We start from the raw sequence: 71,591 nt of genomic DNA on the forward strand, positions 1-71,591 counted from the left end.
CCTAAGCCCACGAATACTTTGACTACCAGACATACTGATAGTACATTCAGCTCAGCTGGAACTCTGTATATGCCCTGGAACTCTGTGTTTGTTTTTGGCTTGGCTCTGACCAAAAGAGCATCGTGTCACTGCAGTGGAACTGGAGGAAACAGCATTGCTTTAAAATAAATGGAATCTCCTGCAGCAGTTGCCCACAATGGAGGTGCAAGCCTCATTAGTCCCTGGAACCAGTACCATATTGAATGCATACATATACCTCCATTCAGCTATTAATTAACTCTGAGAAAGAAAAGTCTCCACCAATAATTGGATTAAGTCTAGATTTGCATTGCTTAAGTCAGGCATGGCCAAACTTGTTTGGAAAACCCTGATCTAATTGTTAAACTGCTGCAATTTGCAGTTTAAATCGCTGTCAGAAACTCTGAATTCAGTCACAACTGTGCACTCACAAATCATGGTAAAACTCAGGAGACTACTACTCTTTATTATCTCTTTCAAGGAGGGTAATTATTTGCATATCATGTCTCCTTCATATTTCTATCTTTCCCATTTCTGTAGTCTATCTTAGAATTTTTTTTTAAATTGTTAAAATACTTTATTTCAGGTTCTTAAAATTTACATAATACAAAAGATCTACAGAAAACATGAAAAGAAACTGAAAAACCCAAAGAAAAAACCAAATAATCTATAAACAATATACATGAACCAGAGCTCAGATACGAACATAGGCCAAACCAAACATACAAAAATCATAATAACCAAACATAATAATCAGAAATAACGTGTATATATATATATATGTACCTACATGCATATATATACTAACTCAAAAAGCTAACTGATTCGCACATTACCCATCAGGCATAATGCGGAAAAAAAGAAAGAAAGGGAAGAGAAAGAAAAAAAAACCACAAAAGATGATACAGAAACCAGAAAATCAGGGAGACACACACACACACACAAAAAAGGAAAAAACAAAAACTTAAATACTTCCAATTGTCTGCGTACTGATACCTTGTGTTGTAATTTTATCTGTACTTGTTTTACTCCAGCTTTCGTGCCCGGTCACTTCCGGGTAGATTTACCTACTTTAACCTGAAATGTATTGTCCATTTGTACAGATTTTAATTTAAGCAAATCACCAACTCCGATTTTAATCCTTCCTTTGTTAGATATTCCTCTAGTAATTTCCATTCCCTTTGGATTTTTTGATTTGGGGTGTTTCTTATGTAAGCTGTCATTTTTGCTAAATTCATATACTCTATTAGTTTATTTTGCCAATCCCATAATGTTGGTATCTCTTCCCCTTTCCATCTCTGTGCTATAAGAGTCCTTGCCGCTACCACCGCGTACAGTAAGATGTTCTTCCTGTCACTGGGTATCCCCTCGGGTATCATGCTTAACAGGAACAGCTCTGGGGTCTTTCCAAATGTGCACTTTAGCATCCTCTTTAACTTCTCATAAATCATATTCCAGAACCCTTGAATTTTTTTGCACTGCCACCAGCAGTGCATGTACGATCCTACTTGCACATGGCACTTCCAGCACTTATTTGAGCCTTTTTTATAAATCTTTACTAATTTTTCTGGAGTTAGGTGCCACCTATATACCATCTTCAGAATATTTTCCTTTATCGCTGTGCAGGCTGTGAATCTTATACTTTCTGTCCATAATTTCTCCCACTGTGTACAATCAATAACCCTGTCGAAATCCTGTGCCCACTTTACCATAACAACTTTAACTGTCTCATCTTTTAAATTCCATTCCAATAAAAATTTATATAATGCTGCCAATTGTCTTCCCCCACCTTCAATTAACATCTCTTGTAATTTTGATCTTTTTTCCTGGAAGCCAATTCCCTTATGTTTCATAAACAAACTTTGAATTTGATTGTACTGCAGCCAGCTTGCACAGTGATTCTTGATTTCCTCATATGATTTCAGAATATATTGGTTGTCTATCACTTTTATCAGGTCTTGATATGTTAACCATCTATCTTTATTACCTCCCCCCCCCAGGGCCGTCATCTCGAGGGGCGAATCTTGAAGCATTTTGTGCAGAGTTGAAGATTTGTGTCTAAATGTCATTGCAATTCCTGCTCCTGTGGAAGCAGGGCCAATTGTGTGTGTGTGTGTGTGTGTGTGTGTGTGTGTGTGTGTGTGTGTGATATATGTATACTGCACAATTCTCTGAGGCATAAGAAGCTTCATGTGGAAACTCAAATTAGAAAAATGCAGCCTCAATATTATCTTTTCCCAGCAGGGTTTATTGACCCTATGTACAGTCCATTCACTTTGCTGGTTTAGAAGAGAAGCTTGTTCAACACTCACTAGGTTCCCTAAGCCCACGAATACTTTGACTACCAGACATACTGACAGTACATTCAGCTCAGCTGGAACTCTGTATATGCCCTGGAACTCTGTGTTTGTTTTTGGCTTGGCTCTGACCAAAAGAGCATCGTGTCACTGCAGTGGAACTGGAGGAAACAGCATTGCTTTAAAATAAATGGAATCTCCTGCAGCAGTTGCCCACAATGGAGGTGCAAGCCTCATTAGTCCCTGGAACCAGTACCATATTGAATGCATACATATACCTCCATTCAGCTATTAATTAACTCTGAGAAAGAAAAGTCTCCACCAATAATTGGATTAAGTCTAGATTTGCATTGCTTAAGTCAGGCATGGCCAAACTTGTTTGGGAAACCCTGATCTAATTGTTAAACTGCTGCAATTTGCAGTTTAAATCGCTGTCAGAAACTCTGAATTCAGTCACAACTGTGCACTCACAAATCATGGTAAAACTCAGGAGACTACTACTCTTTATTATCTCTTTCAAGGAGGGTAATTATTTGCATATCATGTCTCCTTCATATTTCTATCTTTCCCATTTCTGTAGTCTATCTTAGAATTTTGAAGTGTCAGGCATAACTCTAGTGGCTTTAGCCCAAACGTAGCAGAGTTTTCCTGCACAGCGCAGAAGCTAGTTGAGGTGGAAATGACTAGTCGGCTAGACGCAGAATAACTATTTACAGGATTTATTAAAAGAAAATAAAAGCAGCAGAGTTTCTGCATACAAAGCAAAGCAAAACAAATCCTTTCTCTGTCTCTCTCTCCAACCATATACACAGCACTTCTACTCCTAACACCTAACAAAAACCAACTGTGCTAGCATTCCTAGATAACAGAGTTCAGTGCTGGTCGTTAACCAATCAGAGAGAGTAGTTTCTAGGTCAGGCAGACCTTGGCTTTCTGCCAAGAGTAAATTGACACTGCCTTGAGTTAATTGTGTGAAGCCAGAATCTGTAAGTTTCCCATGAGAACCAATTAACCAATTAACAGAAACTGAGCAGTCTAATTGTCCCTAACTTCTTGTGTATGTATAGACACATTGGTAGATCAGTTAGCATACACACATGAAGTTGTCTTATACTGACATCAAAGGCATGAGCATCAGTTTCTCTGTTAGACCTCTGAAAGAATGTAATTTTGAACCAGATGCTGTATGTGTCTCATAGAAGCTTCAGGGTGAGTAAATTAAATAACCCCTCCCTCAGTGCTGCTTCCCATATAAAATGAAATGCCCAAATAGAACTAATTTGCAGGTGGTAAAATTAGGAGGTGGTGGGATTCACTGGATATTCTTTGGAGGGCATTGGTGGGGGTGGAATTCTCCAACATTTTTGAGATAGCCAAAATAGAAAAGAAAATTTATATGAAAACTTCTTTTATGATAAATATTGGTTCAGTTAATACTGAATGGAACCATTAGATCATATTGGTGGAGGGAGGAAGCAGCAGGCGAAGAGGAGGGAGATTGGAAGGAGCAGGAGTCAAGTCTATTGCTTTCTTCAGCAAGATTAAAGTAATATTAAACAATCATGAATCTACAGCTGCACCAATTTACTCAGTGGCAGAGATACAGACCTTTTTTTGGCAAATATTCTCTGAGCCAGTGCGTAGGCAGTGAAAAGCTATGTGTGTGACCTCTGTTGCTGTTTACCCTGGGGAAATAAGTGGGGGGAAAGAGACCTTTGTACATACTATGACTCCTGCAGCAGTGAATCAGTGGCAGGATCTTCCAGCAGTTTTCCAGTTCAAAATACGTCGATTCAAAATGCTGATCAGTGTGTCCCTATCAAGAAAGGGTACAGCTTAGTTATCCCTTATGGTACAGCCACTGTCACGTTTGCCCTTCTTAAGCACAGATAGCTTGAAAAACAGCGTGAACATTTATATGTGGGAGGGTGGTAGTGGAACACTGTCTGGAGGGGGGGGGAAGAGTTGCATTCAGGGGCTTAATAAGAACAGAACTGCACTTTTGCCCCAAAGACATGCGTAAATCTATAAAGCCGTAAGTGATTTGATGCTTCAGCGCTTTAATGTAAACTGGAGAAAGGGCAGGAAATGAAACAAGATTATGTTGTAATGGCAGATTAATGGCCCTGCTGCAGGTTTTAAATTCAGCAGCCCCATTCTCTGCTTGTTTTAAGTTTCAGAACAAGGAGTAATTGTTTGAAAGAATCTCTGCAATGGGTGAGGGTGGGAGGTGGCACATAAGAGAACTCCATTATTATCTTGTACCTATGAAAGACTTGACCTTTGAGGGCAATGCTAAACAGCAGTGGGAGGAAAAAATAGATTCATTCCACAAACCCTCACTGCTTTCTGCTTTATATGTGCTATCAAACCTTGCTTGCTAGGCAGCTGCAGGCATTTTGCTGCCTGAGGTGACAGACGAGAGGGAGTCCCCTCCCAGTTGCATGTACCGAAGGCAAGCCAGACTGACCTGACTTCAACAATGGGAACAGGACGGTATCCTCCACATCTGAGGGCAGCAGGTTAGCTTAGTGCAGCGTTTCTCAACCGCTGTTCCGCGGTACACTAGTGTGCCGCGAGACGCTGGCTGGTGTGCCGCGACGTGTGGCGACGAGAAGGGCGATTTGCATTCTTACCCACCGGAAAGCAATATTTCTCCTCCTCTTTCCCAAAGCTCAGTGCAAACGAGCCTGGCGGCCGCCAATTCACGACACTGACCCACCGGACGGCTTGTGAAGCCTTATTACAGGAGATTGCAACCAACATAGCAATTGGCAAGTGTTTCTTACAGTCATAATTATATAGTCAATATAGGGTGGCACAGAGTTAAATTTTTTAACTTTTTTAATGGTGGTGTGCCTCGTGATTTTTTTCACGGAACAAGTGTGCCGTGGCCCAAAAAAGGTTGAGAAACACTGGCTTAGTGGTTGCAGGGCAAGCTATGCATCCCAACAACGTGCCGTCCTCCCCTGCCTCCATTTCGATCCCTGTATGGGACAGCTGCATATTCTTGCATTGCAGGGGGTTGGACGACTAGATGGTCCACAGGATCCCTTCCAACTCTATAATTCTATGATCTGCTGCCTGAGACAGCCATCTCACCCTACCAGTCCTGCAGCATCAATGGTCAAAGAGCTTTGCAAGCATGGAGCTGTTTCTTTATGGCTCCTTGCGGGAACGCTTGTTCATTTCACGTGAAGCAACATAATTCAGCTGGTCAAATACGATTTAAAGTTGCTAATGCAGCAGAATAAATTAGTTGTAAATCTGTTCAGCTTTAATAAGTGAATACCTGGGCTGCGATTCCTGTGCCTACTTACAAGGGAGTGTGGCCCACTGAACTTGATAGAGCTTATTTCTAACCAAACTGGCATGCTGCAAAAGGATTTGAATCTTGAAGGGAATGGAAAGGGAGCCAGTAGGCCTATAATGAGGCATTTTTTGCTTAGGAAATAGTCCAGTTGATTGTGTGTGTGATGTGCCAGATGAGGAAGACTAATCCAGCTGAGGAAGTGGAACTGGGTCGCTAAATTTTGCTCATAGGCTCCCTGCCCCTTGTGTAATTTGGTTTCCCTCTGACCCCACTGTTTACAACCTGCCCCCAACCCCAAACTCAGGACAACACAGTATCTGATAAAGCGGACTGTAAACCTATGCAAACTCATGTCATGATAGATTTGTTAAACCTTTAAGGCGCCACAGAATTTTCCCTTCTTCAGCATTTGAATCTCAGTGCCTAGGAATAACCCCACTGACCACTGTGTAATGACAGGCAGGAATTCAATAGCTCAGGAACTTCACAAGGAGGGAGGAAAGCAGCAAATCTTCATAGGAACATAGGAAGCTGCTTTGTACCGATCTGACCCATTGGCCTATCTAGTCTGGTACTATCTACACTGACCGGCAGCAGCTCTCCAGTGTTTCATGCAGGGGCCTCTCCCACTGCTCCCAGCTCTACATGCAGTTACCAGGGGTTGAAACTGGGACCTTGTGTATGGATGGGTCTACTGTCAGAGCGTGGGATGCCACATCTGAATGTTTCTCCCACATCAAATGGCAAAGGAACAAAGTGCGGAATAAAGGTCCAGGCTCCAGATTGGGGTGGGGTGGGGGTCATAGCTGCCAAGTTCTCCATTTTTTTAAGGGAAATTCCCTTATGCTGAATAGGCTTCCTCGTGAGAAAAGGGAAAACTTGGCAGCTATGGTGGGGGTGTCTGCTGTCCCTGTGGATCCTGCCGCCTGAGGCCCCCAACCTCACCTTGCCTCATGGGTGGCCAGCCCCTGCTTGGGAAGTCCCAACTTCAACCCCCCCCCCCCAGCATAGAGATGCTTTTCGCCTCAGACCCCCCAAAAGGCGCCAAAATCCTCACCACTCCCATCAAACAAAAACAAATCCTAGGGAGTGACTGCGCCTGCGCCCAGATGGCTCTAGCAGGCCAGACGGGCAGGCGGAGCTTCGTACCTTGCCTACCCATCCTCCCCCCGCTCCCGCCTCCCGTTCGGTAGATGCCCCTCGTCAGGGAGCGGAAAAGCGCTCTCTCTCTCGCGACGTTGGACGCGCATGCGCATTCCCCCTCTCGTCGCGCGCCGGCGGCTTTTGACAGTTAAAAAAGGAGCGCGAGGACCGGGCGGGGGGAATAGGAGGAGGGGGCGGGGGGAATAGGAGGAGGGGGCGGGGCCTCCCGTCCTGAAGTTTTGAGGAGAGAAGGAGGGAGCGGGCAGCGACTCTCCTCGGCTCCGCGCCAGGCGAGGCTGGGGCTTGGGTCCCGGCCAGCCTTCCCCCGGCCAGAGCCTGCCGTCTTCTTTCTCTCCCTGCTGCTTCGTCCCCTCAGTGCGCTCGTCGGAGCTCTGAGAGGCGCCCGCGCCGGTAAGGATGGCGGGTGGGCGCTTCTCCCTTCGGAAAGAGGGATATCTGAGGGGACGGGTGGGGTGGGGTGGGGTGGTGGGTTCTAATGGTGCGATTAGGTCTGAGCTTAACTGTCTCACAGGAACCTCCCCACCCCACCCCCAATTTATATGGCAAGTGTGCATTGCTGCTCGGACTTCTAATGGGGGAGGGGGCTCCTCCTGAAGTTTCTGCTGGGTGGGGGTGGGGGCTGTGAACCGTGAGGACGTTTGCTCCAAAGCCCTACCCCGAGGGTAACTATTGGGGGGAATGCATGGGAGACCCCCCCCCCCGCTTCTCTCTCCAGGGGGAGAAGGAGGTGGGGGAACGACTTTGGCATTGCCAGCAAGGCAGATCCCTCACACGCGTTTTACTCAAATTGCTGCAGGCGAACGTTTTGCATTTCACCTCAGTGTTTACATCCCCCCCCCCTTGCAGAAAAGGATAACAGCGACAACACTTCGCGCATCTGATTCAGTCCGCGAAAGCTTTATGCCACGTTTAATGCTTAAAGCGCCCCGAGACGCTCTTTTTGATTCTGTTGTCATTCTCGGTTCGCCTGTCTTGGAGAGCGAGCCCTTTATGGGACATTGTGAAATTTACTTCCAAGTAAAAGTGCACTGGATCTCGGTGGTTCCCTTCCGATTTTAGGGAAGCAGCTCTGCTCCTGCGAGAGTTTGGCTTCTATGCTGGTGGTTTTACCGCATCTCCTTCGTTTCAAAGTGTGCTTGTTAAATTTAAAGTTGCCCCTTGTTCCAGAGTCTGTGTTTGTGCAAGCACACACTTAGGTTGAGCTGGATATACCACATACATACTTTTTCTTGGGGGGGGGGCGAAAAAAACTTGTTGTCTTCCCATTATTACTTAATCTCTGTCGCTCCAAAGGGCAAGACCAGAACCAATGTGTGGAAAGTTCAAGAAAGCAGATTGTGGCTAAACCTTAGAAGAAACATCCTAACAATTAGAGCTATTCAACACTGGAAAAGACTTCCTTCCTTCACTACAGTACATGTATTTGAGCACACCCATCTGTCAGGGATGCTATTTCTGCATCCTGCGCGGCAGTTCCTATACTAAGCAACGGGTTGGATTAGATGACCTCCACAGTCCTTTTTAACTCTATTAATTCCATTTTCTCCATAGCTGTTGGATGCTGCTTTTATTTCAAGCCTTTCTTTGCTGTTTGACATTACAAGTCACCCCATCCTTTGCCCCCCTCACTAACTGGACTAGAACAACTGCCATTGCTTTTTCCTGTTCTTGCAATGGCTAGAAGCTATTTACTGTATATCTTTACCCATGAAAGGTGTGGACAAAGCTGGTTAGTATAGGTTATTTTACCTAGTGTTGTCCTGACAACTGAATGGTTTAAAGAGTGTCAAAATGATGGCTCCCCACTCCAGTACTTTGATCCAGAGGTTAATAAGAGGCTACCGGTATCATCTGTGTTTGTGATTGTGAGTATTTATTTATCTGCTATAAGCATGCTTTGCAAGCAAGGAAAAAAATAGCCCTGCATTATTCCAGGTGCCTGATCAGGGTGAAAAGGCAGTGGCTAAATTGTGTTGGATGACCTTGGGAGTGAAATTGTAGGGATGCACTTCTTTTGGAGGGTTATGGTTATTCAAAAGTTACCATAGAGTAATGATATAGAAAGTTTGTCCTTTTTCTACACAGTAGAAATACTTGCATTCCAAACATTGCAGCTTTGCAGTGAGTGCTTTTTACCTTTAATAACTTATTTGGGAAAGATTTGTAAGCAGCAATCTTCAAGTATTAAATCCGAGAGGTCACTTTCTTTCTCAAAATCCAAATATTCAGCCTGTCTTCTCCTTCAGGGCCAAACACTGACTTTCTTTTAGGCTTCCTTTCTCTGTTATTGGCAATTGTAGTTACTTAGTGTGCTGAAGCTGCTACTTTGAAAAGGGTAAAAATGTTTGAAGTTGCTATGTGAATACATTGATACAAAAGTTACAGAATTGCCTGTCCCTAAAGATATGTAGCCATGTTAGCCTGTTGCAGCACAGCTGAAAATTTTAAGGTGCCACAAGACTGTTTTCCTCCCTGATGGTTGGCTAATGATTTGGGAATGGTAAGGCAAAGGTAAAGGGACTCCTGACCATTTGGTCCAGTTGTGACCGACTCTGGAGTTGCGGCTCATCTCGCGTTATTGGCCGAGGGAGCCGGCGTACAGCTTCCAGGTCATGTGGCCAGCATGACAAAGCCACTTCTGGCGAACCAGAGCAGCGCACAAAAACGTCGTTTACCTTCCCGCTGTAGCGGTACCTATTTATCTACTTGCACTTTGACGTGCTTTCGAACTGCTAGGTTGGCAGAGAATGGTGCAAGTTCCTTATCTTGTATTTTCTCCTTTGTTTTCCTTTAACTAGATGAAGCAAGTGAACAGCTGTATTTTGTTTTGGTAGTGATGGATTATTATTTTTCTCTCAGGTTGGGGGGGAGTGGGAACAAATAGGGGTGGAAAGTGAGATGAAATATATTGGGAAATTAATATTGGAAACAAATAGTCAAATGGTCTTTTGGTAGAATCAAAAGGTGAAATGTTTTGGGAGAAGGCTAATTGGCAAAGAAATTGTTTTGGGAACCTGGCTTGTGCTTCAGATTCCAGCTCTGCTCTGCTCACGGTGTGTTATCTTGGGCAAGCCACTTGATTTTATCTAGTTCTGTACTCCGGTTTCCAGTAGTGGCTCATCAAGTTACCTCTGGGAAACTTACAAATATTACATGAGGGCAGCATCCACAACTGGTATTCAGAGGTATACAATGTACATGAAAATCGGGGTGGAGCAGAGTTAAGAGAAAGCATTGTGGGAGTGGCTTGCTAGTGTATATGGGACATATAACAGCCCCAGTTATGGAGGTAATACCCCTGTTTGTGGGATAACACTGCATTCTTTGTTTTTTTGCTAGGTGCTGGCTCAGGAAAATGTGTTTTCTCTGTTTCAGTATTTTTCAAAGTGAAACAGTGCGCCTGAGTGCTTGTGTGTTGGCATGCTTCTGTTTGAGATATAGTATAATAATAATAATAATAATAATAATAATAATAATAATAGTAATAATAATAATAATAAATAATTTATTTATACCCTGCCCATCTGGCTGGGTATATTAAACTTTGTACAGTAATAACATCTAATATGTATAGCAATCAATAAACACCTTTTATAGGGTGGAGGACATGTTAAGAATAGGTAGAACAATTCTCCACCCAACCATATACAAACTTGTCTACATGTTATCCAATATATTATAGGTTGTCCACAACTGGCACAAGAGTTAAGTGTCTTTAACTAGGGGACATGCCTGATAAAACAGAGGTTCAGGTAGGGCAGCTAGTTGCCATTAGCTAACCTGCTTTAAAATGATTAGCACAATCTTCCATCAAAAGAGGCAGAAGGGAGGTTAGAGATAATGTTCCAAAAGTGCAGGGATGTTTGATCCCACCATAGCTAGATAAATCATTTTATCTTGTTTTATAGACAAGAGCTCAGGCCAAGAAACTTCCCTAATTGGAGTTTGGCAGGTGTTTGAACCCTGTGCTCCAAATCCAGATTTGTTCACCACTAGTTTGTGCTGAGTTTATTACATCCTATGCTTACAGTTACCATTTAGGTTTGTTATATATTGTTGTACAGAAGCTTTAAAATGACGTTAGCTTCATGAAATCTTTGCAAAACAGTGCCAATAAGGTCAACCTCAGAGCAAACAACTTTGTGGTAACATTAGTTTCTGATTGCCAAGCTACAAATCTTGGGTCTATATTTTCAGTTGGCACAGAGCCCCAGAGCTTGCTGTGGTCAACGGGAGTGGAAAATTTTCTCTGAAAAGCCTCCACAGTGGCAGGAGGGAGCATTTGGCTGTACAAAATGCTAAGAAATGGAGAGGTTTTGGAACATCAGCTTTCCACTAACACACTTGAGGGTAGTGGATCATGCAGCTAGATTTTTTAAATACTTGTTCCTTAATTACAATTTTTTAAATTTCTGTTCTGCTTTAGAAAGGATAGGTTTTACAGGAGGCTTACTTGGGTTAGTGGCTGTGCTCGAAGTTGTCAGCATTTTCTGTTGCCAACCAGTATTTATGGTGGTTAAAATACAGTCAGAAGGGCTGGGAAGAATGACTGTACTAAATTGCTTGCTGACCAGCATTCCTACTTAGTTGTCAGTTAGCTGTTTTTGAAAGCTAGCTTTAGTACTGGGCTTATACAAACTACTAGTGATTATCCTTATTCCCCCTGTTTTCATTGTTGGTTGGAGCCTTGCCTTCAGCCTATCTGTGGTGAATAAAAGGTCTTGCCGTTGCCAACCCACCATATCTTGGAAGTATACTTTACTAACCAATACTTTGTGTGCAAGTCTGCATGGAGGAGCCAAGAAGTGTTCAGAGATTAACTATTCCAATTTCTACCAATATGATTTGCACAAAGGTAGAATTTCCTCATATCAAGCTGGTCTTCTTCATTGACACTACATTGCTACCGTGTTTCCCCCTTTTTAATACGTAGTCATAAAGTAAGACATGGCAGGGTTTTTAAGCATTTGAGAACTATAAGACATACCCCGAAAATAAGCCATACTTCCGCGCCGCGCGGAGCAAGACCACCGAGCACCCCAGCCAGCTAGCGGGACCCAGCACACCGGCCGCAACAGGAGGAAGCCTGCCGGGTCGGGTCGGTGCCCGGAAGCGGCGGCGGCTGCTGCAGCACTGATAAAGCGTGCAGCAGTGCCGCACGGAGCACCAAGGGCACAAGCAGCAGGAGGAAAGAGAGAGAAGCTCGTTGCTTGCGGCCGGAATGGGGGAGCAGCCCGTTAATGGGAACAGCTGCTGCTGCTCCGGCAGTTCACTGGGCGAAGACGGGGGAATTCCAGCACCGAGGCTGAGACCGGGAAAACGTGCGGAGGGATGGTAGCGTGCGTGCGTGCGTGGCTGCTGGCGAGGCCAGTGCGCGCCAAGGTGGGAAGCCGCGGCAAGGGCTGCTGAAGCGGGAGGAGGAGGAGACGGCGACCACAGCAGCAGCAGTAGCGCAGAGAAACAGGGAAGCTCCGTTTCCCTCTGGCGTTTGCGTCTGGGAAGGCTCCTCGCTGCCAGTTCCCCACTCCCTGGTGAAGTTTTCCGAGACGGAAAGCCAAGCCGAAAGCTCCTCGTTCTCCCTACGCGTGGAGCATGCCGAGCGCTACGCAGCGCCGTTCGGGCCAGGCGGAGTGCCTGAGCCAGCAGCCTCCACCTGGCCCGGCCAAGGAGGTCTGCCTCCCCGCCGCCCGGAACTGGCGGCTGCAGCACCGAGCACACCAAGCGCTCCGCAGCGCCAAGCGCTTGGAGCGCCCTGTCGGGCCGGGCGGAACGCCTGAGCCAGCAGCCTCCGCCTGGCTCGGCCAAGGAGGTCTGCCTCCCCGCCGCCCGGAACTGGAGGCTGCAGTGCTGAGCGCTTGGAGCGCCCTGTCGGGCTGGGCGGAGCGCCTGAGCCAGCGGCCTCTGCCTGGCCCAGTCTTGGAGGCCTGCCTCCTCGCCGCCCGGAACTGGCGGCTGCAGCGCCAAGCGCACCAAGCACTCCGCAGCGCCGAGCGCTTGGAGCGCCCTGTCGGGCCGGGCGGAACGCCTGAGCCAGCGGCCTCCGTCTGGTCCGGTCAAGGAGGTCTGCCTCCCCGCCGCCCGGAACTGGCGGCTGCAGCTTGGAGCGTTGGAAAAGACTCCTGGATGAAGGCAGAAGAGAAGCTGGGGGGTTTGTGAGTTGACCCCAGGGCAGAAGAATCGTGGGCAGTGTGGAGGGATGCAGAATGAAGTCGGGCAAAATTAAGACACCCCACCGAAAATAAGACACCCCGTGTTTTTTTGAGGGAAAAAAGTTATAAGACGGTGTCTTAAAAAGGGGGAAACACGGTATCAACTGATAGCCATCTCAGCTACTCTGATTTAAACTCACTTTAGATTTCAGACAAACTGAAAGCCAAGTTCCTTTATTGTGAAAGGCAGTTGCATTCCAATCATTCTTATTTTTTTGGTCCTATTAGCCAGGGTTGTCTGAACTTTGTACTAAATAGATAAATCAAAAGTCTATACAAAGGTAACCCGAACTGTGCACCAAGAAAAATGGAATTATGTTACACTGTTACACAAATCAAGCTGATGTGCCTATATATTTTAACTTTTGTATACTATGTTCTGCTTCTGAGAATTGTGGGAAGGGGTTGGAAAGCCTTTGGGAAAACTAGTTGCAAATTCCAGTTCCTATTCCAACAGGAAGAGCCTACTTTAAATTGTGCCCCGCCTCCAGTTGTTTGTTCTTTGTAGGAAAGCATAATTATTTTCAGTTTATTTTACAAATTCATAAACTGCTTCACAGCCTGAGGCCATCAAAGTCATGTACAACAGGATATTCAATATTCTACCTACACAGCAAATAGCAGCTTCAAGGAGGATGCTTTCTGTATGTGTGAGAAATGATTAATCTACCCACCCTGGACCCTTTCTGAATTGGTGGTTTCTATGGCTGCAACTTTTAAAAAATGTGGAAGATCTAACTTGCCTGCATTGCATCTTATTTGGTCTCTGTGATGCTGAATCCTGTGTCCATTTTAAATAATAATAATAATAATAATAATAATAATAATAATAATAATAATAATACACACCTGACTGTGCTGCCCCAGCCACTGTATGAAGAATACACAAAGAGACATAAGTTTCCATTGATTCTGTATACTTGTGGATTTTCCCTTATACTCAAATGAAACACTCCTTTATCTGAAAAATCATGATGCTGTTAAACTTTTCTTTAAAGCCGCCTAAACTAGAAGGCACACAGTATTTGTGAATCTTGAAATGTTTATAACTTGAGGGGTACAAAGTGAATGAGATGTTCGGCCATGATTTTTATTTCACAAAACTTCTAGAAGTGTTTTTCTGCTTTATATGTTTTGATGGAAAAGAGAGTATTACTCTTTGGTATAAATAGTTGTGGTTAGGGAAGAGGATAAAAATAGCTCATCAGCCATGATGAGGCATAGCCAGAAGTTGAACTTAAGCAATATTTGGACTGTAAATCAAACTAGCAGGAAATTCCAAGTTAAGACTGGCATTTTGTCCTTACTTAACACACACATATGAACTTCCTGACTTTTCTCGGTTAATAACTCAAGACAGTTGCATTGCTCTGAGGTTTTTAAGCAGTTCAAACCTAGCAGATTGGTTTTAAAGAGATGATAGCACTTTTGCATGTAGAAGGAACAGGGTTCAGTCCTAAGGATCATCCAGTTTGGATCTTTGTCAGAAACCCTGAAGGAATAGTGTAGATAGGAATATTAAAGTATCGTACACCAGAAATTGTTGTCTTGACACTCTGTCCTGCTTGAAAAGTAATGAACTTTCAGATTGGGAACATGATACAAATTGTTGAGTGAACACACCATGCAAACACCTGATAAATTTAGATTTGGGTGCTTTTGGATTATAATATGCATGCATATTGGTGCTTTACACATACATGGGAGGGTCAGTGATATCTTTCTGCTGCATTTCATAGGTAAACACTTTTGAGAAACTTCGGATTTATGCATGCATCTTTTCCTTTCCTTGAAACATTTTAAATGTCATGTTTAGTGCTTACTATTCAAAGGGTATAATCTTCAAATCTGCATAGGGAAGAGCTGCTTGAATTCAAACTTTATGTTCACTCCAGCTGCCTGTGTGCATGCAGATGTCTCCTCCCTGCTGCATTTTACCCAGGTGTACCAGGTCTTGTTTCAGTGCTTTATGCTCTGAATCATATTGGTGATTAAATACTGTGTGAGCTTGAGCCCACATGCCTAGCAGTTAGCTCTGAGACTAACCAGACCAGATTTGATTTATTATATTTCTATGCCACTTTTCATTCAAATGAATTGAAAAGTGGCTTAGTAACAATAAGAGAACATCTCAAATGCAACATAAATAATATAAAATTTAATCGTCTATAAAACACCATTAACAAAACTAAAAAAAAGATAAACAGCACAATTACAATAAAAGTCATAGGATTCATAAAGCACTACAGCATTCATAATTTATAAAACAATATTAACAACATTAACAAAATAGCAGCCAAAAAGTAAATTAAGCACAGTTGAATTCATACTCCCCATCCCCATGACTCATAATCTTCTATTCTGTTCAGTTCATTAATGCCCATGGCAGCAACTCTGTTCTGAAGGTTCCTAGGGCTGGAGGGTGAGATAAGGCAGATGGAAAAGCTATTGCCTGATGGCCAGTAGGGCTGAACAATATACTGATACATTGTCCAATACCGGTTTTTAGACCACATCATGATAACCATTTAAAAATAATTGACCTGGCAAGACATCGTGAATCATACCATGTGTGTGTGTGCAACATGCTTTGCCTGGAAGCAGGTGGCAGAAAGCAGAGTTTTGTGAAGCCACTGCCAATGCTGAATCGCTGACTTCCCTCCCAGACCCCACAAAGTACAGGTAAAAATAAGACCCACCACATTGCCCTGTGTCGTTCAACCTCTTTAGTCCCTTGCTCCTTTCTCTCTCTCTCTTCTCTCTTCTCTCTTCTCTCTCTCTCTCTCTCTCTCTCTGTGTGTGTGTGTGTCTGACTTACCGCATGTCCAATCTCTATGCTTCTTCATCCACCAGCACGTCCAATCTCCATGCTCCTTTGCCCAGCCGCACGCCCAATCTTCATGCTCCCCACCTGCCTGATCTCCATGTTTCTTTGCCCACTGACACACCTGATCTCCATGCTTCGTTGCTCACTGGCACACATGATCTCCATGCTCCAGCCGCAAATTGTGTTTTAATTATTTAATTATTCTGTGGCAGGCTTGTTAGTGATAAAGAGCTCAGGAATTGGAAGAATTAGAAGCTGCAGCTGTGCTTGTGTTTCTTTAAGACTGGATCCATTTTTTTTCCAGAGCAGTTAACTTCATGGTGAAGCAGAATGCCATTCTAATGCAGCAAGTGAAGACAAAGGTGTACATGACTCTTGTGGAACTTAACATTTTTCATGAAATCAGAAGGAACAAATACTGATACATTTAATTAATATGGCAGTGCACGTGTGCAAAACCTTAACATCAGAAATTTAATGCAGGGTTCTGCTTTGATCTGTATTAGTACATCTGCTGTCCATAATACCCAAATTGCAAACATGTGCAAGATTCTTTTCCAGAAGGGCAACAGGAAATGGCTTTTGTAAAACAGGGGGGGGGGGAATCACACATATATCAACAGACAAATCATAAAGGTTGTTTTTTTGGGGGGGTGATTAGGCTGTATGCCTGGCCCATTTCTAATTCTTGGAATAGCCAAGAGGAATAAAGGAAGTGGCTCTGATGACCCCCTTCATATCTTCTTCTTGCTATCCCTGGGCCAGTCCATTTCACTCCCTGTTCCAAACTGCAAATCAGAGTCCTGCCACAAGTTTTTTTTTCTGGGGACACTTTTTTCAGGATCAGCTGGCCCAGTCTCCTTAAGTTGGTGGTCAATAATTCCCCTCTCTGCTTACTTCCAACATCTCTCAAATGCTTCATGGACCCAAACAAAGGCAGTTAAGCCTCCCAGTGGCTCTTGCCCCACCCCACAATCCCACAGGACCCTGGGTGATGCTGGCAAAGTAATAAGTGATAACTGTAGTTCTGTTGACATGCATAGGAATAGACTCCACAGAGAAGGATTTCATCTGGAAAAAGTCTCTATCTTATTGTGTTTATTGGCTGGAGCATTAAATACTTGGCAACTTGCAAAAACTAGAATTCCAAAAAGGAATTCAAACCATTTGTTCTTGAGCATTACACTAAAATAATTGGGACTACACTATATTGTATAATCCTGAAGCCCTTTACTAAACAAATATTTTATATTACCTCCATGCTTCTTTAGTATATTGCATTTTGTAAAAAAAAAAAGAAAAAAGTTTTGGGAATAATTGCCTTTATAACCCTGATGAAGGGGGACCAAATTAAGTGTTGTCTCAAAACTGCATTAGCAGAGGAAACAGAATTGCAATTATGAATGAGTTCCTGATTGAAGTATATGATTAAGAAATTAAGGCTTCTTGGGCTTTTCATATAATATCAGTGTGAGTGTATGCTCGCACTTACCAGTAAATTCAGGTTGTACAATGAAAGTTGATTTGGTAGTCTTGCAAAACAAATCTATTCCCCTGCCATGGCCTTTTTGTGATAAGGGAAAATGCACTGAAAAGATTAAGAAATAAAGATTTCTTGACTCAGCATCATCTAACCTCCCCACAAATAAATTGGAATGAATGCTCAGTGAATAGCTGCCATTGTCTAAGCTTTCTGCAAACTTTATGCAAACAATACAAAAATGAATCCTCTACTGTATAAGCAAGCTGTTTGGAAGAACCCACAGACACTAGGATACAAATATCAAAGACAAATATGTTTTCTTTGTGTGCCTATCAAAATAAGCTTTTGCCTTGTATCCTTTGCTTTCCGTAGCCACTGATAATACAAGCTTGTCAATATAGGCAATCGGGGTAGAGAAAATGCCTTTCTTTTTTTGTCCCAACCCTACATTATTGTAAATTGCTGCAAATAAAGCAGAAATATATTGCATATCTATATTTGTATAAGGTGAGTCCACATTTATTTTGGCTATTCAGAATTGGTCTCTCCCTTTTGGATTTGTCATCTTTGCCTTTCGTTAAGAACCACTAGGCTCCAAGGTATAAGATGTCTAAGGCTGATAAAAAATATCTATTATGCTAATTTAAAACCAGTTTCACTATTCTAGCCATAAAACCCTGGGAGTTACAATTCTGGGAGATTGCTGTGGTTTGGAGGTTCTCCAGTTCATTCACAATCACAATTTTAAGGATTCCTTGAAGGGTTGAAACTGATCTAAGTTTGTCATGGGGATATGCTTTTAGAAAGATAGTACGCATTTTCTTACACATTCCATTTTCCTTTTTTTAAACAGATGATTTGCAAGTGAGACTTCAGCTGTGTATCTCCAACTTGTTCCAACAAGATGTTTACCCCAAATCCTGCAAATTGGGTTACATTTGAAGATGAACCCCTATTCCATTCTCCTCAGAAAGCAGGGGGAAGTCATAGTGCCTGCAAAGCAAATGGGCTTAAACTCCATCTGCCTAAAATGCCTGATTCCTTGAACCAATCTCCATCTTCCAGCAATACTCCTCTCTCCTCTCCTGTAGTTGACTATTACTTTAGCCCTGGACCTCCTAGCAATTCTCCACTATGTACACCCACTAAAGATTATCCTGTCAGCCCTTTATTTTCAAAATCCGGAATTCACCACCTTTATCCTATTCCAGAGTTGTCATCCAACATTAATATTCTGCCAGTGGGTGGGCCATCTTCTCAAAAAATGACTGGTACCCCTCAGGCTCAGCATCACTCAGAATGTTTAATCTCAGAGCCATTAGATGGTGCAAATGCCACTCATCAGGAAAGCACAAAGAAATCAGAAGATTCCCTGGAATCACAAACATTCTTCCAATACATTCAGAATGACTGTGCTTTTGCTAGTCCATTTTGGTCAGAAGATTCACCAGATACACCCATCAATGTGCACAAAAAGGATGCAAACCTTGAAAAGGATAATGGCTCTTCCAGTGAAAAGGGCAAGTTCCCTGATCAGAAAAGTCTCAATCAGGGATCATTCCACTATATTTGTGAGAGGCTTGAGCACTTGCAAACTGATACTTCAGATAATGAAAGGACTCTGACAACCATGCCATACATGTATATGGGAGATGGCTTTTCTTCGTTTCTTCCACACAGCCTCTTCAGCAGCCAAAGAAAAGATGGCTGGCCTTTCATGTTGAGGATTCCCGAAAAGAAGAATATGATGTCATCAAGGCAGTGGGGGCCTATATACCTTAAGGTCTTACCTGGAGGAATCCTACAAATGTATTATGAAAAGGGCCTTGAGAAACCTTTCAAAGAATTTCAGCTGCAGCCATTTTGTAAACTTTCAGAACCCAAGCTAGAGAACTGCAGTATCTCTGGGAAAATCCATACTGTGAAAATTGAGCATGTGTCTTATGTGGAGAAAAAGAAGTATCATCCCAAAGCTGAAGTGGTTCATGAACCAGAGATAGAGCAGATGCTAAAGCTGGGAACGACTGATTACAATGACTTCACTGACTTCCTGGTGATAGTGGAGGAAGAGTTAATGAAGCTTCCTGTTATTTCAAAACCAAAAAGACACTATGAAGAACAGGAAATGATCCTGGAGATAGTGGATGACTTTACAGGGAGGATCACTAAAGCAGAAGGGAAGCTAGTTGAAAGTGCTGTCATCACCCATATTTATTGCTTGAGTTTTGTGAATGGAAACTCTGAGTGCTTTTTGACGCTGAATGATCTGGAGCTTCAGAGGAAAGATGAGCACCTCTTTGAAAAGGATGCGAAAAAATGGATTGAAATCATTGACTATCACTTCCATCAATGTGTGAAGAAACAAGAATTTGAGCAGTCAAGGATAATTAAATTTACACCTACAGAAGGTTGTAGGTTAGAACTGATGCGTTTCAGGACATGGTATAATGGAGGTGATCTTCCATTTTCTGTCAAGGCCATGGTGGTAGTACAAGGAGCTTATGTTGAACTGCAAGCTTTCATAAACATGTCCTGTTCTGCTCTGACTTCAGTGCATTCAAATTCCATGAAACCCTGTGAAAGTATTATGGTACACTTTCCTATTCCCTCACAGTGGATTAAAACTCTTTGGACCATGAACCTTCAAAGACAGAAGTCTCTGAAAGCAAAAATGAACAGAAGAACATGCCTTGGCTCTTTAACTGAGATTGAATCTGATCCTGTAATACAGGTCTCCATTGGAACAGCCAGATATGAAAGTGCCTATAGAGCTATTGTGTGGAAGATTGACAGACTTCCAGATAAAAACTCAAGTAAATATTTGGTTTATATAAAGATTTTTCTCTAAAAATGGTATAAATCTGTGCTGAAAGGGAATTGCATTTTCTCATAGTGGGTTAACAATATGACACTCCAGAGATTTTACTGGCCAATTGATTAAAATGTATGGCATGGAGGCTGCAGATGGTGAATTGTGTGTGCTGTTGAGCTGAGAAAAAGAAAGACACTCTTGATATAGCACACATTCCTGTGCTTTAGAAATCTGAATATTTTAACCACACCAACCTAACAAAGCAGCTTTGATAGATGCTTGATTCAAGCCAAGTGATAATTAGGCCTTCATTTAAGAAGTCTTGGCATTTTCATATTTGAAAATGTTTATTTTGTTTCATATTCTAGGATTTTGCTTTATTAGATCAAGGAATCAAATTCCTGCTCCCTAGGTGGCTACAATTAACTTCTGTAAAGTCACTGTGCGTACTACAATGTACCGTATTTTTCCGTCTATAAGACGCCCCCATGTATAAGATGCCCCCTATTTTGGGGGACTCCAATTTAAGAAACAATTTAAGAAAATGGGGGGAGATGGCCACCATGTATAAGACGCCCCCAAATTCTGGACATTATTTTTTAGGGGGGGAAAACCTAGTCTTATACATGGAAAATACTATATTGATATTGGAAAAGGAAGTGTGTAAAGGTAAGAATTTATAAATTGTTCTGGAATTGGTGTCTTTCCATCTTGGACACCATATAAATTTGATATCACCTTTCCAGGTAATAAGTTCATCTCTGTATCTTCAAAAGTACGCAAAAAGTAAAAAAAAAAATTCATGTTAGATTGCAGGAAGAAATTCTGTTGTTCTTGGAAATGGCAATGCATAGAAGCCATTCTCTGACTGATCTTTTGCATTACTTTGAAGGTGATACAAGAATATAAGAAGGTGATATAAGAATTTACTTATGGTCCACAGACAACAAATATAAAAAGTTACAGAATGTAAAATATGTATGATCATTAAAAGCAAAAATGAGAAAGTAATAATAGCTTGTCTAATTGATGTTTTTAGAAATATTGCAACCTACTGAGAAATTTAAAAATAGACCTCCATAAATGATAAGGAGGTACACATGGAAGCATACATCAGCCTTTTTCGCTTTCATGTTGCATACTCATATTTTTGTGTACCACACACTAAAAATAGCATATGTTTTTTTAAAAAAAATGTATTCTGTGAGCTAAGCAAAAGCATAATCATGCAGCATAGTTATCGGAAAGAGCCAAAGTTCAACGCATGGCAGTGAAACCCCACACCTCACTTTGGAGTATGAATTCTTCCAGTACAGTGGTACCTTGGTTGTCAAACTTAATCTGTTCCAGGAGTCCATTCGACTCCTGGAACCATTCGAAAACCAAGGCGTGGCTTCTGATTGGCTGCAGAGCTTCCTGCACTCAATTGGAAGCCGCGCAAGCCATGTCGGACATTCGGTTTCCGAAAAATGTTCACAAACTGGAACACTCACTTCTGGGTTTGCGGTTTTTGGGAGCCGATTTGTTCAGAAGCCAAGCTGTTCGACGATCAAGGTACCACTGTAAATGTATTGGAATAATTAGTTCTGTTGGCATCTCTTATTCTACCATGTTGTTCCTTTAGAACAGGCATCCCCAAACTGCGGCCCTCCAGATGTTTTGGCCTACAACTCCCATAATCCCTAGCTAACAGGACCAGTGGTCGGGGAAGATGGGAATTGTAGTCCAAAACATCTGGAGGGGCGAAGTTTGGGGATGCCTGCTTTAGAAAGCTCAGACCAGAGAAAAACACTGCTTAAGTATGCCTAATCAGTGTTTGTCTCTGGCCTGAGCTTTCTAAAGGAACAACATGGTAGAATAAGAGATATTTTTATGCAAAACAGAACTTTTTGTGGTATTCCTGGTTCTGAATTTTGGAAATATGTGGTCTGGAGTGCAGATTGTAAAGAATATCATCCTTTATCTACTGACATAGCCTCTATCAACCAAAAGAGAGCAGTATTGTAACAGTTATATGGCTATACTACCAGCCTTTTCTTGAGATTCTGGAGTTCTGTTAAGTCCATTGCAGCTGACATACTAGATCTACTTTGGAAAGAAATATCCTCTAGTGCTATGCTGGTGGACTAGCTAATGCATTCAATCTATGTTAGTGCTGGAATATCCACAGTGACAAGAGACGGCCTCCAGTTACACTTCTGTTCTACTAATATTTCATTATATAAATATCTAGTGTAGCACAAGCACTCAAGCTTTTTATCATGGCCAAGTATGCTATAACCTTTCCCCCAGTGATAGGGGACGTGATCTAATTTACTGTATAATCCTGTATATGCCTGCTCAGCAGTAAATTCTGTATTTCAGCCTTAGTTGAAATTGAAGGTGTGGAGCAGTTTGAGATTATATATGGTCCTGTTGGTTTGTGTTTTCAACATACAAAAATAACTTTTAAAATGATGTAGCTTTAGTAATAATTTAAAATACTCTTCTATAATTATGATTTTAAAAATACTGCTATGAAGGCCTGTTCATATGATAGCCAGGTCCTTGGTTATGGGAAAAGTCTGCATAGAATGGCTCCATTTGGTTGCCAGCCAGTCATTGAGAGTCATTAGAGAGTTGGTCTTCAGTAACATAATAATAGAGTGCAGCCCTATATATTGTATATTGCAGGAGGCAAACCTTTCAGGGTATAAAGGCATAAATAATAGTAACTTAAGTTTGCATCAAAATAAAGGAACTAAAACCATCAGGTGAAAGGTACATTGGCCATTGTAACAATCTGATTTCAGGAGTACACCAGGGTATATGATTTAAACCCATTTTCTTTGTGGTGGCTCACACATACATACATACATACATACTTGCTAGCTCTCTGTAGGAAAAAACATTATGCATGAAGTGTCAGACACTTAGTGTGCTTTGGTGATTAGGATGATTCATCTCTCCCAGGAATGTATGTAGGTATATTTGTGTATCTTTAAATATGCTGGGGATGAGACAAATGAAAATAACATAACTTTAAAACAACTCTTTAAATAATACAAGGACTAAGTTTCCCTTTGTCACTGTAGTGGGGTAGATTTTAAAATTGCATAAGAGCAAAATAGGGACCCAGGTGGCGCTGTGGTTAAACCACTGAGCCTAGGGCTTGCTGATCAGAAGGTCGGCAGTTCAAATCCCTGTGACAGGGTGAGCTTCCGTTGCTTGGTCCCAGCTCCTGCCAACCTAAGAGTTCGAAAGCACATCAAAATGCAAGTAGATAAATAGGAACCGCTACAGCGGGAAGGTAAACGGTGTTTCCATGTGCTGCTCTGGTTTGCCAGAAGCGGTTTTGTCATGCTGGCCACATGACCTGGAAGCTATACGCCGGCTCCCTCGGCCAATAATGTGAGATGAGCGCGCAACCCCAGAGTCGGTCACGACTGGACCTAATGGTCAGGGGTCCCTTTACCTTTACCTTAAGAGCAAAGTGAAGTGAAAGTGTTACTTGGAAGAGTTGCTTGCGATAGATAAATAATGGATTTCCCCTGCATTGAAAAAGATTTTAAATTTGAAACAATTTTAATCAATTATGAAAGTGAAGTCTGCTTATTGTTTAATTTAAAGGTCAAACATAATGTCCAATGAGGGAAATAAGATAAGGCCTAGTTCGTATGCTTGTTTCCAGACTACAGCATAGATACCAGTACATTTGCAGTTTTTGAGATGCCACAGCCAACATTGCTATGCTGTTGTCATGTCATAGCCCTCTTCAAATGAATGTATGTGTTTATGAGGCATGGAGTCTTTTAGCATCCTCCTATGTGACACATTTTTCCCAATCTGAGAAAAGGGAAATTGAGTCTGCAAGCAAGGTCTTCATATCCCTGGGTTCAGTCTATCCTCTAGATCAGAGGTGTCCAAACTTTTTTCAAAGAGGGCCAGATTTGATGAAGCAAAAGGGCTATGAGGGCCGACCGAAGTGGTTGACCTTCTTTTAGGTTTGCAGTTGTCAAGGTTTTTTTTTTTAGGATTTTGCCCCACGAAATAAACTGCCACAGGGGCCGGATTAAACTGACCGGCGGGCTGGATTAGGCCCCCAAAAGAGACTTTGGACATGCCTGCTCTAGATAGTAATGAAAATGAGTGAGATCCAATGTTGTGTGAATGGGTGTTTATCCAGATTGCATAAAGTTTTCACTACCAAAACAAACACAGCTTTGCATGAGGAAAGGAATGGCAGCTTGCTAATAGCTTTCTAATGCATTATCATTGTTGATAGGTTGCAAATATGGCAGAAATGTGACTTTAACTCAAAACTATGGGAGAAATGTGACTTCAAATCCAAATTGAAACAATGATCCCTTAACCACAATCTTTCTTAAACATTTTAAAATGAATTCACATGGGGTCTAGTTCCTTGATTATTTTCACATTGGATTTTCCAATAACTGCTGGTAATACCGGTATTTCTGCCTTGTTCCAGGAAATGCTTTCTTGGCAGCGTGGCCTCACTGTTCTTCTTTTCAAGTTTATAGTAAATTGTTGAAGGATTTGATATAATGGGGAACCTAAGGAAACAAAATTAAGAGTAAAAATCCCACCCCTGGTCTAATACATGCTGTGAGTGGTCCATGTGGAATGCCAAATTGAGCTCTTGAGTGTTTATTTTATGAGATTTCCAGTTAGTTGATCTCCATATAAATTATGATTATTAGGTAACAATCCATGGAACTCCAACGGTTGCCTGAACAGTTGGACAAACTGCTTACATAACATTACCTGGCATTTATAGGGACAATTTCATAAATGTTATTCTCCTATATTTCCCTCCTCCTTATTGTGCTGTTGCATTTCCCTCCTATTGCAAATGAAAAGATCTGAGGCTAGGAGAGTGTCTTTGAAGTGGAAACAGTGAACTACTGTATAAAGCAGTAATAAAAGATTGTGAAGTGTTATGTACATAAAAAATAGGGCTGTTGCCTCCTTAAAATTTTAGTTGATTGACTCTATGCATTAATAGAATAATTAAATATGCATACATTAGCATTTTGAGTAAGAAACATTTGTCTGCATACTTTTTTGTTTTTTTAGATGGCACATGCATGAATTGCAACATTTTAAGTGAATCCCTACTGTGTAAGAGAGGAGAGGGAATACTACTTCTAAGTTGGCACCTGCCTCCTGCTGTTTTTGTATTAGAAATCTTTCCTTTTCTGCCTGATTAGAAAATATGCCCTGATTACTTGGCTAAATGTACATCCCCAATCAAGTGGTGGATAAATATAAATAGTGTTTAAAAATTGGGTGAAACATTATATGCAGATGCCTCCATTAAAACCTCCTTGGGTGATGTTTGTGGGAAAGGATGCAGAGACAGGAAGAGAGTGGCTAGCTCCTCCCCACACTTGCCATAAGACTTTTATGCTAGATTGCTTCTACTTTGAAGCTGCTTTTTTAGTTCAAAAAGGATCAGTTTAGGTTGAAGTACACATGTTTGTGTGTACTACTGTATATCCTTCACTGAAGATAAAATTCCCAGTTTACTTTCTCTTTCTGATACCCAAGACATATTTCACTGCATGTTTTAACATTTAGAATTTTAATGATTATCTGGATACTTAAGATGCATTCTAAAGTAAATTCCATCAGATTTAGTTGAATCATGAGCATCTCCACTGAATCTTTGCTAGAGGCTTATTGTAGAAGCACTTGTTGTTTGTTGATGTCAAATTCTGTATCATTAATTTTAAGCCTCAGATCTTCAGGCATCCTGGCCAACATTTTCGTACATTGGCAAAGCTTTGTGATGAGTAAAACCTCTTGGTGGTTTAAACAGCTCTCAGTGAAGTTCTTTGGGTTGCTCTTAGATGAACAAAGTTTGCACAGTAATTGAGTATAATAAGCCCGCAGCTTATGCGCATCTAACTTGTGCACATTAAGCTTTACGCACTTGGCAGAGAAAAAAAAGTGGAAAGAGGGCGGGTGTCCAGGGAAAAAAGATTTTGGCAATCCCACCCACCATTGAACCCAACATGTTTTGACGTGATTTTGGCTTTAGGCGCAATTTACGGAACATAACCCTCGCATAAGTTGTGGACTTAGTGTAATTGCCTAAATTCTTTTCTTGCTTGCTTCTGCAGGGAGCTTTTTGCTGTAGAGGCATTCACAAAATAATTAGAATCTGTGTGATTTAATAACTGTAGTTTTCTAAATAGTTGCCCCCGAGAAAGGTGATGCCTTAAGGTTGTAGCCAATGCTAGTCATACTCACGGGTAGACCCATTCAAATTAATGTCCTTGGCTAAAATAGCTCCCTTAATTTAAATGGGTCTATGCAACCTATAAAGTATAACTGTTCTGTGCCTGAACCTGAGCTTCTGTTTCATTATCATCCATACTGAGAAAGCATATTGACAACCGTATTGTCAAAACATATTGGTACATTGGTGTACAAGTGTCTACGCTCTGACAGTAACTTGCAGATGGGAAGATTTAGGGGTAAAAGCCCATCTGGACTATGTGTTAGAATGAAGGTGTTTGGTGGGGATTACTGCTGATGGAGTATACTTGAAATGGTGAATAATTTCATGTAATATAGAGCTGTTTGTGATGGTGAATTATAGAAGTGTTTCTAGCCTTCCAAGATACAAAGAGCAGCTTTGAATGGGAGCAAATGCTACTCTTTTTTTTTTTAACCAGGCATTGGTGGTGCTTGTGACCTGCTGAGCTACTTTCCTCTTTCATTGGGTTGCTCTACTTAATCACAGCTTAGCAAAAGCCTCCAGTAACTTGATTGTTCTCTCAGCTACTTGTCTTGGCTAAAATTCCTGTGACATTCCCTCCATCCTTTTCTCAAGGTCCAGATCACCCGCACAGTTTGTCTTACAAGCTAGAACTTGGATCGGATCAGGAAATCCCCTCTGATTGGTATCCCTTTGCCACAGTGCAGTTTGTTGTGCCTGATGCATGCGCTTCCGGAACTGAAGTTAAATCATTGGGCATCGAGAGTGACATCCAACCCCAGAAACATGTGATACGTAAAGCATGTTACAACTGCCAGGTAATCTTCTTGTCCTCTTGTTTCGTTTTTTAGCCTGATGGAGCATCAAGGCAACAAAGCAAGCCAGGCAGCTATGCAAGGAAAAGCTTGGTATCACCCATTTATTTATTAAAGCATCAGCTAAAATGGTAACAAAGGCACAATAAAGGCATTCTGGGCCACGAGCTAACTGTCAGTAGGGTATATCTTGTAAAAACCTATAGCTGAAGAACTGAATCCTAGAGGCGCTAACCCTGTAGGAACTTAAGTTTTCAGTTCTACTGTAGCATAGCAGCTTTGAGGGACTGCAGTAAAATGCAAAGAGAAACCTATTTTGGGACAGGGGGGTAAGGAAACTGAAATGTAGTTTCACACCGTACAGACTTGGCTAGTGAAAAAACAGTTTAAAACTAAAAAGTGTAGTATAATGAAACTCAGATGGGGGGATTTGAGGAAGTCATCTTGAAATGTTTAGGAAATTAGATTTGTAAATGAGAATGTATGTATTTTTATGTTGTTTTGTTGGATTTGCTATTTGTATTGTATTGTGGTGTTTGTATGTGTTTGTTATGTGTTATTATAAAATGAATATTTTTTTTAAAAAAAATAAAACTGAAAAGTGTAGGGTTAGCTATCATCTCAAACTCAGAGTAGGATTATGTTTACTGAAGATTGATACCTGCACTGCAAAAAATTGATATATGTTTTACCTATTATGTTTTTGGTTTTTAAATTTCTGCTTCAGTATTGATTGTTTTATATTTATAGCATTGTAACCTGGGGTCCTAGGACAAAGGGTAGGATGTAAGTTTAATCAATAATTTTATAATAGTATTTACTTTTCCTCTTGTTCTTATATTTTGTTTTCTACTTGGGGTATGTATCTGATGAGGTAGATTTAGATAAACCTCATGCACTCTGCAACTTTTAATTTGCAACAAAGTGCTGCAGGATTTCTTGTGTTTTTATGGTATAAACAAACATGGCTTCTACTCTAGCAGGTGATTGCTGGTTACACAAGTCCTGGTTCATTATTGTCATCTACTTTTTAATAGGATTAGAATGCTAGCTATTGGCTCACTGGGTATAGTGTCAAGAGCAGGGGTCCCGAAACTACGGCCCCCGGGCCGGATGCGGCCCAATCGGCCTTCCAATCCGGCCCGCGACGACTCCCGCCGCCCGCTGCCGCCGCCCGCTCTCACGGCGCGCGGCGCAGCGACGATCTAAAAAATCGGCAAAAAATCGCCGAAAATCCTTTGTGCGCATGCGTATGGGCCTCTCCCGACCCGGAAGAGGTCATTTCTGGTGCACTTCCGGGTCGGGGGAGGCCCATACGCATGCGCACAAGCGATTCTTGGCGATTTTTTCCCGCCCGTGTGCGTGTGCGCATGCGCACGGGCGCGCACTCCCCCGCCCTCCGGCCCGCTGCGCGCGCACTCCCCTGCCCTCCGGCCCACCGCGCGGTCGGCGCGGCGGGCACCAGCCCGCCGCGCAGAAAGTCTGGGGACCTCTGGTCAAGAGCTTCAGTAATGTTACTGCTTTGTAAAAAGAATACAACCTTTTTGCTTTCATATTACAGGTTGAAATTGAGAAGAAATGGATAAGGCTTGATGGCGAAGATTCCAATAAATGTGGCAGTTGTCAAATGCAGTAGTGAGGAATCGAACTGAAGAAAGTAGTCTGGTGTGCTGTTAGGACTGTGGGGGAAAGTGCTTTATATTTTGCCTCCAAATGAGTTTGCAAGGCAGTGGACTTCAGCTTATTCCCTGCAGTTTGTCATGTTGAAAGATCAGATACCATTGGAAGTTTGTGCTCCTAACTTTTAGCTTACTGACCAATGTTGTCCTTTAAAAAGCTAAAGCACACAAAGTCAATTCACAGTATCTTGAAAATTAATTGCACTTGATATGAACTCTTGTAAGGCAGTTGGCTATGAAGCATTTAGACTTAACATCAAATATATATTTTGCCATGGTCCAGAAAGGTAAATTATAAATTTCAAATTAAGTTCTGTATTACAGTAAACCTGCAACTTATGTGGGGGTTATATTCCGGGGATTGCACCTAAAGCCAAAATTGTGTACAGTCCAAACACATAGGGTTCAGTGTTGGGTGGGACTGCCAAAGTCATTTTTCATAGAATCATAGCGTTGGAAGGGACTCCAAGGATCATCTAGTCCAACCTCCTGCAGTGCAGGAATAAGCAGCTGTCCCATACAGGGATCAAACCTGCAGCATTGGCATTATCGGCACCATGCTCTAACCAACTGAGCTGTTCAGGCTGATTCCTGGAACCCCACCTTTCCACCCTCTTTTTATTTATTTTTTATTTTTTGCCATGAACACATAGCTGAATGCAAACAAGTTAAATGTGCATAAGTTGTGGACATACTGTATATATATTTGTAGGCACTTTGTGAATGTAATCATATGTCTTGCTCTTCCCAGTATTGGTAAATAATGCAAGCCTAAAGTATATTGAAAAGGGGTGTCATTTGGCAGAGCAGATAAGAGTTTCAGTGGCTCATAAATGGGATCTTTTTGGATTATTCCACTATATTATTCCTGTACAGAGGAATATATGTACAGTATGGAAAATGTTACTTTTGAATCCCAAATCTACACTGGCTTTTCAGAATAGTTCCTGTCAGGAATTTAATTCATTGCTTTCAGCATTTCTTTGAAATCTATGGCATACATTCTTCCACACAGGAAGACATACCATGTTTCAAATAGCTTATAAGTGCTGCTCTTTTGGCCTCTCCTGTTTGAATCTGTAAATGGAGGTTTTTACCTTTCGTTCTTTGGAAGGGGACTCTGCCTGGGCTCATGGGGGGGGGAAGCATTGTGGGTAATAAAAAGTCTTGACCTGAAAGGATGAGGCAAAGTTTTCATTTCAGGATCTTGGACAGAACAGAGTTATTTTTAAGACATTGCCAACTACTATGAATTATTTTGGATCTTCAACAGGAACAGATGTTAGATCTGGAACAAAAGCATGTCCTGAATTGCTAGTCAAAGAAGCTATAAGATCCAGGAGACTCCGGAAGAACGTGGAAAGCGAAATGTTCCTTTGCGTTGCCAGCTAAGCTAGAGTTTGCTTAAGGGGTGTGCCACAGAAGACTTCTAAGTCCGAAGGAAAGATGAAACTGTAAATGCTTTGACAATCACCTTAACCTTTTAGATGCTGACTTTTAAGCTTGTAGGACAGTTCTACTTGTCCCCTTGTGGGAGACATCATCTTTGTCCTTTACTTTTTGAGGCCTTTCTTGTATACTCTAGAAGCCAGAGAAGTGTCTGTCTCTGTTTTAATCTGTATTGATGGCTTTCTGCTTTATTGCAATTGCTCTAGATGATATCTTTGCTGTGTGTAAGTCTTTTTGGAATAAAGCTGTAATAGCATACTTCATCTCACTTTAATATTTTGTCCCTGCTGCAGATATTAAATATGGACCTTAACACTTCAGCTAATTCGCCCCAAAGGGAAAATGATTTAGAATAAATTGAGTTTTATTAATCTGGGAAAACATAGTTTATATTATAATTCCAGTTCAATGGAAGTGGATATTAAGTTACAATCTCAATTGTCTATGTAGCTTTGTCCCAACAGTTAATTTTGAAGATACAACAGCTTCTCTAATCTCATTTTACTAGTAAATTGTCTTGAAATGTCAAAAGAGCCTTTAGGTGATAATAGCTCTGGTATATGCTGTTTGTTAGATGGATGGTTGGGTTTTTGATTTTTTGTCTCAGAGGAGGAAAATTGTTGGTTCTTGCTTTAGGTCATATTGAGGCTCAAATACTAGCCAATTTGCCTTTCACATTTAGGCTGTCATTTTCAAGCTTATCTGATAGCTCAAACCCCATTTATTTCAACAGGATTCTGTTGTACTCTGGTATAAAAAAACCATAACGCTTTCCAGATTTTTAAGGGTGGTGAATGCATTTTGGAAAAGGGAAATGGGTCTTGTCTCCAGCGCAGAATTCCAGAGGTCTAACTCTTCATTTTAAATCATTGGTTGAAGAGAACTGTGCACACCGTCACTTGTGAAGGGTGGTGCAACTGTGTTGCTTTGCATACTTGTTGGTTGGTAAGGCAGTGCGTACCTCTGCTTACTTAAGTGGATAGTTCAATTTCTGTGTGGATCAGTGTGCTTTAAAGCAGGCTTTACTCATTTTTGCTATTTGTTTGCTTTTGAAAAGATGTTTGATTATTGCCCATGTTTCCAAGCCACAAAAGAATACACCTATTAGTATCCTCCAAACTGAGAATTTTGGGTGGAATTCAACACCATACTCATTCCATGAGTGCAAGCATTTCTACTTACCAGGTAGAATGATCTCCCCTCTTTTCCCTCCACACACTGCTCTGGGGGTTCTCCTGACCCCCCTGAGCAGATTGAGGAAGGCATGAGGAGAGGCGAGAAGGGCAAAGTCCCCTTGTGCTGATGGGACTCATTCCACTGGCTTCTGCTAGTAGCAACTATCCTTCAACTATCCCTAACCTAGTCATGTTCAGGTGTAGTTCAGAGCACAGTGTCCAGTTTTGGACAATTAAATATCAGAATTAGGAGGATGATAAGTTTATGGGTTATGTGGAAGTGTGAAAACACAAAACACTACATGGATGAGAATTCAGCCATGACATGCTGTTCCTAGAAACACTTTTCTTGAGAAAGTTGCGTTGAGTCTTACACAACACTTTGATAGCCACAATAAAGCAAATTCATTTGATTGCAGGGTGAACTTAGATCCAAGCAAATGTGAATCCTTAAAATACTTTTGGCAAGTCAGGCCAGACAGCAGCTGAAGTCAGATTTGGGTTTAGATTTCTTCTTCAACCTAACTCTAAGGTAATGGAACAAATACTAGTGAGAGAATTTTGCTTCTTAGTATCAAGAAACAACTAGAGTTCTGAATATTCTATGCCTTAAAAATATATGAAAGTCTCCTTCTGTTGTGCTCAGAAGGTTTGGTTTCACATACTGCTGACTAACCCCCCCCCCAACATACATAGTGGTCTCCCCCTTGTGTCTGCATCCCTGAGCCCTCCCATTAAGCCAGGAGTGGGGAACCTTGTTCAGGCCACATGTCAAAGGAGAGTAGGCCCAGAAGCCAAACTGGATTGAGGAGTGAACTTAAATGTGCCTTTATGTTGTTGTTGTTGTTTAGTCGTTTAGTCGTGTCCGACTCTTCATGACCCCATGGACCAGAGCACGCCAGGCACTCCTGTCTTCCACTGCCTCCCGCAGTTTGGTCAAACTCATGTTCGTAGCTTCGAGAACACTGTCCAACCATCTCGTCCTCTGTCGTCCCCTTCTCCTAGTGCCCTCCATCTTTCCCAACATCAAGGTCTTTCCCAAGGATTCTTCTCTTCTCATGAGGTGGCCAAAGTATTGGAGCCTCATCTTCACGATCTGTCCTTCCAGGGAGCACTCAGGGCTGATTTCCTTCAGAATGGATAGGTTTGATCTTCTTGCAGTCCATGGGACTCTCAAGAGTCTCCTCCAGCACCATAATTCAAAAGCATCAATTCTTCAGCGATCAGCCTTCTTTAATGTGCCTTTATAGGGTAGGCTAATATCTGTTCACCCTCTCTATGAAGCCGCTGGGAGAGATCATCAGGGCGTTTGGGCTGGGTATTCACCAGTATGCAGATGATACCCAGCTCTACCTCTCTTTTAAATGAGAACCAGTAAAGGCGGTGAATGTCCTGTGTGAGTGCCTGGAGGCAGTTGGAGGACGGATGGCAGCTAACAGATTGAGGTTAAATCCTGACAAGACAGAAGTACTGTTTTGGGGGGACAAAGGGCGGGTGGGTGTGGGCGACTCCCTGATCCTGAATGGGGCAACTGTTCCCCTGAAGGACCAGGCGTGCAGCCTGGGAGTCATATTGGGCTCAGAGCTGTCCATGGAGGCACAGGTCAATTCTGTGTCCAGGGCAGCTGTCTACCAGCTCCATCTGGTACGCAGGCTGAGACCCTCCCTGCCCGCAGACTGTCTCATCAGAGTGGTGCATTCTCTGGTTATCTCCCACTTGGACTACTGCAATGCGCTCTATGTGGGGCTACCTTTGAAGGTGAACTAGAAACTGCAACTACAGTGGTACTCGGTTTGTAACCGCAATCCGTTCTGCGGAGGCGGTCGCTCCCTGAAGGCATGCTTCTGCGCATGTGCGAGCTGTGCAGATTGCGCCTGCGCATCCGACGCTGCGGAACCTGGATGTAAATACTTCCGGGTCCATGGCGGTCGCTCGCCGAAGCGGTCGCAAACAGAGGTAGGTGTATACCGAGGTTTGACTGTAATACAGAATGCAGCAGCTAGACAGGTAAGTGGGAGTGGCTGCTGAGGCCATATAACACCTGTCTTGAAAGACCTACATTGGCTCCCAGTACGTTTCCGAGCACAATTCAAAGGGTTGGTGCTGACCTTTAAAGCCCTAAACGGCCTTGGCCCAGTATACCTGAAGAAGCGTCTCCATCCTCATCTCTCAGCTGAGGTCCAGCTCTGAGGGCCTTCTGGTGGTTCCTCACTGTGAGAAGTGAGGTTACACGGAACCAGGCAGAGGCCTTCTCGGTAGTGCCACTCACCTTGTGAAACATCAGATGTCAAGGAAATAAACAACTATCCGACTTTTAGAAGACATCTGAAGGCACCCCTGTTTAGAGAAGTTTTTAATGTTTGAAGCTTTATTCTGTTTTTAATGTTCTATTGAAAGGTGGCCAGAGTGGCTGGGGAAACCCAACCAGATGGATGGGATAGAAATAATTCATCATCATCATCATGGCCCCATTCAGGCAAACAACAGCCTTTCTTTGAATTCATGACACTCACATTCCAGTCGTGTCAAACACTTGAAGGATGCAAAGCATTGACAGTGAGGTGATGCCTGGGGAGAGTTCTGAGGGCCAGATGGAGAGGTCTGGAGGCCACATTTAGCCTCAGACCTGAAGTTCCCTACCTCTGCCCTAGAAACGTGCGAACTATTACTTTTTTAGATGAAAGTGGAGATTCCCTTTCCTTTCCATTTCATTTATTAAACTTGCTAGTCTCGTTGCCCAAAGGTCTCCAAGTGACTTACAGTAAGTGTGTATACACATGCACACACATGCGTACACACATGCACACACACACACTACCATAAGGGGAAAAGGGGGGATCATAATACATTAATATATCCTCTAACATAATGAATATGAAAAACCAAAAACAGTATACCTGCCATATAAATAATAAGAAACAACATCAGGATTCTTAGAATCTTAGAATAGAGTCTTACACCTCACATAAAACCATTTTTAGGAATTGTTCTGATAAATGTGTGTGAAAAGGCATTGTGCTGCAGTGGTACAAAGGGGAGAATGAGCAAGGCCTTTGGGCAATGCAGCTCTGGTACTGAGGCTATTGCACAGCCTTGGATTCCAGTAGAAATCAGGCATGGCTCTCTCAGCTGCCCCGCCTGCAGCCTGTTTCTAGCTTCTAGCTCACACATTGTCCTTCTCACCGACAGCCAGGTGAGGGAGGAGGAGCACCCATTTGTTCTCTGCTGCAGATCCACTTCCTTTGTTATCTTAATGACTTATACAGTACTTGGGAGCCATTATGGCCCTTGCTGGATCCAGGAATTGGAAGGGACTCAAACATACAGCCTGAGATAGAAGCTAAAGGAAGCAACGCCCCTCCTGTATCTGCGCCTCTGGAGCAAGAAGGAACGAGAAAGTACGGTATCTTCAGCCTCATCTGAAATTCAGACTCCACATTTGAGCTCCCAGAAGCAGGCTTTCCAGCAATCTGGGTTTATCAAAATCTAATTCACCGCTATTTGTTGATGCAATGATTGCTAAACACTTGCTGTCTGCTGATTGACAAAGCTGGCACAATGAACGCCTGCCATTGACATCTGCAATTGCATGATTGCATGTTTTCATTCAGCCCTAGATATATAAAGACTATAATCTTTCTGTTCCGGTTTATTGTTGCACTGCATACAGTATGACACTGACAAGCTTCAGTATGTAAACTCAGGACTGCAGAAAGGAAAAGAAGAAGAAGATATGCAGACTGAATTAAATAAGAAATTGACTAAAGCTATACCGTAGTTGTGTGGATGCTGGCCGTGCTGGGTATGTGCAACTGATATTTGAACATCCTTATGGATATAATATCTATCTGCTCCAAATGCTGAGCTGCATTCAATGGGAGGGAGTTTAATGTGGCAATCATAGTTCTCTCCATTTTATCCTCACAACAACCCTGTGAGGTAGGTGAGACTGAGAGTGGGTGTTTGGCCCAAGGTCACCCAGCAAGCTTCATGGCTGAGTGGTTTGGACTCATTTAATCATTGGCAGTGGGCACAAATGAAAGAGATTGGCGGACAGATTTAAATGCCAGAAAGGGGTGTGTGTGTCTTCTCTCCCCTCTGCTTCCACATCCTTAGCCCTGGCATTACTGTTGGCAAAGGTACATTGTGGATGCTCACACAAGTGTCGCTAATCCCACACCACAGTCTTGTGACCATGCCACCCTGCTGTCTTGAGGCTACGACACTCTATTCATTCCAACAGAAATGCTGCCAGAGGCAGTGGCTTCCGGGGCAGGTCAGCCGCATCTGTTGAGACGCTGTCGACAGGTGTAATTAAGTGGTGATTATAGATAGACTATCGAATTATCTCTGAAGAACAGAGGTAACATTGGGATAAACTTCCAAATGCTCTGGAAGGATTGCACTCGGCTGTGGGATCGAGAAATCCTCAAGGAGGGGTGAGGTGACAGCGAGTGGGAGAAATTGCAAATTTCGTCCAAGCACCACTTAAGAGCTCTGGAGAGTCTTTCAGCATGAAAACGTACATAATCACAACGTAACAAAAGTCATAAAAAATACACAACCAAATTGAACAATTTCCACATACAAAAAAAATCAATAGCAGTAACAGCAACATCACCCCTGAGCAATACCCCAGCCCAAGAGTCTGCTGAGCAGCCTCATCTTCTGCAGCGGGAGTCAGTCAGGGTCCTGTTCCAGGTGAGGTGGAAAAGGCAAGGCAGCGAGCAGGTCATCCTAGCATACACTAAAAATTTCTTCCCTTAATCATCCTCCTTCCCAGCTGTTTGCACTCTGAAACTAGATATTTTCTGCAGTCATCCCTGGTTTCACACCATACTGCCTAAGAAAAACATTCAGAAAATTTAGTTGCTTTATAATAGAGCTGCAAGACTATTCAGTGGTCAAGACCTTTTGCTTTGATGCTGTGCAACCTTCATTGGTTGCCAGTTTGTGTCCAGGCTCAGCCGAAATGGCTGGTTTTAACTGTTAAGGCCCTAAAAATTATGGGCCTGGGCTGAGATATCTTAAGGACCATCTCCACCCATGTATACTTTAATGAGTTTTACTCTCGTATTTCTCCAGAAAGGATTATCACTCTGGTCTGTCTTACCTGGATAGAGTTTTGGACTTGAAGAAACGAGTGTTAATAGCATTGGGATGCTGCGATGATGTGTTTCCATGGGAACTAATGGTTGAACTATCTTCATTAAATCAGCTGAATAGGGCAAAAACAGACCTCTCAGCACACCTCGAGGTTTGTTTTATTTATAATTGCAATTTATATCCTGTCCTTCTTCCCAGAGCCATCTACAACAGAGGAACAACCCATTAATAATGCTATGGGTTAGTGGGGGGAGAGGGACCCCCCAGATTCCTGGGTGCCAGATTTCCCCCTCTAGATTCTTGGGTGCTGGGGGTTAATCAGAGCTGACAGCCTGAGCCTGGATTTTTTTTGCCAGACAGAAGGGCAGAGGGAGATGGTGGCCTTGCCTTTAACGCATCACAAAAGCCACCTGCAAGACAAAAGCCCCTACTGGACGTGGTGTTGCACAGGGGAAAAAAATCCCTGTCCTTTTACACAGAGATTTTTTTGGCAAGGTGTTTTGAGAACAAGGAGGATGTGCAGCAGGACTCTATGCATACTGGCTGGGAGAGGCTGTGCCAAGAGATGGGGAGGCACGACTGACTGCTGCTGCTGGACCCAAGCTTGTTGAAGCTATGAGAGGGGTCGTGGTGAACTATGGCACCCCGTGCAAGGGATTTGAATAGGTGAGGTGCCACCATTGAGAAGACCCTGCCTTTCAGGTGAGCTTGCTTCAATGGCAGGACCACAACAAGAGCCTCTCCTATCAATTTTAATACACAGGCAGACTGATCGAGCAGGCTGCACACTTTTGGATATTTGGGTTCCAAGTTGTTTGGAACTTCATACGTTAAAGTCAGGGCCTTGAATTTTGCCCACTCAATTACAGACAACCAATGGAACCCCTTTAACGGTGATCTTACGTGATTACATCTCACTGGTGCATTCAGGCTCCTAGATCCCTCCTGTCTCCTTCCTAAAGTGGGGCATGCGCTAACTAGGCTTTGGGAAGGAGGCAGGAAGGTGCCCTCTTGGCTTGGCACCCTGAGCGGGGGAACCAGTCGTGTTGCCTTAAATCTGCCTCTGACAGCGTTTTGGCTGTTGTATTCCAGAAACAGTAACAGCTGACGAATCAGCCATAACTGGTTTTTTTTTTTAGAAACGCTTTGTTTTAAAATATTTTTTACTTTTAAAAAAATTATTTATTTTATTACATTTCGTACCTACCCTTCCCTACAAGTTTTCAGGGTGGGCTACAATGATAAATAAGACCACTGAAACAGTTGCAACCATAAAACGGAAAATGTTTAAACAGCATTGTTTCGCTGCTTAGCTTTTTGCTGCCCTGGGCTCCTTAGGGAGGCAGGCTGGGGTAGGAAACAAGTAGATAAATACTAGCTGAAAAGGGCACTCCTTGTCACGAACACCACCTAGGCAATGCTGTGTCACAAAGGTGTATGTGTTTATTCTGGGGCTCTCTTTGTTTGCTGTGCTGTTGGACAGAGCAGTCCGGTGGAGGTTGGGCCAGGAAGAGGATTGTCTATGGCAGTGATGGGCAACCTTTTGAGCTTGGTGTGTCAAAATCCGCCCAAAAACTGTGCATAACTCGGGTGGTGTGCCACTTTGAGAAAAAAAACACCATAATTTCGTGATATTTATAGTTTAAATAACAAAAATGTATAATTGTAATATATAACTGTATTTAATAAACCAAAAACTAATTATTTAACCAAACCAAACCAAACCAAAAACCCCTTATTTATCACAAAGTGCCCGGAGTTGTTGAGCTTTTTGCGGGGAGCTGCTGACCAAAGTTTTGGAGGTTTTTTTGGGGGGGCTGCAAAAGTTACTTTGCTTTGGGGGGGATGCCCCAAAGCTGCTGCACTTTTTTTTGGGGGGGGGGAAGAGAACAGAAATAAATGACGAATAATACCTTTGCTGGAACTAACACGCAGCACCGACATAGTCTGCCAAAGCGCAAAAAAAACCCCAGCACAGAACGGGTTAAAAAACGAACGCTGTTACACCCAATCATCGTCTGCCAAAGCGCCAGAAAAACAGCACAGAAAGGGTTAAAAAACAAATCTCTGGCTACCAGCAGCAACAACAACAAAAAAAGGATCAGAGGAGGAGGAGGAGGAGGAGGAGGAGGAGCGGAGAACGATGGGGCATGTGCCAGCAGTGAGGGCTTTGCGTGTCACGTCTGACACGCGTGTCATAGTTTCACCATCACTGGTCTATGGTGAAGGAGCCAACATTTCCCCAGCCCTGACAGGCCTAGTGTGGTGGCTCTCTGTCCCCCTTTTGGTTCCCATTCCCCCCCCCTGTTTAGAATTCCCCTCCTTTTCTTTCCAGTCAGGACCGGCCCTACTATTAGGCAAAGGGAGTCAGACGGCAGATCCTGAGAGGTGGGAGCGGACAGAGCTGTGTGCGCCACTGCCTCCTCTGCCCTGTGTCCCCTGAGCTAGTTTGTGGTCCCCAAGTGCAGCAGAGGACACACTGTCCCATCGCCAAGCAAGATTCAACCACCATTCTGGTGGACGTTTGTACATGGATTCCAGGAGCCGCCACCATGTCCTTTGCTTCAGGCAGGACAATGGCTTGGGCGAGCTCTGCTGCCAACCGTAGGAGAAAAACCACCGTGCCTGTCTGGGAAAGGAAAGTGCTATGGATTCGGAATCACCCCATATCCCCGCGCCTTTTAGCTCTTGCACTTCTGGTGGGGCATCTGTAGCTAGGGGCTTTCCTATCACCAACAAAGGGAGGCCCTTCACAATGAAGGTCATAGAATCATAGAGTTGGAAGGGACCATGTGGGTCATTCCTGCAATGCAGGAATCTCTCCCTCCCCCCAATGTGGGACTTGAACCCATGACTCTGAGACTCTGAGATTAAGAGTCTCATGTCCTACCAACTGAACTATCTCACAGAATGGCCTGCAGTACCACACAGCCCTTGGGATGTCCTTCCCAGGGACCACTGGCCTGCACCCTTTTATGTGCTTAATCTGTTATAACCTGCCTGGGGTTTATTGTATCAGAGAAAAAGCAAATTAGTGAATGTATGTGAATGAATGAATGAATGAATGAATGAATGAATGAATCAATCAATCAATCAATTTATTTCGGTCACTGACCGGAGTGTGAATAAATCTGCCAGGAAATGGCAAGCAGCATTTTTGTTTAGACTTTGGGCACAGGGAAGCAATCTTTTGGCAGAAAACTGAATAAGGATGAGACTGGGGATGTTGGTTGCCACATCTCTTTTGCAAAGTGGCAGAAAGTCGGGACCTAGCTGGGATTTGGCTGTCGGAAACAGTGTCCAGGTGGAAATCGCAAAATGTCTGGGAAAATCCAAATGTATGGCAACCCTTGTTGGCAGTGCCGTTTTTGGCAATTTTCCTTAAAGATAGCTCAAAAACTCTTTTTTTGGGGGGGGGGGATTTTGCTGAAAAAACTCGACAACTTTGGCCAACTTTGTGTCCGGGTTTCCACTTTTTGAAATATGGCAACCCTACATTTGCAAAAAATATTTGGGTGGGATTATATGCCTTTCCTCTGTTGATTACCATATTTAGCCTACTCCATGCTGTTTATGTGGGCCTGGGGATCCAGACATGAAGATTTGCTGGGGAAAACGTTGGGCAAGGAAGGCCCTTGACCCCATCCACCTTTCTCACTCTCCAAATTCTGTTCGCTTTCCAGCACAGAGCTAGTATCCAGGGCCCCCAGATTGGTGCGCGATTTGCCAAAATGTAGATCACCCCTTGGAATATATAGGCCAGGCTCCTTGTAAGGATTAAATGAAAAACAATGTTAATAAAAAATTTGTGCTTTTTGAGCAATACTTGCTTAAAACAGAAGAGGGCATTAGTTAGCTATCATGACTGGATCTTTTTTTAAAAACCAGAAAAAGCCCAGATCACAGCTCTTAAACGCAGTTAAATCTTTTTTTTAGAAAAATCTGGTCTTAAATATAAATCATCATTAGCTATGAAGCCGAGTGAAAAGTATAAATAATTAAAAGTGAGCAGTTCTTGTAGATCGTAAATGTCGAAAGCATGCCCCTTCCATTTTAAGTTCATTCTCATGGTTACGTAAAGGACAATTTAAAAACTGCTTATGATGAAATGAGTTAGCACAAACCATTGCCTGATCACTGGCTGTGCCATACTCTTAGTGGTCACCCTCAAACCATAACAGTTGTTGGCGTCTGTCTGTCTCGGGAGACAATGGAGGACTGAGCCTTTGGGGGTGACGTCAAACTGTTGGAGAGTTACAGCACCCTCTGTGGCTGTAGAGACTGATACAGGAGAGACATGTTTTGTTGCAGCCGGGGCAGATGAAGGCATCCATCCAGTTATGCTGCTGCAGATGCCCCATGGCGTTACTTCTTTCTGCGTTGTTCCCAGCAGTCATTCCTTCTCTGGTCACTGCTATGGATGTGCAACCTGACTATCTATCTCCAGGCACTACAGTCAATCTGCAAGGGATTCCCGCCAGCCTTTATACCACATTTGCGGGCATCTTTGTAATGCACTTCCTTGGGGTCCTTGCCATTTTCCATTCTGTGGACACGACAAAGCCAGTGTAGACGTCACTGAGAAAGCAGTGTGAACATGCATGCTGGGAATGTGGGTTTGGGAGAGCACATCTTTGAGACTGTCCTGATGCCCCAAATCTCCCTGATGCAGCACATGTAGAAGGCGTTGAGGGGTTGCTCCTGGTGGTTGTAAGCTGCCAGCGACTCATTTCAATAAAGCAGCATGCTCAACATGGAAACCTGGTAGACCTTCATCTTGGGATTGGTCCTTAGCATCACATTCTCCCATACCCCTTCCCCCCCCCCCAGAGGTGGGCCACTGTGGTAGCTGCCTTGCCAATATGCTTGTCCAGCTCACCATTGATGGGGAGATTGCTGGTTATGGTGGGACACACTTTAGCCATGTGGTCAACAATGCTGAAGCATGGAGTGCTGGAGACGTCCTGACCCAGGATGCTGGGTCTTCATCAGGCTGAAATTCCTGCAGGATTGGGCAAAATGCTTGACTTGTTTATTGGTGGCTCTATTGCAGGTGGAAGGGAATTCCTCCCTGTGAATCTCATGCCATGAATACGTGGTTCTTCTAGATGCCCTGCTTGCTGGAAAAAGGTGTAGTTCTTCTCTCTGAGGCAATCATTTGAAGTGAGCCTGGTCCCTTGTAGAATTAGTGCTCCTGTAGTACCGTTAGTGCACAGTTAACACACATGCAAAGAACATCACTTCCGCCCAAGAACCCTGGGAACGATGGTTTGCTAAGCACACTGGTGGAGGAACGGGGGGGCGGGGGCGGGGGGAGCACATACCCCCGGCACCATCAGGGAGGGGGATACCATTGTGGCTGCCTCCCGGACACATGCCGTGTGCCCCCCACGCACCGTGCGCCACGCCCCCGCAGGCGGTGCACCACGCTCCCGGGACGCATGCCACACCCCCGCGGGCGACATGCCACACTCCGGGGCACATGCCAGCCATGCCCCCGCCTGCTCTCCGCCCCCGGTGCTGGAGCATGTAGCTTTGCCACTGGTTAAGCATGCTGGCAATTGCAGCTCTGCGGGGTAAGCCGCGGTTCCCAGGATTGTTTGGTCGATGCCCTGTGCTTTAAATATATGGTGTGGGTTGTTTGAAGGAAAATTAGGACCACATCAGGATCAATGCTCAATAAACAGGTCATCCGGAAGCAGCCATGGTCTCATTCCAGCCCAGAAGGATACCAAATATTGAAAGCCACTGAGATCAGGTAGAATCCTCAGAGCTCTATCCAGGGGCGTTGCTAGGCTCCTAAAGGATGCAGGGACCAGGGCCCTGACCCTCGGACATTTTTAGAAGATTCTGACAGTTTTACAGAACGCTTAATTGCAGTCTTCCCTAAGCAATGTACATAACTGAATACAATAAAAACATCAGCATCACCCAGAAGCGCCTGGAGCTGTGCTGCTATCGCATGTTTGACTCCCTAGCTCCTCAACGGTGCATTGGAGACTGTGGGCTTCTGTGAGCTTGTAAAAGCACGCCAGTCGTTTCCTCTGCACACTTTCTGCCAAAACACCGTTTGCTGCATTTGGGGGGGCTTTGTCAGATCCCAGAGGCTGGGGTTCCTCGCAATTGCATTACGTTTTCATAGGGCACGAGGCGCTCATTTGGAGGAGAAGCGCATCCTTGTGGCCGCGTGTGCCTTCCCAGATGGCTCCTGGAGAGAGCCTTCTAACGATCCCCCGAGTTCTTCAATTGGGTTTCAATAGCTCTGCATGCAAAACTGCCTCGCGCTGATGGGGGAAGGACGTGCACTGCTGAACGAGCCGGCGCCATCGAACCCAGAGTGTTGACAGTGCCATTAAGCATATTTGGTTGGGATGCAGAACTGCTTTAGGAGAAAATTGCCTTTGCTCTTTGTCTCATTTGTGAGGCTCTGGTTTACCATATTATTATGGATGTTGCTGCCTTTCTGGTACGTGGAGGTGTTAGCCCGGCTCTGTAATTATGGGACTGTCAGAGTTTTCATTAAAATCCCTTCTTTTTAAAAGGATGCGTAACTCAGCTTAAATCAACCACTCAACACGGGCTGGGGGCTTTGCGCAGAAGATGCGCGCTGCCCACTGTAGCCGGCAGATGGCGCCGTCGCACCTACGGTTGAAAGAAGGAGCTGGATCGATTCTCACTCCTGCTATTGGGATATGCCATGTGAAGAGGCAAACATCTTTCTATTATTATTTTTAACTTGATTGCTTCTCGGTAATGAGCCCTGAAAGCACGGGAGCTTTGCGCAAATATATTTCACTCCTTACTGCGAATGCACCAAGAGCCCCACTGAATCAGACAAGAGGGCTATTTAGTCCAGAATCCTGTTTTCTACAGTGACCTGTCCAGATGATAATGAGAATTCATTTTCTTTTGGTGACACCCTTCCTCTCAGTCAGGAGCCCAGAGCCGGCCCACCCATGAGGCAAGGTGACGTGACCGCTTCAGGTGGCAAGATCCACAGAGGCAGCAGAACCCAATGTAGATCTTTATTCCTTTCCTCCCATTGTTCCTGATGTTCCTGAATTTCACACACCCCTTCTTCCCTGGCAGGGAGGGTGGTGCCATTTTGTCTTAGGTCTCCTCAGGTGCCAAAATGTCTTAGGCAGGTCCTGGTGCTGTACAACACCATTACAATACAGTTAGACCCAAACATTGCATTAAAATCTACCGACATGCAACAGAGCCTAACTTCAAAACTGACATGACCCTCTTACAATGGCTGGGTGAACTATATGCATTTAGAGTTGATTGTGAAATGCTGCCAGCGAGGGGAACAATGTACTTCCTCAAGGAGGGAATTCCACAATTGAGGTGCCAGTGCCGAGAAGGCCCCGCCTCAGATGTCTCTGAGAAGCTCACATTGTGTGTTTTATAGGCAAAGCCCACCACAGCATGACTTTCCAAACAATATTTGCCAACCCAATTGCTGCTGGCATTATTTTCACAGGCATTGCGGACATCTGCTTCAAACATAAGCACAACCTCTCAGCCAACTTTACCTCTTCAAGGTGATCGGAGATGAATGAGAACTTGGAACTGGTGCAGAGGTAGCTGGAGAAGATACAAACTGTCTGCTGGTTGACCTGTGTGCCTTCCTCATTTTTTGTTCAGAATTCCATGTATGCTTCCCCCTCAAATCCGCACACAACCCAGTTCTGAAAGTGAGCTATTTGTCTACATGCAGGGCCCGAAAAATGAACATCATCGCTGTCCCTAGGTGATTCAGCCCTCCCTAATTTGTTCATAATCCTCTTCAAGAGCCCGGGTTCAGAATTGGCTGAAGCTGGCATTGCCAACTTTATGAAACAGCCCATGTAGCAACAAGCAGTCTGGCCTGCAGTAATTAACAGGCGATCTTTTCTTCACAGCCTGGTAAGAACTTTAATTCTCCTGTGCCTTTAAGATCTTTCAAGACTTCTGCAATTTCCTAGACCTTTTAAACTCACCGTGTGAATTTTTAGCTCTGTCTTATTTATTATTGAGTGACTTGGTTTTATCTGCCTGTTGTTGGCTGCTTTTTATTGACTAATTATATTGTTTTTATATGGCTTGCTAAGCCATACCGAGAACATTTTATGAGGAAGATGCGGGAAACACATTTGGGGAAGGGCTGTCACTCTGGGGGCAGATGTTCAATCCCTGGCATCTCCAGAAAGGTGAGGCTCCTTTCTTAAATCCTGGAGAGCTGTTGCCAATTATTGTAGGCAGTTCTGAGCCATATTTCTCCCTCCCAATAAAGCTTTCCTGGAGCTTGATTCTAACATTCATCTGCATTAGTGCTGTGTGTTGCATCCCTGGGCAAGGGATGTCTGAGGAGGCAGGTTCCATGCCTTCTACAGGCCATGTGGCAGAGGGGTTGCCAAAGGTACCACCAGCTCACAACTGATCTGTACATCAGCTGCCCCACAATACAGTGGTACCTCGGGTTAAGAACTTAATTCGTTCTGGAGGTCCGTTCTTAACCTGAATCTGTTCTTAACCTGAGGTACCACTTTAGCTAATGGGGCCTCCCGCTGCTGCTGCCACCACGCGATTTCTGTTCTCACCCTGAAGCAAAGTTCTTAACCCGAGGTACTATTTCTGGGTTAGCAGAGTCTGTAACCTGAAGCGTCTGTAACCTGAAGTGTCTGTAACCCCAGGTACCACTGTATCCACTTTCACCTCAGGCTCAGATTCCTCCCAATACCTGGTCCTTCAACAAGCTTCTCCTTCCTGGGGGGTGCTTCAGCACAGCTCTTTCTTACCAGTGCGCAAGCACCCCATTTCCAGTCTGGTCTCCTCAGGAGTAAGTCCCAGGGGTGGCCCCGCAGCTGCCTCAGATTTCCTCTCCCACCGCACCCTATGGGTCTTAAGGGAATAGCCTGAAGACCATCCAGCCTGTTCCCTGTCTCAATGGGGCCTCATTCCTGCTCGCTTTGACTTTTTATTTCCTCCTCATCTTCAAGGACCGCCTCTTTCCATATGAACCTACCCAGACCCTGAGATCACCTTCTGAGGCCCTTCTTTGTGTACCTCCTCCAAGAGAGGTCTAGAGGATAGCAACAGGAGAGCAGGCCTTTTCTGCAATGCCCCCCCCATTTGTGGAATGCTTTCCCTAGGGAGGCTCGCTTGGCACCTTCCTTTAGGCGCCAGGCGAAAACGTTCCTCTTTAACCAGGCCTTTGGTTGATCGACATCCAATGCCCTGTTAAAAAGTGTTGGGGGGGGGAAAAGGATTGTTGTTTGATTTTGATTGTATGTTTTGTGTTTGTATGTTGTGATTTTATCCTGTGAACCGCCCTGAGACCTGTGGGGATAGGGAAGAATACAAATTTAATAAATAATAACAACAACAATTCTGCTATGGCAGCTGGGCTCCTTCTTTGCCACCGGGCCACCAATGGAGAGCCTCCTGGATTTTTTTGTCCCCCAGTCGGAATCCCCAGACAATGCCCAAATGTGGTCTCCTCAGGAGTCATTAGAATCATAGAATTGGAAGAGACCACAAGGGCCATCCAGTCCAACCCCCTGCCAAGCAGGAAACACCATCAAAGTATTCCTGACATATGCCTGTCAAGCCTCTGCTTAAAGACCTCCAAAGAAGGAGACTCCACCACACTCCTTGGCAGCAAATTCCACTGCTGAACAGCTCTTACTGTCAGGAAGTTCTTCCTTGCCTGGTTGGTGCCTGGTGGTATGGCTAGTGGCTTACTAGGGAAGTTTTAAATGTTTGATCTTTTATCGCTTTATGATGATGATGATGATGATGATGATGTTGGGAGCTGCCCAGAGAGGCTGGGGAAACCCAGCCAGATGGGTGGGGTATAAATTATTATTATTATTATTATTAAAGGCTGTTACAGAATCATAGAATTGTAGAGCTGGAAGTGACCCACCGGGTCACCTATTCCAACCCCCTGCAGGAATCTTTTGTTCAACGTGGGACTTGAACCCACGACCCTGAGATGAAGAGTCTCAGGCTCTACTGACCCAGCAGGGTCAGGTGCCACCAAAGGACTCTTGTTAGCCCTGGCAGCCCCTCAAGTGCTCTCAAAGTCCCACAGCTGAGGATGGGACACTGAAGAAGAAAGTTCTGCCATGGATGCCTTTGTTGAGATTCTACAATTGGGGTTCCCTTCCAACTCTATGCACAGAGTATGAGGAGAATGCACCGGTGTTAAAGGTATTGCAGAGATGAATGCAAATTATAATCACATGCCTCTGGCTATTTCCCTTTAATTTCCCCCTTTTAAAAACCCTGCCCCCATTTAAAAAAAATGCCACGAACGCACGTTTTGTGGTCATGTGCATGCAAAACTCAACAAATATTTTATTCTACATATATACAAAATAGAAAGCTTCTTGGTAACGGTTCAGCCCTCTCCCACCCCACCGACGGTTCATCTCCAGCGAAGCCTCCCCTCTCTGATTGACACCTCCCTCCCAGAGCGCCGGCAGCCCCCGGAGAGGCGAAAGGGGCCGGCTGCTCGGCAGTTGGCTCGGGAACCGCCAGAGGGCGCGCGCGGACGGGCGTTAGGCGGTGGCCGCCGAGCTGCGAGAGGGCGAGGAGAGATGGCTCATGGCAACCCCGTGGTGAGGGCGAAAAGCTTGGGGGGGGGGAGAGGAGAATAGGGGGGAGAAGCTCAGCCTGGCTCAGGGAAGCGCCCAGGCACGTTTAGACCCTGGGCTTAGCCAGCTTACAAACATCCCCCTTCCCTTTTAGGATGCTAATGCGCCTGGCTGGTTTTCTTTCATTTTTTGGGGTGTGTGTGTGTCCTTTTGCAGAGGGGGTCCAGGACCTTCTCCTCAAATTCCTTCCCTTGAGCAGACCCATTAAGAGGCTCTGGGTGGTACTTAAAAGAATCGCTCGAGCAGAAAAAAGTAGATTTTTCTTTTAAAGACGCTGACGCATCCCCAGTTCTCCTGGCATTTAACTGAACACCGAACCCCAAGAGACGGGGCATCAAAGCACCCCGTGCTAGAGAGTTGGTATATATCGCCTTTCTGTTGTGTTATGTTAGTATAAAGGGCACGGTTAGTTGTATGCAGTTGCGGGTGAAGACCACCACCGCCTTGATTTACATCGCTATGAAAGGGATGGCTAGGAAGAACTAGTCAGGCTAAATTATGGTCTCTTGGTGCACTTTGAAGCCAGGCTACTGCAATGGAGCTTCCATGTTTGGAGGCAGTCTACCTTTAAACCTCCATGTGCACTGGTGGTGGGGAGTGGGAAGGCAGCCAGGGCAGGGCTGTTGTTTTCAGGCCCTTCTTCAGGGATTCCTGAAAGCATTCTGGGAAACAGGAATGCTGGACTGGTTGGAAGTTTTAGCCAACCCAGGAGGGGTTACTCTTTTGGTCTATATTCTACATTCTGGGTCTAATCTCCCCCCTGCCCCAAATGCTGCTAGTCTCCTTCCAAAGCCCTGGAACGTTTTAGGTTAGAGAAAATGAGAGCAAGAGGTGACATGATAGAAGTTAGTAAAATTATGCACGGCACAGAGAAAGCGGACAAGAGAAAAGGTTGTCTCCCCCTCTCCTAACACTAAAACTCATGGGCATCGAATGAAGCTGAGCGTTGGAAGATTCAGGATGGATAAAAGGAAAAGCCCCCCCCCAGGACATAGTTAAACTTTGGAACTCACTTCCACAAGAGGCAGTGATGGCTGCCAGCTTGAAAGAGGATTGGGCAATTTCATGAAGGAGAGGGCCATCAGAGGGCTGTGCTCTGTGGAGGCAGGAATGCTTTTGTGCAATGGGTCTGTGGTTGGTGGTTCGAGCCCACTCAGGGTTGGCTGTGAGCAGAATTCCCTGCATTGCAGGGGGCTGGGCTAGAGGACTCCTGGGACTCCCTCCCAACTCTACAATTCTATTATTCTGTTAGTTGCTGGAAACTGCTCTTGTGCTTGGCTCCTGCTGGCAGGTTCCCCAGAATCACCTGACTGGACACTGTGAGAACAGGATGCTAGACTAGATGGGCCACTGTCCAATCTAGCAGGCAGTTCTAGGGACCTCAAGGGTCATCGAGTCCAACCCCCGCAGTGCAGGATTCAAAACCGCCAAGAATGGAAGTAGCACATTCCACTATCTGTTGAGCAGTTCATGACTGCCATGATGTCCTGAGCTACTCCAGAGCACGGATATTTTAGAAGAGCAAACTTATAAACCTGCTGTTTAAACAAAACACACATGGAAAGTTTAATTCAAGAGGCTGTCATGCATCAGACATTTATCTATTTTTGGTGTCGATTTTGTACTGGCTTTTAAATTTGTTGATGCTACCAAAATTGTTAACGTGCTTATCTTAAAACTCAAGATCTGGTGATTATTCGTTTAGCTTCTGTTATTAGAATAAATGTTTTGTGGGCGTGTGCCTAACAGCACTAAACTAAGCCTGTGCTGAAATTAATGTAATGTATTTTCGGGGTAAATCTGACCTAGTTTGAAAGACTTGGAATTTTAGAAATGACGACACCACCAAGTTTGCATGTATTCTGGGGAAGGTTCTGAAGCTTTACATTTAAAGCACTTTAAAAAAAAAAGTGAGGAAAACAAGCTTAATGTTGCAAAGACATTTATTTGCTGGGAAATGTGGCAAAATGTGAAATTAATAGCCTGCTTTGCACACCACACCAAGCCACACCATGACTTATTGTGAATGCATGGGTGCCTGGAGATGAACTTATGTCTCCTTCACACACCCCCCCCCCCCCGGGTTGTTTTGCTTCTGTGCTGAACAGGTGTGGGGTTATGGCATTTGTATGGCTCGAGAGGCAATGGAGTGCGCCTCTGGGGGTGTAGTCAAACTGCTCCATTAGCAGCACCAAAGGGACCTCCCTGGGGTGCAAGCCTGGACAGTGTGTATGGAAGTCCTGGGCTTCCCAGACAACAAGACCCTCCTCTCGGCCTCACTGACGTGGTCCAAAGGAAAGCAGAGCAAGACGTTTTGCACCAGAAGGACAAGCACAAAGCACTATCCAACCATCTTAGGGAGTCCAGATTTGTGTAGGGTTTACTGCTTAGCCTCTTCTTCTCCCTAAGATGTCATGAAAGGCAGAGGGTAAAGATTGTTCCTCGAGGTTTACTCCCGAAGCCTTTCTCATGAATGGGATAGCCACAAGGCAGTGGAAGTTTAGGACCAGAGTTTTCCTTCTCTTAGATGGGCTACCTTGCCAGGCTGACGAGCTCCGTCAGTCCCTCATTTCCCTCGATGGCACGTGTAGAAACCACCTTCTTGACCATTGGATCCACTTTCAGTTTTGTTCGCTCAATCCTCTGGAGCCTGTCTTCACATGCAGGGAAAGTCCCTAACTCGCTGAGGGTTTGAGACTAATTACTCATGTCAAACTTGACATGAGTCAGCAGTGTGATGCAGCAGCTAAAAAAGCCAATGCAATTCTGGGCTGCATCAATAGGAGTATAGCATCTAGATCAAGGGAAGTAATAGTACCACTGTATTCTGCTCTGGTCAGACCTCACCTGGAGTACTGTGTTCAGTTCTGGGCACCACAGTTAAAGAAGGATACTGACAAGCTGGAATGTGTCCAGAGGAGGGCAACCAAAATGGTCAAAGGCCTGGAAACAATGCCTTATGAGGAACGGCTTAGGGAGCTGGGTATGTTTAGCCTGGAGAAGAGAAGGTTAAGGGGTGATATGATAGCCATGTTCAAATATATAAAAGGGTGTCATATAGAGGAGGGAGAAAGGTTGTTTTCTGCTGCTCCAGAGAAGCGGACACGGAGCAATGGATTCAAACTACAAGAAAGAAGATTCCACCTAAACATTAGGAAGAACTTCCTGACAGTAAGAGCTGTTCGGCAATGAAATTTGCTTCCAAGGAGTGTGGTGGAGTCTCCTTGTTTGGAGGTCTTTAAGCAGAGGCTTGGCAGGCACATGTCAAGAATGCTTTGATGGTGTTTCCTGCTTGGCAGGGGGTTGGACTGGATGGCCCTTGTGGTCTCTTCCAACTCTATGATTCTATGATCTTAGGGAGTCCAAATTTGTGTAGGGTTTACTGCTTAGCCTCTTCTTCTCCCTAAGATGTCATGAAAGGCAGAGGGTACAGATTGTTCCTTGAGGTTTACTCCCAAAGCCTTTCTCATGAATGGGGATAGCCGCAAGGCAGTGGAAGTTTAGGACCAGAGTTTTCCTTCTCCTAGATGGGCTACCTTGTCAGGCTGACGAGCTCTGTAGGTCCCTCATTTCCCTCGACGGCACGTGTAGAAACCACCTGCTTGGCCATTGGATCCACTTTCGGTTTTGTTTGCTCAATCCTCTGGAGCCTGTCTTCACATGCAGGGAAAGCCCCTAACTCGCCGAGGGTTTGAGACTAATTATTACTATAATTTTATTATTTGTATCCTGCCAATCTGACTGGGTTGCCCCAGCCACTCTGGGCAGCTTCTAGCATATACAAAAACATAACCAAACATTAAACATGGAAAACTTCCTATCGGCTACCCTCACCCGGTTTAGCCCGCCAGTCAAAGCCGTTCCTGAGATAAGGCTGCTGTCACACAATGACAGCTTCTAGGAGCCGCAGGTGAGAGCTGAGTGCAAGGTGGGGACCAAAGGTGGACAAACTACCCCAGAAGGAGCATGATGTACCACCAGAGGTATCCCTGCTCCTCTCACACCCAATACACCCCATACCCCAGGTGTGGGGTGACTTTAACGTAACTGGGCATTTTGCATGGCCAAAGGAAAGAACTGTGTTTACCTGCGCCAACTGCTTTGGAACAGACAGTGCAGAAATTGAATTGAGGTTGCAGTCCCGTGTACAATTATCTGGAAAGTGAAACACAACTGGGCACAGTGGGCCATGCATGCATACAAGTGCAGAGGGCTCCTTTAAGAACACAGGAAGAGCTTGCTGGATGGCCAGACCTGTGAATATTTTAAAAGAGAAAATGGGAAATTCCTCAGTTCTGGACCCATGGCAACTTCTTTAGTACTACAGAAGGGGCGAAGCTCAGTGGTGGAACACCTGGTTCGCATGCTCAGTTTCATCCCCCAGCATCTCCAGGCAGGTCTGGGAGCACCCCATCTGAAATGCCTGAGAGCTGCTAGATATATGTCAGTGGTCCGACGTGGTGCAAGGCAGCTTCTTCCTAGGTTCTCTCATGGAACTGCAGCACACAGAGACAGGGAGCCTCCTTTTAACTCTTCCCCCTTCTGTGATTCATGTGCCGCACAGCCTAAATTCTACAAATCGGTTATCGACGATGTGATTGAAGTTGTCCAGGATGTCTTTGCAGAAGAAGGGGTTGATGAGCAGGTCCTGAAAGAGCTGAAGCGGGTTAGTTGAATGGCTCTGATTTGCAGTCTCTCTCTCTCTCTTTCTCTCCCTCCCTCCCTCCCATTCCTAGTCTGGTCTGAGTATCTCGTATTCCTGTTTTCTGCAGAAATGCCCAAACACTTTCCTTTGACATCAGTGGTGCAGTGGAGGATGGGGCAGGGACAAAGCCCCGCCACATATTTCACAGCAGGGACGATAATAAGATCTCCTGGACCGCTGTATGTCAATACAGTGGTGCCTCGCTAGACGAATTTAATTTGTTCCACGGGTCTATTCTTATAACGAAAAATTCGTCTAGCGAACCCCATAGGAATGCATTGATTTTTTTTGGATTTTTTTTGCTCATAGGAACACATTAATTGAATTTCAATGCATTCCTATGGGAAACCGCGATTCACTAGAGCAGTGTTTCTCAACCTTTTTTGGGCCAAGGCACACTTGTTCCATGAAAAAAATCATGAGGCACACCACCATTAAAAAAGTTAAAAAATTTAACTCTGTGCCGCCCTATATTGACTATAGAGGCCGGATCTGCTGCCTCTGTGGATCCTGCCACCTGAGGAAATCTTGCCTAGTGGGTGTGTCGGTTCTGCTAGCAGTACCAATCCTGCATACACATGGAAAAACTTTGGAGTGGTCACACTGCTTATTTCCAGTCAGTGCATATCCAGTAACTTCCTGCAGGAATCCTTTAGCCCTTTAAAGTGTCCTGCTTAGTTTTCGTCGGGTTTTTGTTGTACAGCAATAACGTGGTGGAATTGGGGGAGCCTTGCAAAACCAACTAAAGCGTAACAAAGCCACTGTTATTGTGCCAGGGGCTATGTTGCTGAATATAGCGAAAGACCACCCTGAGCTAGTAAACAAGTAAACCCCAAGTAAACAAAACAAGCAGAAGGCGGGGCTCTGGTAGCATGAGCAGCTGGGGGGGGGGAGAGAGAGACTCGTTGGTTGTTGTTTTGCCAGGAGAGCTTCTTGGATCTCTGAAGCGGAGCGAGCTGCTGCTGCCCAAATCCTCCCCTTTTCATTTACTTCTACAACTTCGAGGGACGTGACTAACCCCCGTCCTCCATTTCACGGCAGGTCTCCTTAAATGCAACCTTCTTTCGAGCCTTTTAACCTCGCAGCCCATAGACAACCAGTTACAGAAATAACGTCTCCTGGAGAGAGAAAACACCTCCCCACCCTTACGCCTCTCCCTGCCCCGGTCGTGGGGGAAAGGCAGGACGGGGGGGGGGGTCGCTCGTCGCTGCAGCCGACTCTGTCCCGCTTCGAGCGAGGCACCAGGAAGCAACGCCGCTGCTCTGAGGACGGGAAGTTGCCAACTCCTGTTGAAGTTTCCCCGGAGCCCCAACTTCGCGCGTCTCTCCGCCATGAGGGTTCTTCCTTCCTCCCCTCCGCCCGGACTAACTCACCCATGTCGCCTCTCTCGGCTCCACACGGCCGCCCAAACCAAGGCGCGGATCCCCCTGGAGCGCAGCAGCAGTAGCAGTAGCTCCCACAGCGACCCTCTGGCGCTCTCCCCGAGAGGAGCCGCCGCCTCGCCAGCAGCCCCCACCCCCAGTCCCTCGCCCCGGCGGCGTCCCTCGCCCCGGCAGCGTCAGCCAGGCACGTGACAATGCAAATCGCCCTTCTCGTCGCCGCACGTCGCGGCACACCAGTCAGCGTCTCACGGCACACTAGTGTGCCGCGGAACAGCGGTTGAGAAACGCTGCGCTAGACGAATTTTTCATAAAATGAATTTGTCTAGCGAGGCAACCTCCGCTAGAAAAATCCTTTCTTTAAGCAAAAATTTCGTCTTACAGGGCGTTCGTTAAGCGAGGCACCACTGTAGTGCCAAATAAATAAAAGAGAAATTCACCAGTTGAGCAATTTGTTGAGATCCCCAAAACTCCTCAGCTCCTCATTACTGTTCTACGACTGCTTGCCACTGATTACCAGTTTAGTTCATATTTAGAGTTGACAGCATCTGTCTGTGTCACAGGGGTGAAAGGAAGTCATATCTATCTTCATTTTTAGTTAATGAGGGGATGTGGAACTTCCCCTAAAAATCGAAATTCCGGTTATTGGGTTCTGAAGTACACTCTGAGCTGAGTTTATGTTCTTGTGCTCTGTCTTGCAATTTCCTCACAAAGATCATGCTTCTGGTTCTTGCATACTTGCAAACGGGGATGGTCAGGACTTTTTCTTTCAGCCAAAACTTGCCAGAACTCAGTTTCAGCACCTCTCAGGTGGGCATCATTGCCTTTTTAAGAGAACAAGGGAGGTGTGGTCATGGTGAGTTCTGGCACCTCTTTTTCTAGAAAGATAGCACCGAGGGTGGTTATTATAATCTTAAATGCTCCCCGCTTTCTTGAATAGAGTCCAGGGATAGTGCAATGATGTTTAGTTTCCTACAGATTTGAGAGGGAGCATGCACACCGGAATCTCTCTGTATTTCTATAATATTGGTTTGTTCACAAATATACCAGCACAGCATAGTGGAAGCAAAAACGCTCCCCAAAGCAGGTAGCTTAACCACCGATCCTGCACCAATCCCCTAAAAGCAGCTAAAAACAAAGTCTTAAGCCTGTACCCAAGTTATTCAGATGACTTCCATGGAAAACTCAGCTCTTTGCTTCAGAGGACTGTTCCTGGGTTTCACCCTGCAATTATTCATTAAAGAACAATTAATGGGTCCTTTATCGTGCACCAGGTAATTATTTTAGCATAGCCATAGTGATAGGCCCACCCGCAGTGATAGAGGCGGCCAAACTCAACAATATATAAAGCCAACGGGTTATGTCAGATCCTGATGGGGAGTGGAAAAATCAGCTGGCTTAAATGAGATCTTTTCACCTTTGTGTGTGTGTGTGTGTGTGTGTGTGTGTGTGTGTGTGTGTGTGTTTTCAAACCTCATTTTCTTGCAGCGCTGGGAAACGAAAGTGATGCAGTCTAAAGCGACGGAAAGCTTCTTCCGCCACAGCCACCTTCCTCCTCAGTTCACCTTGCACCTGCCTCCCAACTTCCACCAAGCCCTGCAGACGACAACAGGTTGATGAACGGTTTCTTTCTGCAGATATTGCACCGTGGCTTCCCTGGGGAAGCGTATATCTGGCCTGCAGAAAACCCCTTGTTCAATCCTTGTATGTGATGGTTATATGTGATGGCAGAGAAGGGCCGCTCCTCAGTAGACAAGGCTGGGTTAGACCAGGCAGAGCCAACATCGTGCCCTCCATATTTGGCTTGATTCCAGCTCCCATCGGCCCCAGCGTGGCTGTTGGTCAGGTTATGATAGGAGCTGCAGTTTCCACTTTTAGTAATGGATACCTGCTCGGCAATAATACATTGCCAGGGCCAGGCCACAGTCCTATACCACTGAGTCTGAACCCCGAGCCTCTTGGGCTTGCCGATCGGAAAGTCGGCGGTTCGAATCCCCACGACGGGGTGAGCTCCCATTGCTTTGTCCCAGCTTCTGCCATCCTAGCAGTTTGAAAGCACACCAGTGCAAGTAGATAAATAGGTACTGCTGTGGTTGGAAGGTAAACAGCGTTTCCATGTGCCGTGGTTTCCGTCACGGTTTCCTGTTGCGCCAGAAGCGGTTTAGTCATGCTGGCCACATGACCCAGAATAATAATAATAATAATAATAATAATAATAATAATAATAATAATAATTATTATTTATACCCCGCCCATCTGGCCGGGTTCCCCCAGCCACTCTGGGCGGCTTCCAACAAAATATTAAAATACAGAAATCAATCAAACATTAAAAGCTTCCCTAAACAGAAAGCTGTCTGTGAACAAACGCTGACTCCCTTGGCCTGAAAGCGAGATGTACCCTGCACCCCATAGTCACCTTTGACTGGACGTAGCCATCCAGGGGTCCTTGACCTTTCCCCCTGGGAGTAAGCCCCTTTGAAGAGAGTGGGATTTATGTACAAATTGAGAGGCATAGGACCACTCTGAATGAATTGCAGTCCCAAGTCAAAGTGTGGTGCTTGCTGTAACACCAAGGGTACTTCATCACTGTTGCTATTTTAATCATGTACCAGCCAATTTCCCAGTTGGGCAAATGTAGTGGATTGGGAGATCTTGCCGCAACAAGCTCACTTCTCCAAAAGGGTGGACTTTTTGCAAGAAGGAAAGTGAGGTGAAAATGTGCTGGAAAGTGTGGGGTGATAATCTGCTTTGGTGCAACATCATATCACCTTCGTGCAGACAAATCAGAAGGAATGCTCATTAAATAGCCAGCATTGCTAATCTCCCTGCAAACAAATTGTGATGGATGCTTCTTAAAGCGGTTGTCTGGGAACGCCCCCGATGCCAGCCTCTAGCCTCTGCTGATTTTTGTCAGGGCTTAATGGTGATGCAAGTGGGAGGAATCAGCGTGCAGGAGAATTCAAAACTTTACATGAAGCCCTTGTGACATTTGTTATTTAAACAATATTCCTTTAGGTGCTGCTGCCGGCAGAGGAATTCAACAGTTTCCTACAACAGCAGGGGCAGCGGCCGAACTTGTATGTAGACTTAGCATTGCCTTACGATTTTTCTTATCCCCCTCAAAGGCAAAAACCTTAAATTCTGTATCAGCATCAACATTTCCCAGTTCAACAATCTTTGGTGATGATAAATAGCCTTGCAAAATGCCAATTGTAATCAAGCAATCAGCATTCATATTGCAAACACCGGTAATTATAGAGATGCCCAGTCCATTTTTAAAGAGTTTAGTATCGATTTGGGATTGGGGGGGGGAAACCATTATGCTACTTTTGTCTGCCATCCTAAACCCAATTGTAGACATGGCCTTCTCTTGGTACATTTGAGATTGGTTTCCCTTATTTCATTTATTGTATTAATTTAATAGCTTGTCTCCTAAAAGCATTTGAAAGCAACTTGCCATTTATGTATTGAATTGATGCTTTTGCTAGGCTCGTCTGTACGATGGATTGGGTCCAGGCTTGCACATCACAGACTCCAGCCGGTTCTAGAGGAAGACAGCAGGCAGTGATTTTCACCAATTTTGTCTCCCCCTGCAGCCCCTTGGAAAAACTGTCCCATCGGATTGGGGGGGATGGACAGCATGGGAGGTGGTGCTTGATGGTGCTTGTTGCTGCAAAGCAAAGAGGAGTTAGGAGAAAACCAGAGCACCCCTTCTAGATCCTGTCTCTCCATGTGAATGGATGGAGCCTTCCAGTTACAGATGTGCAAGTCCGGAGACAATCTGCCCTCTAAGAACATACTCAGGAGGATAATTTGCAATAGCAGGGGGGGCAACTTCTTGCAGCCCAATGGCTGTATTTTGGGCAACTGTCCCAAGGCCAAACGCTAGGGCTGGGCAGCACCAGAGGCAAAAGTGGGAAGAGCAACGAATGTAAAATCCAGCTTTCTACAGTGGGATCATTTCTACATTACCCTCCTGCTAAATGCCCTGTGTGAGTGCCCGGAGGTGGGTGGCAGCTAACATATTAAGGTTGAATCCCAACAAGACAGGAGTACTGTTTCTGGGGGACAGGGGGTGGACAGGTGTGGAGGACTCCCTGGCCCTGAATGGGGTAACTGTGCCCCTGAAGGATCAGGTGCGCAGCCTGGGAGTCATTTTGGATTCCCAGCTGTCCATGGAGGCGCAGGTCCAGGGCAGCCGTCTACCAGTTCCATCTGGTACGCAGGCTGAGACCCTACCTGCCTGCACACTTGTCTTGCCAGAGTGGTGCATGCTCTGGTTATCGCCCACTTGGACTACTGCAATGCAGTCTATGTGGGGCTGCCTTTGAAGGTGACTCGGAAACTACAACTAATCCAGAATGCAGCAGCTAGACTGGTGACTGGGAGCGGCCGCCAGGACCCTATAACATGGGTCCTGAAAGGCCTACATTGTTTTCCGGTGCATTTTCAAGCAGAATTCAAAGTGCTGGTCCTGAGCTTTAAAGCCCTAAATGGCCTTGGCCCAGTATACCTGAAGGAGCGTCTCCACCCCCATTGCTCAGCCCAGACACAGAGGTCCAGCTCCGAGGGTCTTCTGGCGGTTCCCTCACTATGAGAAGTAAAGTTACAGGGAACCAGGCAGAGGGTGTTCTCAGCAGTGTGCCTTCCCTTGTGGAATGTCCTCCCATTAGATGTCAAGGGGGTAAATAACTATATAGCTTTTAGAAGACATCTGAAGGCAGCCCTATATGGGGAGGTTTTTAATGTTTTATTATGCATTCATATGTGTTGGTAGCTGCCCAGGGTAGTTGGGGCAGCCCATCCAGATGGACGGAATATAAATAAGAAAATAATAAAAATTGCTGCTACTGGTACTACTATTTAGCAAAGCACTTGGGAGGCGATCCAAGCCCTGTCTAGACTTGTTCTGCATCTCCTGAAGCTTCAAGGGGGAACTAGGGAAGTGTTTCAGGGCTACAGAAACACAACTGACGGTTGCCAGACGAAAACCCAGCAACATACAATTAGCTGGCAGATAGAATGAACTGAAACTCTTGGCTACTGTCAACTTCAGGAAGGAGGGTTGGCCGAGGCCACAAGATCTAGAGGGCACTGGGATGGGAAAGGCTGATACAAGGACATGTCCTTCAAAGGACCCTGGGATTATTATATACTAATGCAGAGCTTTATTTTTCAAAGTGACCAAGGTTAGAGTGCTTGGATAACAATGTGACATTCTACAAATTCTCCAGTATGAAGCACTAAACAGCTAGTTGCTACAGCTTTGCAGAGCGCTTTACAATTGCTAGGGCAGGCAGGAAAATCCCTGAGTGGTCCATCAAGATCCTCAGCCATGTTCAAGTGATCCATTACAGGGAGGCGGGGATGTTTTAGAGATACTGGAACAGAACATCGGCTGCGATCTACAAAATCTAACTGAATTTTCCTGACGGGCTTCCTTTCACTTCAGGGCACCTCCAGGTCTGCCGGTACAATCTTCACCCTGCCTTCAGGCCTCACCTATCCCATCCAAATACCCGCTGGTGTGACTCTGCAGACGGCTTCTGGTAAGCAGAGCGGGTGCAGGCTTGGAACGTGATTGATACGGTTGGCAGGGTTTGAAGAAGTGTGCGAGGAAGGCCGTGAGGATTTTGCAATGTGGAAGTTGGCTGTTGATAAGCTTTAAGGGTAAAGACTGCACCACAAACTAGTTTAATAAAAAAAGAACAAAAGAACTGTTGCACGGTGCTTCCAGGCTCCTGCTGTTTTGGGGTGGGATTCAGTTGCATCCCAAGAAATTCAGGTTTGCATAATGAAAGCTGATCATAGAATCATGGAATCGTGGATCATAGAATTGTAGAGTTGGAAGGCAGGAATCTCAACTAAACCATCCATGACAGATGGCCATCCAACTTCTGTTTAAGAACTTCTAAGGAAGGAGAGTCTTCCACCTTCTGAGGGAGTCTGTTCCTCTGTCAACCAGCTCTTACTGTCAGAAAGTTCTTCCTGAGGTTTAGCTGGAATCCCCTTTCTTATAACTTGAATCCATTGGTTCAGGTCCTCCCTTCTGGAGCAGGAGGAAACAAGCTTGCTCCACCCTCCTTTCTTCTTCTTTGGCGATCACTCGAAGTCGAGTAAGATTGCCTTCCATAAACACGGTCTTAACAGTGAGTCTGTAAGTGACTGTGGAGGCCAATTCTGGATTCACATGTCCTTCCACAGTGGGGCATAAGTTTCTGGGTGGGAGTTGATCACGGTGAGGGTTTGCCTTCCTCTTAGCACGTTTCTCCCTTTCGTCCTGAGTTTGAGCATCTTCAAAGCCCATGACACCTTTGGTAAAGGCTGTTCTCCAATTGGAGCACTCACAGGCCAGGGTCTCCCAGTTGTCGGTGTTTATACTACAACTTTTTTAAAGATTTGCCTTGTGAGAGTCTTTAAACCTCATTTGTTGACCACCAGCATTACGCTTTCCATTTTAAAGTTCAGAATAGAGTACAGAGTCATACCTCGGGTTACAGACGCTTCAGGTTGCCTCATGCGCTGAACCCAGAAGTACCTGAATGGGTTATTTCTGGGTTTTGGCGCTCGTGCATGCACAGAAGCACTAAATCGCGCTTAGCGCATGCGCAGAAGTGCCGAATTGCTACCCGCGCATGTGCAGATGCGGCGCTGCGGGTTGCGAACATGCCTCCCGCCCGGATCACGTTTGCAACCCAAGCGTCCACTGTAGTTGCTTTCGAAGATGATAATCAGGTATCTGCACAACATGACCAGTCCAATGAAGTTGATGTTGAAGAACCATTCCTTCGACACTGGTGATCTTTGCTTCTTCCAGTACACTGGCATTAGTTTGCCCTCCACCATCCATGTGACAGCTGTCATCTACCCGGCTCTCCTGGCTTAAAGGCACATGAAGCCACTATCTGGTTGAAACTAAGCAGGTCTGGTTGGTTAGTGCCTGGATGTGGGACTATCTGGGAACTGCATGTACGGTATGTTCCGTGATGGAAGAAAGGGAGGATATAAACGTAAGGTTTTGGTTTGTTTGTTTTTAATTTAAGAAAAGAAAAAAGATCTGAAGGGCCCCAGGTGGACCATGTATGTGTTTACGTGCGTTTAACCCTCTGTTAACTGCAATGTTGAGCTGACTGTTGATGGATGAAACTTTGTGGGAGGGAAAAAGCTGAATGGCAGTAGAGCTGGGAAACCAAGGAATTTGGCCCACCTCTGGCTCTCTTCCCAAGTAATTCTGATTGGCCATGGAGGGAGACAGGCCTACTCACAATGTTCAGTTTCTCTTTCTTAGGGCAGCTGTATAAAGTCAACATGCCGGTGGTGGTCACCCAGGCCCCGGGAGGTGCAAGTGTCCTCCAGAATCCAGTTCAGCAAATATTCCAGCAGCTTGGGCGGCAGCCCTCAGGAGCTCAGCCTGTGTCCGCTGGTGCCGTTCTGGTAAATGCCTCTTCTCATCAGGCACCCAGTGAAAACCTGCAGGCCCCGAATCCTGCTGTATCTCAGCAAGGGGGAATGGAAGAGAAGACCTTGCCGGCTGCTGCTGCTGTCATACAGGAGGCTATTGGGAGTCATGGGAAAGCTGCAGTGGGAGCTCTGGTAAGAGAGCAACCAACCAGCTCCCTGGAGACCCTTCCAAATGCAGCTGTTCTTGACTTGAAATTATCTGAAGCACACTGCCCTACAGTGGCCACAGAAGCGACGGCAGGAAGCTCTCCCAATGGGTCGGAATTGCCAGTCAATCTCGAGCAGTCGCTGGATCCCGACGATATAATTGAGCTGATAATTATGGGCAACGAGTTGGACGACAGCACTCTCCTGTCTGATGAAGCCAACCTCTCCTTTTCTGAAGAGGTAATTCTTTCATTTTAAAGCAGGGACAGAGTCCAACAACATTTGGTGGGCTATAGGTTCCCCACTTTCTTTGGAAGGATTTCTTTTCATCCTCCTTCTGTTCAAAACTGCTTGCAAATGTGATTTTTTTAAAAATGTAGCAGAACGTAGGATGTGTGCAGAATTGTGAAATAAGCTTGCTCTTGGGTATTTACCATACCCTTCCCATTTAAAATTGAGAACGAGGTACTCAAAGGAGCTGGCGTGCACCCATAAGGGGGATTAAACTAGCTGTTCCTACCAGTGGAAGCTGAACAAAGACTAAACAAGTGCAGTGAGTATTCCCCACTCCTCCCATGCCCCCAAATTGGCTATGTGGGGGTCAGGAGAACCTCTGGAGCAGCAGTGGTGGGGCAGAGTAGGGAGATTGTTCCATCCCATAAGTAGAAATGCTTGTGCTGATGGAGTGATAGGCTTAGCACTACCATGAATTATTCCCATTGCTATTATTATTATTATTATTATTATTATTATTATTATTACAGTGGTGCCTCACTAGACGAATTTAATTCGTTCCACGGGTCTATTCTTATAACGAAAAATTTGTCTAGCGAATCCCATAGGAATGCATTGAATTTTTTTTTTAAAAAAAATTGCCCATAGGAACGCATTAATTGAATTTCAATGCATTCCTATGGGAAACCACGATTCGCTAGACGAATTTTTCGTAAAACGAATTTGTCTAGCGAGGCAACCTCCGCTAGAAAAATCCTTTCTTTAAGCGAAAATTTATTATTATTATTATTATTATTATTATTATTATTATTATTATTATTATTGACTACTTTCTGAAGGCTTTTTTAAAATGACTGCGTGCTTGTGTTTCATTTCATTTCGATTTATCTTTTTAAATTTCCAATGATCGAAAGCTGGGAGGAGAATCTTAGATTGCTCCTAAGCCCCGCTCCTAGGTTTGACCCTGGGAAGTTGACACGGATAATAGTTGTCATGCATCTTTTCTGTGAGCACGCCTATGTCTGAATTGATCTTGTGAGCCTCTCCCATAGGCAGAAGGGCAAGGCTTCGGAAGCAGTGCGGTGGGCGTCTGCTTGTGAGGAAATGCTCCCATGTCTTCAGTGTAGTGCAAATCTTCCTTCCAGCTAGAGACTAGCGTGCAGATGGAAGCTGATCTGCAGACCCAGAAGGATATTGCCAATAATATCGAAGAGATAATTCAGCTGGATGGAACAGGTGATGCTTCTCCCAAGGCAGAAATAGGAAGCCCAAGAGATGGGGAAGATGAGGAACTTGTGGGCATCATTGATGCTGAAGATCTGAAGGTCCTGGATGAGGAAGAGGAAGAAGAAGAAGGTGAAAACAGTACCTCAGACAATCAATCTCTTAGCAGCAGTAGTGATGTGGATGAACCCCCGGTTGACATAATTGAGGAGGTAAAGCTTTCGATCCACTTGAAAATGACTTTTCTTTTCATATCTGTGGGTAAGGCTGAAAAGACACATGATGTAAACTGCTTTCAGTTTCCTTTTTCTTTTTTACAGTCAAGTAGTGTATTGATTTTATGAAATAGATAAATGGCAGGAATCAGAGAGCAATTTCGAGGACCAAAATGGGGAAGATATTACGTCTTTATTCTGGTTTTGGTACTTGTGAACTTTGATGCCAATCCAGATTTTGGCACTTTGAGTCTTTGATATTCACCTGCATGCCATCCAGTTACATGATCTGCACTGCAGATATGAGCAATTGTGACGCACCTGTTGGGGCGATGGCACTGGTGAAAAATGTCTCTCCCCCTATCATTCTTTTCCTGCATGAAAAGGCACACTCTGCCCTGTAGATTGCCCCACCTGCTTTGCACATGCAGAAACTGAGATGGAGACATCCTCTGTGTTACAACAAACATGTCCTATGGCAGTATTTTGTGGTGGTTCCTCATAACGCTTCCTTAAAATTCCAGATATACTTGCTCATCCCAGAGTGGCCACTATATCAACCCTTTGTGTTCATGGAAGGCTGCTTCCATAACAGAGTTGACCAGTTCTTGTTATTGTTACTCAAGAAACATAGTTCAGTGCCAATCAGGAAAAAAAAAAACCTTTCCCTTTTTTAGGATCCTTTAAATTCTGGGGACGATGTCAGTGAGCAGGAGACACCAGATGTATTTGACACCGATAACATAATTGTATGCCAGTATGACAAGGTAAGTCAACCCAGTATGACAAGGTAAGGGACCCAGTATGACAAGGTAAGGGACCCAGGTGGCGCTGTGGGCTAAACCACTGAGCCTAGGGCTTGCTGATAAGAAGGTCTGCGGTTCGAATCCCTGTGACGGGGTGAGCTCCCATTGCTTGGTCCCAGCTCCTGCCAACCTAGCAGTTCGAAAGCACGTCAAAGTGCAAGTAGATAAATAGGTACCGCTACAGTGGGAAGGTAAACGGCGTTTCTGTGTGCTGCTCTAGTTCACCAGAAGCGGCTTTGCCATGCTGGCCACATGACCCGGAATCTATACGCCGGCTCCCTCGGCCAATAATGCGAGATGAGCAAGCAACCCCAGAGTCGGTCACGACTGGACCTAATGGTCAGGGGTCCCTTTATGACAAGGTAAAGTGAAGAATGCTTGCTAGTTAAATGGCCCTTTACAATTTAAGTCCTCCCAGCCGTGTTAAATGTTTTGGGGAAATGTAGCTGCCTCCCTCTGTCACATCTAACACAGACCTGGGTTTGCCATGCAGTGAGTTTTTCCACAGGCAGCCACACCAATCATGTTTCCCTCAGGAAAGTTCCCGTTTGATGCATTTACACTTTGCGTCTTAAGTAAAACAACTTAGATGTGTGCTGAAACCAAAAAATGTGGGAAGTGGACCTAGGAATAAATTAGGACTGTTTTATCTGCTTTTTGGGGGGTTATGAACTGCAAATCCCATCAGTCCTTTCCATTGGCCATGTTGGCTGGAGCTGATGGGAGTTGCCTAGTGGGTGGGAAGGAATGGAGTTTCCCCGGGAAAAAAAGGTGTGGGTGTCTGGAATCCTGAACAGCTGTCTTGCAAGGTTGCTTGTTCCACATGTAAGCTACTTTTAAGTGTGCAGTGTAGATATTTCTGAGTGCTTCTGCTTTTAGTACAGTGGTACCTCTGTTTAAGTACACAATTCGTTCCGGAAGTCTGTACTTAACCTGAAGCGAACTTTCCCATTGAAAGTAATGGAAAGTGGATTAATCCATTCCAGACGGGTCTGCAGAGTACTTAAACTGGAAGCACTCAAACCGAAGCGTACTTAAACCGAGGTATGACTGTATATGAATTGTTTTTAATTGTTCAATGCTTTCCATTGCTTACCAAGGAAAGCAACTGTTATTTTAGTGGGATTTAAAGGCCCCAGCATACTGCTTTTTGTTTTTTACCAGGTTCAGCGGAGTAAGAACAGATGGAAGTTCTACTTGAAAGACGGCGTGATGTGCTTTGGGGGAAAGGACTACGTTTTTTCCAAAGCTATTGGAGATGCAGAATGGTGAAATGTACAAAAATATCCAGAGCGTTTTTGGTTTTTTGCGTGCAGCGTTCGGTAAGAATCTACTGAAATGCTTGCCTTTCCGAAATGTGAAATACAGCAATGTGAAAAGAGACTTCACATGAAAAACACATGTAAAAAATGAATAAATCCTATGTTAACAGTGATTGTGCATTGGCCAGCTTTGCCTTTTGTAACACACACACAAATGTGGGTTATGCGGCTGGCTTAGCGCATCTATTTGTGGCATCCCTGTGCTTTGATGCTAACCAAATCTCCAAGCCAGTTTGAGTTATGGAAGGCACTGTGACTTGGGGGCCTTGAGTTCTCCCAGCAGTCAAAGCTACTAGAAGTCAATGAAGTGGTCTAGAGTGATTCCATAAGGGAACTTGCACCCTTGGGGAATCTCTGATTTGTTTGACTCTGTACACCACCTTCAGTTGCGCAGTGCTACATTTACCCGGTATGCCCTTCCCCAAGCAGAAATGGGGAAACGGGGGCCCTCCCTGTTGGGCCCCAGCTGCTGTCAGTGCCAGCTAGCAGCATTGCCAGTGGTCCAGGATGATGGGCGTTGTAGTCCAGCAACACCTGAAAGACCTCAGGTTCCTCATCCCTGATTCTGATGAAGATGTTGATGCGTTCTCCAGCTCTGCTGCACTCATAACCTGTTTGCCAGCTTATGGCATGGTTGGGGGCTGACCATGCATGCAAAAGCCCAAAGGCAAACCCTTCTAAGCGGAGGTTGCACATGAGGGAGCAAGACACAGTGATTTTTTTTAAAAAAAAACTAGCTGGCAAGCAACACTTCCAAAATAGCCAACCAAACATTGTTTTAAAAAAGGTAACGGACCCCTGACAGTTAAGTCCAGTCGCGAATGACTCTGGGGTTGCGGCGCTCATCTCACTTTACTGGCTGAGGGAGCCGACGTTTTCTGCAGATTGTTTTTCCGTGTCATGTGGCCAGCATGACTAAGCCGCTTCTGGCGAAACCAGAGCAGCGCACAGAAACACCATTTACCTTCCCTGTCTATTTCTCTACTTGCACTTTGACGTGCTTTTGAACTGCTAGTCTAGCAGGAGCTGAGACTGAGCAACGGGAGCTCACCCCGTCACAGGGATTCGAACCGCCAGCCTTCTGATCGGCAAGCCCTAGGCTCAGTGGTTTAGACCACAGCGCCACCCACGTCCCATTGTTTACTAAAATAATAAACCAGATCAGGAGGCAGAGAAATTATGGGTGGTGTTCAGCTATGTTTTACTGAGAGCAGACCTGTTGAAATCAGTGTTCTGAACTTCGTCATGTTCCTTAATTTCAGTAGGTATACTCTGAGTAAAATCTAGCTGCATACCACATGGCTTTCCCCACATGGCTTAACTGCATTAGGATCCAGCATGTATTTAATCACTTCTTTCGTATAGTCAAGACTTAGGTTACACCTTCTTACTTGGAAGTGCTGAACTCACTGGGTAGTATTCAGTTACGTTGTACTCAGAGTAGACCCACGGAAATGAATGAATCATAAAATTGTAGAGCTGGAAGGGACCCCAAGGGCCAGCTTGCAAAGAAGGAATCCTGCCCACACAGTTGTCCCTGGGTGGGCTTGAACCAGCAACCTTCTGGTTAACAGCCAGACTCACTGATCCATTGTGCCACGGAAACATGACTAACTTGGGTCCATTAATTTTAATGGATCTACTCTGAGTGAAGCTGAATGCTACTGTTATGTATTCAGTGGTCTGTGTTTGCCTGAGCTTGAGTCTGGACTAAGGATTCTGAGCTCCTGTGTTCTGATTTGATACATGTTGTCCAATCACAGAACATTTCAGGATTTTGGCCTCTGCCATTGGCCATTGAACTCTGAGTCATGATTCGCACTTTGGAAGTGCAGACAACCAATCACATTGGGAGTGGGAGTGGCCCAGGCTTTCAGAAATGTATATATGTAGTTACTTTGCCTCTGTTTCCCAGTAATAATAATAATAATAATAAATAATAATTTTTTATTTATACCCCGCCCTCCCCAGTCAGAACCGGGCTCAGGGTGGCTCACACCAATAAAATTACAATAAAACATAAAAAGCAATTAATTAAAATACAGATTAAAATACAATATTAAAATTTAAAATGCAGCCTCATTTTAAGAAGTCCATAAATCCAGCCATGAGGGAGGAAAACACAGGGGTCAGACTAAGTCCAACCCAAAGGCCAGGCGGAACAGCTCTGTCTTGCAGGCCCTGCGGAAAGATGACAAATCCCACAGGGCCCTGGTCTCCTGTGAAAGAGCGTCCCACCAAGTTGGGGCCAATACTGAAAAGGCCCTGGCCCTAGTAGAGGCCGATCTAGCCACCTAATGGCTCGGGATCTCCAGAATATTGTTGTTTGTGGACCTTAAGGTCAGGGCCGTCTTAAGCGCCCCTGGCGCCGTGGAGCGATGGATCCCTCCCCCCTGCCCCGTTTCCCAGCGCAGTGGGCGGGCCGGCGCCGTGGTGCCCTGCGCCACCCAGCCTGGCCGTAGGGCCGGCCCTGCTTAAGGTCCTCTGCGGGGCATACCTTATGTAGCTCAATAAAGGTTCTTGCCGTTATCACTGTGTCTTGCCTCGTGGGAACCCACCTACACTTCAGCTACCTAAATGAGACTCACTTCTGAGTAGGCATGCATTGGATTGCATTGTTAAATACAGTATTAAAAAATGCACCAGAGGAGCGCGACTGGTTGCATTTAAAATGCAGATGTGCATTCAGGAGAAATGCGCCCAGCAAGCCACATCCACTTCACTTAAATTAATGCCTTGTTGAAATGTATACTCACAAATTGAGCCAGTTCGGTCCCTCTGAGTGTATGACTGTGAATATCTTCCGATCTTTAAACAGTTTACTAAGGAACATGATGGATGGGAAGGGAAATAACCCATTTCATCTTCTTACAATGCAGATCTCTCATTTCCAAGGCCAGATTCGCTTACAACAATTAAGAACATGCTTGAGCATTAATGGATGTGTCTTTTGCATTTTTGGTGTTTGGGGTATAATTGTTTTTGAAGTGCAGCACAATTTAAACCTGACCCGGTTTACTCTAATTATATTTATGTTTTGCTCCATTTAGAGTATAAATTAGAAGTGAATTATCTTCTTTCCTAGTTGACAATTAAATGCTTTGGGAAACTTGAATTCTTTCAAATAAAAATCAAAATCAGGATTGCTCTGTTGAGAGCTGAAATGTGAATAGTTTAATTAGCTTATGGCCCATGGGGTCACAAAGAGTCGGACACGACTAAACGACTAAACAACAACAAAGGACAGTCATAGCATCCAGTTTAATCAGCTTCTGAAAACCGCCCTATTCTGCCTTCAAGGTTGCCAGCTTGATGCCAGAATGGGAACAAGCTTGTTTTCTCCTGCTCTGGAGGGTAGGACTTGAACCAGGGCCTTCAAGTTACAAGAAAGGTGATTCTGACTAAACATCAGGAACAATTTTCTGATAGTAAGGGCTGTTCAGCAGTGGAACGGTCTCCCTCGGGAGGCTGTAGAGTCTTCTTCCTTGGGGGATTTTAAGCAGAGGCTGGATGGCCATCTCTCATGGATGCTTAAGCTGAGATTCCTGCATTGCAGGGGGTTGGACTAGATGACCCTCGAGGTCCCTTCCAACTCTAAAATTCTATGTTTCTGGGAAGCAGGACATGAACACAGTAACACTCTCTCACTTGTCATCCCCAGCAGCTAGCGTTCAGTAACAGTAATCCAAATGACCTGATTACTGAGCATTTATCTGGATTTGCTTGTATAAAGTTTAGACAGAAGGTTGGACCATGGGCCTCTTTGGTTTAATGTGGATTTTGAACACCTTGAGACTCTTTTAATCAATGTTGCTCTTCTGCATTTAAAGGGGGGAAAGTTGTAGTTGGAGGAGGACACCACATGGATGAGGGGAAATTAAAGGAGGTGTTAGGGGTTCACGAGGCCTTACAAATAGCGGGGGAGATAGTGAAAGATACAGGAAACAATGCAGATTTCCAAAAAATAGCAAGGAGAGACAAGAGGGCCTTCTTAAACGAGCAATGCAAAGAAATAGAGGAAAACAATAGAATGGGGAAAACCAGAGATCTGTTCAAGAAAATTGGAGATGTGAAAGGAACTTTTCGTACAAAGATTACCATTTGTTGTTGTTTAGTCGTTTAGTCGTGTCCGACTCTTCGTGACCCCATGGACCATAGCACGCCAGGCACTCCTGTCTTGCACTGCCTCCCGTAGTTTGGTCAAACTCATGTTCGTAGCTTCGAGAACACTGTCCAACCATCTCGTCCTCTGTCGTCCCCTTCTCCTAGTGCCCTCGATCTTTCCCAACATCAGAGTCTTTTCCAAGGATTCTTCTCTTCTCATGAGGTGGCCAAAGTATTGGAGCCTCAGCTTCACGATCTGTCCTTCCAGGGAGCACTCAGGGCTGATTTCCTTAAGAATTGATAGGTTTGATCTTCTAGCAGTCCATGGGACTGCTAGAAGATTACCATAGTAAAGGACAAAAGTGGTAAGGACCTAACAGAAGCAGAAGACATCAAGAAGAGGTGGCAAGAATACACAGAGGAATTATACCAGAAAGATATGGAGGTTTCGTACACCCCAGGTAGTGTGGTTGCTGACCTTGAGCCAGACATCTTGGAGAGTCAAATGGTTGACTTGGAGAGTCAAAGTCAAATGGGCCTTAGAAAGCACTGCCAGTGGAAGTGATGATATTCCAGCTGAACAATTCAAAATTTTAAAAGATGATGCTGTTAAGGTGCTACACCCAAAATGCCAGCAAGTTTGGAAAACTCAGCAATGGCCAGAGGATTGGAGAAGATCACTCTACATCCCAATTCCAAAGAAGGGCAGTGCCAAAGAATGCTCCAACTACCGCACAATTGCGCTCATTTCACACGCTAGCAAGGTTATGCTTAAAATTCTACAAGGCAGGCTTAGGCAGTATGTGGACCGAGAACTCCCAGAAGTGCAAGCTGGATTTCGAAGAGGCAGAGGAGCCAGAGACCAAATAGCAAACATGCGCTGGATTATGGAGAAAGCTAGAGAGTTCCAGAAAGACATATACTTCTGCTTCATTGACTATGCAAAAGCCTTTGACTGTGTTGACCACAGCAAACTATGGCAAGTTCTTCAAGAAATGGGAGTCCCAGATCACCTCATCTGTCTTCTGAGAAATCTCTATGTGGGACAAGAAGCTACAGTTAGAACTGGATATGGAACAACTGATTGGTTCAAAATTGGGAAAGGAGTATGACAAGTTTGTATATTGTCTCCCTGCTTATTTAACTTATATGCAGAATTCATCATGCGAAAGGCTGGACTAGATGAATCCCAAGACAGAATTAAGATTGCCAGAAGAAATATCAACAACCTCAGATATGCAGATGACACAACCTTGATGGCAGAAAGTGAGGAGGAATTAAAGAACCTTTTAATGAGGGTGAAAGAGGAGAGCTCAAAATATGGTCTGAAGCTCAACATCAAAAAAAACCAAGATCATGGCCACTGGTCCCATCACCTCCTGGCAAATAGAAGGGGAAGAAATGGAGGGAGTGAGAGATTTTACTTTCTTGGGCTCCTTGATCACTGCAGATGGTGACAGCAGTCACGAAATTAAAAGATGCCTGCTTCTTGGGAGAAAAGCAATGACAAACCTAGACAGCATCTTAAAAAGCAGAGACATCACCTTGCCGACAATGGTCCGTATAGTTAAAGCTATGGTTTTCCCAGTAGTGATGTATGGAAGTGAGAGCTGGACCATAAAGAAGGCTGGTCGCTGAAGAATTGATGCTTTTGAATTATGGTGCTGGAGGAGAATCTTGAGAGTCCCATGGACTGCAAGAAGATCAAACCTATCCATTCTTAAGGAAATCAGCCCTGAGTGCTCACTGGAAGGACAGATCGTGAAGCTGAGGCTCCAATACTTTGGCCACCTCTTGAGAAGAGCAGACTCCCTGGAAAAGGCCCTGATGTTGGGAAAGATGGAGGGCACTAGGAGAAGGGGACGACAGAGGATGAGATGGTTGGACAGTGTTCTTGAAGCTACGGACATGAGTTTGACCAAACTGCGGGAGGCAGTAGAAGACAGGAGTGCCTGGCGTCAGGGCCGGCCCTACGGCCAGGCTGGGTGGCGCAGGGCACCACGGCGCCGGCCCGCCAGGGGGGCGCATCGCAGCTGCGCCTGCCCGCCGGCTGGTCGCTCTTCTGCGCAGCAGCGCCCTTGGTAATAGCGCTGTGCGTTGAGCCAGCCCCCCGCTGCGCAGCAGCACCCTCGGCAGCCGCGCTGCGCCTGCCCCCCGCCGTCGTGCTGGGAAACGGGGCGGGGGGGCGCCGGAAGGATCCGTTGCACCACGGCGCCAGGGCGCCAGAGGTGCTTAAGACGGCCCTGCCTGGCGTGCTATGGTCCATGGGGTCACGAAGAATCGGACACGACTAAACGACTAAACAACAACAAACAAGGGGTTCACAAAAGGCTAATTTGACCCCACATCCCCTCTACTCGACCCTACACATACAAACAAGCCACACTGCATCCAACCAAATGCAACCAACCAACCTTTGGATCTTCCGATCTCTCACAGTGCCAATAAAAATAAGTAAATATATAAACAAAGGACCTACCCACGTGATACTGACACAAAAGCCCTGCACAATCCCTATGCAATAGAATGAAAGATCCCCAAACTCCCTCCCTTCCTCCCTACTTCTCCGCAACAGCACAATGTCTATGAAAAGTCTCATACCAAATGTAAACGAACTGTGAAAAAAACTCTTATTATTGAAAGTTGGGGTGCTATATGTGCTTTTCCTTGTTTGTTTGTTTGGTAACACAAGAAAATCTTTAAGAAAAGCTAATTAAGAACAGAACAGAACAGAACAGAACAGAACAGAACAGAACAGAAAAAACAAAACAAAAC

General features: G+C 44.8%; 2 protein-coding genes across 2 annotated transcripts; both read left to right on the forward strand.

The window, feature by feature from the left end:
• The first annotated feature begins 6,992 nt into the window (after positions 1–6,992).
• On the forward strand, positions 6,993–32,942 carry STON1 (stonin 1). Its single transcript, XM_060273089.1, has 4 exons — positions 6,993–7,182; positions 18,165–20,124; positions 26,965–27,167; positions 28,726–32,942. Exons 2-4 carry the CDS (start codon positions 18,216–18,218, stop codon positions 28,798–28,800), a joined length of 2,187 nt encoding a protein of 728 aa, XP_060129072.1. The 5' UTR covers positions 6,993–7,182; positions 18,165–18,215; the 3' UTR covers positions 28,801–32,942.
• A 14,197-nt stretch (positions 32,943–47,139) lies between these two features.
• GTF2A1L (general transcription factor IIA subunit 1 like) lies at positions 47,140–64,662 on the forward strand. The gene is made up of 10 exons (XM_035110487.2): positions 47,140–47,183; positions 51,784–51,885; positions 54,792–54,915; positions 55,334–55,347; positions 56,900–56,953; positions 58,756–58,852; positions 60,592–61,151; positions 62,291–62,581; positions 63,262–63,351; positions 64,555–64,662. The coding sequence occupies exons 1-10, from the start codon at positions 47,163–47,165 to the stop codon at positions 64,660–64,662; spliced, it is 1,461 nt and encodes a 486-aa protein (XP_034966378.1). The 5' UTR covers positions 47,140–47,162.
• The last annotated feature ends 6,929 nt before the right edge of the window (positions 64,663–71,591 follow it).

The sequence above is a fragment of the Zootoca vivipara genome, chromosome 3, assembly GCF_963506605.1.
Source record: "Zootoca vivipara chromosome 3, rZooViv1.1, whole genome shotgun sequence".
Classification (NCBI taxonomy): domain Eukaryota; kingdom Metazoa; phylum Chordata; class Lepidosauria; order Squamata; family Lacertidae; genus Zootoca; species Zootoca vivipara.

Coding starts and splice junctions, on each gene's coding strand:
- GTF2A1L (XM_035110487.2), top strand. CDS start 47,163: ATGGCTCATGGCAACCCCGTG. Junction 47,184..51,783: donor TGGCTCATGGCAACCCCGTG/GTGAGGGCGAAA, acceptor TGTGCCGCACAG/CCTAAATTCTACAAATCGGT. Junction 63,352..64,554: donor TTGTATGCCAGTATGACAAG/GTAAGTCAACCC, acceptor GTTTTTTACCAG/GTTCAGCGGAGTAAGAACAG.
- STON1 (XM_060273089.1), top strand. CDS start 18,216: ATGTTTACCCCAAATCCTGCAAATTGGGTTACATTTGAAGATGAACCC. Junction 20,125..26,964: donor ACTTCCAGATAAAAACTCAA/GTAAATATTTGG, acceptor CCTTTTCTCAAG/GTCCAGATCACCCGCACAGT. Junction 27,168..28,725: donor AAGCATGTTACAACTGCCAG/GTAATCTTCTTG, acceptor TTCATATTACAG/GTTGAAATTGAGAAGAAATG.